At 40.6% G+C, this 72,089-nt stretch overlaps 6 protein-coding genes and 1 pseudogene across 6 annotated transcripts; all 7 read right to left on the minus strand.

Annotated features, from left to right (window-relative positions):
- Window positions 1–8,998: 8,998 nt before the first annotated feature.
- On the minus strand, window positions 8,999–9,889 carry LOC122700920 (olfactory receptor 10H4-like). The gene has a single exon (XM_043913949.1). The coding sequence runs from the start codon at window positions 9,845–9,847 to the stop codon at window positions 8,999–9,001; it is 849 nt and encodes a 282-aa protein (XP_043769884.1). The 5' UTR covers window positions 9,848–9,889.
- A 4,596-nt stretch (window positions 9,890–14,485) lies between these two features.
- LOC122700914 lies at window positions 14,486–15,429 on the minus strand (annotated as a pseudogene).
- Window positions 15,430–19,761: 4,332 nt separating this feature from the next.
- On the minus strand, window positions 19,762–20,652 carry LOC122700917 (olfactory receptor 10H4-like). Its single transcript, XM_043913946.1, has one exon. It carries the CDS (start codon window positions 20,608–20,610, stop codon window positions 19,762–19,764), a length of 849 nt encoding a protein of 282 aa, XP_043769881.1. The 5' UTR covers window positions 20,611–20,652.
- A 4,389-nt stretch (window positions 20,653–25,041) lies between these two features.
- Window positions 25,042–25,986, minus strand: LOC122700923 (olfactory receptor 10H4-like). The gene has a single exon (XM_043913951.1). It carries the CDS (start codon window positions 25,891–25,893, stop codon window positions 25,042–25,044), a length of 852 nt encoding a protein of 283 aa, XP_043769886.1. The 5' UTR covers window positions 25,894–25,986.
- A 4,342-nt stretch (window positions 25,987–30,328) lies between these two features.
- LOC122700922 (olfactory receptor 10H4-like) lies at window positions 30,329–31,273 on the minus strand. Its single transcript, XM_043913950.1, has one exon. The coding sequence runs from the start codon at window positions 31,178–31,180 to the stop codon at window positions 30,329–30,331; it is 852 nt and encodes a 283-aa protein (XP_043769885.1). The 5' UTR covers window positions 31,181–31,273.
- Window positions 31,274–45,969: 14,696 nt separating this feature from the next.
- LOC122700890 (olfactory receptor 10H4-like) lies at window positions 45,970–46,908 on the minus strand. Its single transcript, XM_043913920.1, has one exon. The coding sequence runs from the start codon at window positions 46,816–46,818 to the stop codon at window positions 45,970–45,972; it is 849 nt and encodes a 282-aa protein (XP_043769855.1). The 5' UTR covers window positions 46,819–46,908.
- An 18,676-nt stretch (window positions 46,909–65,584) lies between these two features.
- On the minus strand, window positions 65,585–66,573 carry LOC122700858 (olfactory receptor 10H2-like). The gene has a single exon (XM_043913882.1). The coding sequence runs from the start codon at window positions 66,571–66,573 to the stop codon at window positions 65,623–65,625; it is 951 nt and encodes a 316-aa protein (XP_043769817.1). The 3' UTR covers window positions 65,585–65,622.
- Between the last annotated feature and the right edge of the window lie 5,516 nt (window positions 66,574–72,089).

The raw sequence follows: 72,089 nt of genomic DNA on the forward strand, positions 1-72,089 counted from the left end.
GATTCTCCAGGCAAGAACACTGGAGTGGGTTGCCATTTCCTTCTCCAGGTAGATTTATTTCTAACTATTTTATTCTTTTCGTTGCAATGGTGAATGGAATTGTTCCCTTAATTTCTTTCTGTTTTCTCATTGTTAGTATATAGGAATGCAAGGGATTTCTGTGTGTTAATTTTGTATCCTGCAACTTTACTATATTCATTGATTAGCTCTAGTAATTTTCTGGTGGAGTCTTCAGGGTTTTCTATGTAGACGATCATGTTATCTGCAAACAGTGAGAGTTTTACTTCTTCTTTTCTAATCTGGATTCCTTTTATTTCTATTTCTTCTGATTGCTGTGGCTAAAACTTCCAAAACTATGTTGAATATTAGGGGTGAGATTGGGCATTCTTGTCTTGTTCCTGACTTTAGGGAAAATCTTTCAATTTTTCACCATTGAGGATAATGTTTTCTGTGGGTTTGTCATATACAGCTTTTATTATGTTGAGGTATGTTCCTTCTATTCCTGCTTTCTGGAGGGTTTTTTTTTTTTTTTTTGTCATAAATGGATGCTGAATTTTGTCAAAGGCTTTCTCTCTTTCTATTGAGGTAATTGTATGGTTTTTATCTTTCAATCTGTTAATGTGGTGTATTACATTGATTTGTAGATATTAAAGAATTATTGCATCCCTGGGATAAAGCCCACTTGGATCTTTTAAATATGCTGTTGGATTCTGTTTGCTAGAATTTTGTTAAGGATTTTTGCATCCATGTTCATCAGTGATATTGGCCTGTACTTTTCTTTTTCTGTGGCATCTTTGTCTGGTTTTGGTATTAGGGTGATGGTGGCCTCATAGAATGAGTTTGGAAGTTTACCTTCCTCTGCCATTTTCTGGAAGAGATTGAGTAGGACAGGTGTTAGTTTTTCTCTAATTTTTTTTTGGTAGAATTCAACTGTGAAGCTGTCTGGTCCTGGGCTTTTGTTTGCTGGAAGATTTCTGATTCTGATTTCCATGCTTGTGGTAGCTCTGTTAAGATTTTCTATTTCTTCCTGGTTCAGTTTTGGAAGGTTATACTTTTCTAAGAATTTGTCCATTTCTTCCAAGTTGTCTATTTTATTGGCATACAGTTGCTGATAGTAGTCTCTTATAATCCTTTGTATTTCTGTGTTGTCTGTTGTGATTTTTTCCATTTTCATTTCTAATTTTGTTGTTTTCATTCTTCTCCCTTTGTTTCTTGAGGAGTCTGGCTAACAGTTTGTCAATGTTATTTATCTTCTCAAAGAACCAGCTCTTAGCTTAGTTGATTTTTGCTATGGTCTCTTTTGTTTCTTTTGCATTTATTTCTTCCCTGATATTTATGATTTCTTTCCTTCTACTAACCCTGTGGTTCTTCATTCCTTCCTTTTCTAGTTGCTTGAGGTGTAGACTTAGGTTATTTATTTGACTTTTTTTTCTTGTTTCTTGAGGTAAGCCTGTATTGCTATGAACCTTCCCCTTGGCACTGCTTTTATAGTGTCCCATAGGTTTTGGGTTGTTGTGTTTTCATTTTCATTCATTTCTATGCATATTTTGCTTTCTTTTTTGATTTCTTCTGTGATTTGTTGGTTATTCAGAAGCGTGTTGTTTAGCCTCCGTGTGTTGGAATTTTTAATAGTTTTTTCCCCCCCTGTAATTGAGATCTAATCTTACTGCATTGTGGTCAGAAAAGATGTGTGGAATGATTTCAATTCTTCTGAATTTACCAAGGCTAGATTTACGGCCCAAGATGTGATCTGTCCTGGAGAAGGTTCTGCATGCACTTAAGAAAAAGGTGAAATTAATTGTTTGGGGGGTGAAATGTCCTATAGATATCAATTAGATCTCCTCAATAAAATTAGAGATACCAAGGGAACATTTTACACAAAGATGGGCTCAATAAAGGACAGAAATAATAGGGACTAACAGAAGGAGAAGATATCAAGAAGAGGTGGCAACAGTCATCAAGACAGTATGGTACTGGCACAAAGACAGAAATAGAGATCAATGGAACAGAATAGAAAGCCCAGAGATAAATCCACAACCTATGGACACCTTATCTTTGACAAAGGAGGCAAGGATATACAATGGAAAAAGACAACCTTTTTAACAAGTGGTGCTGGGAAAACTGGTCAACCACGTGTAAAAGAATGAAACCAGAACACTTTCTAACACCATACACAAAAATAAACTCAAAATGGATTAAAGATCTAAATGTAAGACCAGAAACTATAAAACTCCTAGAGGAGAACATAGGCAAAACACTCTCCGACATAAATCTCAGCAGGATCCTCTATGACCCACCTCCCAGAATATTGGAAATAAAAGCAAAACTAAACAAATGGGACCCAATGAAACTTAAAAGCTTTTGCACAACAAAGGAAACTATAAGCAAGGTGAAAAGACAGCCCTCAGATTGGGAGAAAATAATAGCAAACAAAGCAACAGACAAAGGATTAATCTCAAAAATATACAAGCAACTCCTGCAGCTCAATTCCAGGAAAATAAATGACCCAATCAAAAAATGGGCCAAAGAACTAAACAGACATTTCTCCAAAGAAGACATACAGATGGCTAACAAACACATGAAAAGATGCTCAACATCACTCATTATCAGAGAAATGCAAATCAAAACCACAATGAGGTACCATTCCACGCCAGTCAGGATGGCTGCTATCCAAAAGTCTACAAGCAATAAATGCTGCAGAGGGTGTGGAGAAAAGAGAACCCTCTTACACTGTTGGTGGGAATGCAAACTAGTACAGCCACTATGGAGAATATTGTGGAGATTCCTTAAAAAACTGGAAATAGAACTTCCATATGACCCAGCAATCCCACTTCTGGGCATACACACTGAGAAAACCTGGTCTGAAAGAGACACGTGCACCCCAATGTTCATCGCAGCACTGTTTATAATAGCCAGGACATGGTAGCAACATAGATGCCCATCAGCAGATGAATGGATAAGGAAGCTGTGGTACATACACACCATGGAATATTACTCAGCCATTAAAAAGAATTCATTTGAATCAGTTCTAATGAGATGGATGAAACTGGAGCCCATTATACAGAGTGAAGTAAGCCAGAAAGATAAAAACCAATATAGTATACTAACGCATATATATGTAATTTAGAAAGATGGTAACGATAACCCTATATGCAAAACAGAAAAAGAGACACAGATGTACAGAACAGACTTTTGGACTCTGTGGGAGAAGGCGAGGGTGGGATGTTCGAGAGAACAGCATTGAAACATGTATATTATCTAGGGTGAAATAGATCACCAGCCCAGGTTGGATGCACAAGACAGGTGCTCGGGACTGGTGCACTGGGAAGACCCAGAGGAATCGGGTAGAAAGAGAGGTGGGAGGGGGGATCGGGATGGGGAATACATGTAAATCCATGGCTGATTCATGTCAATGTATGACAAAACCCACTACAATATTGTAAAGTAATTAGCCTCCAACTAATAAAAATAAATGAAGAAAAAAAAAAAAAAGAGGTGGCAAGAATACACAGAAACTGTACAAAAAAGATCTTCACGACCCAGATAATCACGATGGTGTAATCACTCCCCTAGAGGCAGACATACTGGAATGTGAAGCCAAGTCGGCCTTAGGAAGCATAACTATGAACAAAGGTAGTGGAGGTGATGGATTCCAGTTGCGCTATTTCAGATCTTAAAAGATGATGCTGTGAAAGTGCTGCACTCAATATGCCAGCAAATTTGGAAAACTCAGCAGTGGCCACAGGACTGGAAAATGTCAGCTTTCATTCCAATCCCAAAGAAAGGCAATGCCAAAGAATGTTCAAACTATCGCACAGTTTTACTCATCTCACACGCTAGGAAAGTGATGCTTAAAATTCTCCAAGCCAGGCTTCAACAATACGTGAACCATGAACTTCCAAGTGTTCAAGCTGGCTTTAGAAAAGGCAGAAGAACAAGAGATCAAATTGCCAACATCCACTGGATCATTGAAAAAGCAAGTGAGTTCCAGAAAAACATCTGTTTCTGCTTTATTGACGATGCCAAAGACTTTGACTGTGTGGATCAGAATAAACTGTGGAAAATTCTGAAAGAAATGGGCATACCAGACCACCTGACCTGCCTCTTGAGAAACCTATATGCAGGTCAGGAAGCAACAGTTAGAACAGGACATGGAACAACAGACTGGTTCCAAATAGGAAAAGGAGAACGTCAAGGCTGTATATTGTCACCCTGCTTATTTAACTTATATGCAGAGTACATCATGAGAAACACTGGGCTGGATGAAGCACAAGCTGGAATCAAGATTGTCGGGAGAAATATCCATAACCTCAGATATGCAGATGACACCACCCTTATGGCAGAAAGTGAAGAAGAACCAAAGAACCTCTTGATGATAGTGAAAGAGGAGAGTGAAAAAGTTGACTTAAAGCTCAACATTCAGAAAACTGAGATCATGGCATCTTGTCCCATCACTTCATGGCAAATAGAAGGGGAAACAGTGGAAATAGTGGCTGACTTTATTTATCTGGGCTCCAAAATCACTGTAGACGGTGATTGCAGCCATGAAATTAAAAGACGCTTACTCCTTGGAAGCAAAGTTATGACCAACCTAGACATTATACTAAAAAACAGAGACATTACTTTGTCAACAAAGTTCCATCTAATCAAGGCTATGGTTTTTCCAGTGGTCATGTATGGATGTGAGAGTTGGACTATAAAGAAGTCTGAGCACCGAAGAACTGATGCTCTTGAACTGTGGTGTTGGAGAAGACTCTTGAGAGTCCCTTGAACTGCAAGGAGATCCGACCAGTCATCCTAAAGGATATCAGTCCTCGGTGTTCATTGGAGGGACTGATGTTGAAGCTGAAACTCCAATATTTGGCCACCTGATGTGAAGAGCTGACTCATTGGAAAAGACCCTGATGCTGGGAGGGATTGGGGGCAGGAGGAGAAGGAGACGACAGAGGATCAGATGTTTGGATGGTATCACCAACTCAGTGGACATGGGTTTGGGTGGACTCCGGGAGTTGGTAATGGACAGGGAGACCTGGCGTGCTGAGGTTAATGGGGTCGCAGAGTCAGACACGACTGAGCAACTGAACTGAACTGGTCCATTGTATCATTTAAAGTTTGTGTTTCATTGTTAATTTTCTGTTTAGTTGATCCATCCACAGGTGTGAGTGGAGTATTAAAGTCTCCCGCTATTATTGTGCTATTGTAAATTTACCTTTCATACTTGTTAACATTTGTGTTACATATTGCGGTGCTCCTATGTTGGGTGCATATATATTTGTAATTGTTACATCTTCTTCTTGGATTGATCCTTTAATCATTATGTAATGCTCTTCTTTGTCTCTTTTCACAGCCTTTATTTTAAGGTCTATTTTATCTGATATGAGTATTGCATCTCCTGCTTTCCTTTGGTCTCCATTTGTGTGAAATATCTTTTTCCAGCCCTTCACTTTCAGTCTGTATGTGTCCCTTGTTTTGAGGTGGGTCTCTAGTAGACAGCATATATAGGGGTCTTGTTTTTCTATACATTCAGCCAGTCTTTGTCTTTTGGTTGGGGCATTCAACCTATTTACATTTAAGGTAATTATTGATAAGTATGGGGCTTCCCTGATAGCTCAGATGGTAAAGCGTCTGCCTACAATGCAGGAGACTTGGGTTCGATCCCTGGGTCGGGAAGAACCCCTGGAGAAGGAAATGGCAACCCACTCCAGTATTCTTACCTGGAAAATCCCTTGGACTGAGGTTCCTGGTAGGCTACAGTCCATGGGGTCGCAGAGAGTCAGACATGACTGAGCGAATTCAATTTCACTTTCACTTTCATGATCCTGCTGCCATTTACTTTGCTGTTTTGGGTTCGAGTTTATACACCCTTTCTGTGTTTCCTGTCTAGAGAAGATCCTTTAGCTTTTGTTGAAGAGCTGGTTTGGTGGTGCTGAATTCTCTCAGCTTTTGCTTGCCTGTAGAGCGTTTGATTTCTCCTTCATATTTGAATGAGATCCTTGTTGAGTACAGTCATCGGGGTTGTAGGTTTTTCTCCTTCATCACTTTAAGTATGTCCTGCCATTCCCTTCTGGCCTGAAGGGTTTCTATTGAAATATCGGCTGTCATCCTTATGGGAATCCCCTTGTGAGTTATTTGTTGTTTTTCCCTTGCTGCTTTTAATATTTGTTCTTTGTGTGTGATCTTTGTTAATTTGATTAATATGTGTCTTGGGTGTTTCACCTTGGGTTTATCCTGTTTGGGACTCTCTGGGTTTCTTGGACTTTGGTGACTATTTCCTTCCCCATTTTAGGAACTATTATCAACTATTATCTCCTCAAGCATTTTCTCAAGGCGTTTCTTTTTGTCTTCTTCTTCTGGGACTCCTATGATTCGAATGTTGGGGCATTTATCATTGTCCCAGAGGCCTCTGAGGTTGTCCTCATTTCTGTTAATTCTTTTTCCTTTTTTCCCCTCTGCTTCATTTATTTCTACCATTCTATCTTCTACCTCACTTGTCCTATCTTCTGCCTCCATTATTCTACTGTTGGTTCTCTCCAGAGTGTTTTGATCTCATTTATTCCATTATTCATTATTGATTGACTCTTTTTTATTTCTTCTAGGTCCTTGTTAAACATTTCTTGCATCTTCTCAATCCTTATCTCCAGGCTATTTATCTGTAACTCCATTTTGTTTTCAAGATTTTGGATCATTTTTACTATCATTATTCTGAATTTTTTTTCAGGTAGACTCTCTATCTCCTCCTCTTGTGTTTTGTTTGGTGGGCATTTATCATGTTCCTTTACCTGCTGAGTATTTCTTTGCCTTCTCATCCTGTTTAGATTGCTGCATTTGGGGTGGCCTTTTTGTATTCTGGCAGTTTGTGGTTCCTCTTTATTGTGGAGGTTCCTCCCTGTGTCCACCCACATTTCTCATCTGCGTAATGGGAGTACCCAAAAGTAGCCTGTGACCTTTGTACCTTTTTGAGATAGCACTCTACCCTTGAACATACACCCCAAAGAGAAACAACTTATACAGTCATGAGAAGTTAATATTTTACTTAATGTATGTGCAGGAAAGGGGAAAAAGGATTTTCATAATATGTCAGCTCAAACATCCTTTTAACACACTGTGGGTTCTTACTTAAGAAGTGACTCTTCTGTTCTTTTTTCTCCCCTCCTTCCTCCTCTCATTTACTCTATTTCTCTATTTCACTCCCTCTTCCTCTCTAGTTCCCTTTCTAACTCCCTTACATTTCCTCTCTTTCTTCTTCTTCATATGCAATTAGACCTGTTACCAACAGTTTCATCCTATCTCTCTTTCCCAGATTTGACCCCATTTCCTATTTAAAAAAATAAAATTATTTATGGCCTGCCCTGGGTCTTCGTGACTGCTGGCAGACTTTCTCTAGTTGCAGTGAGTGGGGCTACCCTTTATTGTGGTGCCTGAGCCTTCATTGAGGTGGCTTCTCTCGTCATGGAGCAGGCCCTCATCCCTGGATCGCAGGGTCAGTAGCTGTGGTGCCTGGGCTTAGTTGCCTCATGGCATGTGCAGTCTTTCCAGACTGGGGATGAAACCCATGTCTCCTGTGTTAGCAGGTGGATTCGTAACCCCTGGACCACCAGGGAAGCCCCCCATTTCCTATTTATCCAATTTATTTTACAGGTGATTTTAAAAGATTCCCATTCACTAGTTCATTCTTTTTTTCTTTCCACCTGCATTCTGACCTACTTCACTCAGCTCAACTCAATACAGAAAACCTCTTTTGGGTCTTCCCAATAGAGATTTCCCTGGTGACTCAGATGGTAAAGTGTCTGTCTACAATGTGGGAGACCCAGGTTCGATCCCTGGGTTGGGAAGATCCCCTGGAGAAGGAAATGGCAGCCCACTCCAGTACTATTGCCTGGAAAATCCCATGGATGGAGGAGCCTGGTGGGCAACAGTCCATGGGGTCACAAAGAGTCGGACACGACTGAGCAACTCCACTTTCTTTCTGTTGGGTCTATCCATTCCAGAGATAGTATGGAAATGTAAATAGCAAACCATTATCTTGGAAACAAATAGCTTTCTTGTTTTACATGTGTTGTAACGAAGATGATGACAATAAAAAGACATTGGAGGGGACTTCTCTGGTGGCTCAGATGGGAAAGAATCTGCCTGCCATTCAGGAGACCAGGGTTCCATCCCCTGGTCAGGAAGATCTCCTGAAGAAAGAAATGGCAACCCACTCCAGTATTCTTGCCTAGAGAATCCCATGGACAGAGGAGCCTGAGGGCTACAGTCCATGGGGTCATAAAGATTCAGATGTGACTGAGTGACTAATACACTTGTCCTGGTGGACCACTGTTTAAGACTTTGCCTTTCCAGTGCAGGGGCTGTGGGTTTCAAACCTGGTTAGGGGGCTAAGATCCCACATGTCTTGCAGCCATAAAACTAAACATAAAATAGAAGCAATATTGTAACAAATTGAATAAAGAGTTTAAAAATGGTCCACCTCAAAAAAAAAAAAAAAAAAACTTAAAAAAAAAAGACAATGGACACAGTGCTTTATACATAAAACTGCTTACTGTTTGGGTGGTACTTACTGGGCTGGCCAAAATGCTCCTTTGGTTTTTCTGTAACATCTTATGACCATTTTGGCCAACCCAATATTATCAGCTTCACATTAATCTTTTTATTTTTATTTTATATGAAAATCTTCTCTTGCTGGCCCATTCAAGACAATCCACCTGCATCAGTGCCCCCACACCCATCTGAAGCTCCCCGTCTGCTTATAGAGAGATTACAATTCTAAGGCATAGATGATGAAACAGATTTTATCACATGAGGTATAAAAAAGAGATCATGATGGCTCAAGTCTATGCAAGAAGGAGACAAAAAATTGAGGAGAAACAAATAGCCAGTATGTATCAAACTCTATGAAGTGTGGGTATACTTACAAACTTAAATCCTTACAACAGTTCTAAGGAGACAGACATTATTATACCAGCCTTTTGTTCAAATTTCTCCACCACCCAACTGGTCATCAGGAGCCTAGAGAAGAGAATTTTCTGTGGAAGCTTCTCTGAATGGCAATCTTCAGCTCCTTATTCCTCAGACTGAATATAATGGGGCTAAGAAACGGGGTGAAGACTGTGTAGGTGGTGGCCAGCAGAGTGTTATTGTCCATGGAATGGGCGCCTTTGGGCTTGAGGTAGATGATGGAGGCAAAACCATAGTGCACGACCACTATGGTGAGGTGGGAGACACAGGTGGAGAAGGTCTTGTGCCGGCCCTCAGCAGAGGGGATCCTCAAGATGGCAGCCACGATGAAGACATAGGAAAGGATGATGAGGAATAAGCACCCCAGCAGGGCCGTGACACAGACCAGGATTACAACCATGGTGACAGAGGCTGTCTCCTTCCCACAGGCCAACTTCAAGAGGGCAAGGACATGACAGCCAAAATGGTGAATCTCATTAGACCCACAAAAGGTCAGGTGAAAAACTATCAATGTCAGCATCAGTCCCATGACTGAGCCACCAGCCCAGCACCAGGACACAAGGCGGGCACAGTCACGGGGGCTCATGAGCACGTTGTAGCGCAGGGGGTGGCAGATGGCCACGTAGCGGTCATAGCCCATGATCATGAGCAGGAAGGAGTGGGTGAAGCCAAACGTAAAGGAGAAGAACATCTGGCTGGCACAGGCCACAAAGGTGATGGAGTGGTGGTTGGACAGCATGTCCGCCAGCATGCGAGGGGTGACCGCAACAGTGAACAGGATCTCGGAGATGGAGAGGGCACACAGGAAGAGGTACATGGGGGTGTGGAGGCTGTGCTCCCTCCAGATGGTGCCCATGATGAGCAGGTTCCCCAGCAGTGTGAACAGGTACATCAGCAGGTACAGCAGGAAGAAGGAGGGCAGGAGCTGCTGAGGGAAGTTGGAGAAGCCGATGAGGATGAATTCAGACACTGTGCTGTAGTTCTGACCAGACAAGGATGCTGCATCTGGGGAGATCAGAAACAGAATCAACAATGGTTAAAGCATAGGCTCTGATGTAGATCAAATGGAAATTTAAGAGCTGTATACTTTTTAAAATGTCCTTAATGTATCTGGGTCTCACCATCTTCATCAGTAAAATGTGTGAATCATAATACTTCTTACTATTCAGTCTTGTGATAAAGATAAACTGAGATTAAATGCTTAGGTGTATCAAGTGCTTAAGACATAGTTTGGCCACTGGGTTCTCATTATAATTTTTTCTTTCAAAAGTATATCCTAAAATGAATTCAGAAATATTTCTAATTGAATAGTTTAAACATCAAATGTCAAAATTTTAGGCTAAAATGATAATGGAGTTAAATATACAAATTTAGATATTTTATTAAGAAATTTTATCCAGGAAAAAATTGTGCTTAAATAAAGCCAAATTAGGTTATTGGAAAGGATTAATAAGATAGACAGAAAGAGAAGATACCAACAACAAAACATGAAATTAAAATTGGGAAGTAAATATAAATGTAGTGAGTACTGGAAATTAATAAAAATAGTAAAACAGTATGTCAACAAATATGAAACTCTAGATGAAATGAATGAACTCTTAGAAGAATGTAAAATTCCAAAACTGGAACAAGAAAAATTAGGGGTTCCAGATACATAAACACTTTTTAAAAGTTTTAAAAGTTTTAGTTAGTTAAAAAGCTTTCCTCCCTAAAATCATTTCCACAGTTGCGTTTGCAAGTAAGCTCTCTAAACTTTTAAGAAACAGTGGGTGAGTATCATATGCATGTTCTTCAACAAACAGAAAAATACACGAAATTGCCCAGCTCATTGCATCAGGTTAATGCAATCTTGATTCTAAAACCAGGGAAGAATCTTTGTAAGAGAAGATAATTATGAGCTCATTTTATCTGCTCATGCATATTTAAAAATTCATAGTAGGATATAACCCAGTAAAATCTCATGGTACTAAAAGTAATATATTATGATCATGTAGCTTTGATTTATCCTATTAATGACAAGGATGGTTCAACATCAGAAAATCTATCATGTGATTCACTACATGAATAAGCTATAAAAGAAAAATCATTTATTTATTACTATTCCAAATAAGGCAGGAATATTGCTCTAATATTCAAATTTTATTCACGATGTTTTAAAAAACTCTTTTGACCATGTGGGAGGGTGACTTTCATAGCTAGATAAGAATATATGCTATAAAGTCCAAAAAAGAGAGGATGTGTGTATACAGGGATCTTCTTGATGGCTTAGATCGTAAAGAATCCACCTGCAATGCAAGAAACTCAGTTTCAATACTTGGGTCAAGAAGATCCCTTGGAGAAGAGAATGGCCAACCACTCCAGTTTTCTTGCTTGGAGAATTCCATGGACAGAGGAGCCTGGCGGGCTATGGTCCATGGGGTCACAAAGAGTTGGACATGACCAAGCAACTAACACTTTCACTTTTTCATATGTATACTTATAGCTGATTCACTTTGCTCTACAGCAGAAGCTATAATAACATAGTAAAGCAACTGAATTCCAATAAAATAAATTTAAGAAAAGAAAATACACCATAAAACCAGCAAGTAGTATACTCATGGGGGAACTAGATGCATTGTCTTAGGATCAAGAACAGGCCAAGCATACTTACTGTCTCTGCTGTTCTTTAACATGGAACTGAAAGTCATGAGTGGTGCTACAAGGGAAAAAAGAAGATACATAAGGATTGGAAGGGAAGACCTGAGCATCTATCTAGAAAAGATAAAAGAATAAAGATGTAACATGTTGGAACAATAAGAGATCACAAGGCTACATAAAGAAAGATCAACTTCCAAAGATTCATGATCTTTCTCATAATATTACATCTAATAATCATTCAAAGCATACAATTTAAGTTAAAATTAAGATAAAACTCCCACTAGCAACACAAGCTATACAGAAACCACTCTCAAGCATTTTGGTCTCAGGATATCTTTACACTAAAAAATTACTGAGGCCCCTAAAGGGTTTTTGTTTGAGTGGATTATAACTATCAATTTTTACTAGATTAGAAATTAAAACCAAGAATTAAAAAATATTTAATTATTAATACATTCAAAAGAACACTAATAAACCTAGCACATGCTAATTTAAGTAACATTTTTTAGTCAAGTAACATTTTCAAAAAAACTTGAGTGAGAAGAGTGGCTTTGTTGACAATTTTTTTGAATACACCTAATATCTGCCTTGTAGAAGACAGTTTGATGGCAGTGTCTGCTTCTTCATTCAGTCTAAAACATGTTGATTTAGTTGAAGTAGATGATGAAAAACATTCTCATTGTTAAGGATCTCACGGACCCACAGAAAAGCTGTCAGGGGCCCCCAGAAGTCGTCACATCACATTTGAAATACCTCTGTTAGAAAAGAGCTGGAGTTAACCAGAAATGTAAGTACTCCAAAGACTTGGGTCTGAGAACCACTGACCCACAAACTGCAAAGGGCACCTACATTGGGTGAGAGCTAAAGACTCAGATGGACACACTGAGAAGACCTCAGGCAGACTCTGAAGATGGAGCTCTTCCCTAACGACCTTCTCCCCAGGACTGACCTCCATCCCCAGGCCGGGCAATGCTTCCCACAATCATAGGGTTCTTCCTTCCTACCATTCTCTCCAGGTCCCCCTCAGCCTGGCCTGTCTTTTACATGAAGGGAAGGGCAGGAGGGAGGGGCAGAAGAATCTCTGCTGCTTGGTGCTATCAGTGGTACCCACAGGCCGGGGTGGGATGAGACCTCCTAGAACAGAAACTGTCTGCTTATTTCTGCTGTAGCCTTTCCTGCTGGCTGCTCCCTAGGGTCTCTTCAGGATGCCAGCCTAGAAGATCTGTCCTCAGGGTCTGGAGAGGTTAGGAGAGGCCACAAGGGATCTTCAGGGACTGCTGCCTCTAAATTTCCTCCAAATATCCACACACAAAAAGACTTCCTTCTTTCTGTTCTCAGAGAAATGTCAGCCCATTTTCAGGACTGAGAAGCTCCCAGTCATTGAGGAGACTAGGTTGGACACAGACACCGTCATCACCTTGGGACCAAGGAAGGGTCAGAGGGCAAGTAGGAGCTGGAGAAATCCCAAGTGGGCATCAGTGACTCTGCCCTGGGGTGAGGGCAGCTGGAGGGCTTCCCAGACAAGGGTGATTTGGAGCTGAATCTTGGATACTGGTTTCTCTTGGGCATTTTAAGTGTTCAGCATCTCTGGTCAAATTGGATCATCTTACTTCTCTTCTCAATCAAATTTCACCCTATCCCCATGGTCCTGGTGACCTAGTCACATAGTCTGACATTCACATATGCCTCCTTGTTTTGTTATAAAAGACAAACATTTGGAGTTTTGTTGTTGTCCTTGGCCTCTGACCCTGTGATAAGAGTGTCTTTTGTATGCTAATGAGATGACCAGTGGCTGTGGGTTTATTCTTATAAAACGTCTTGTGTTTTCAACTCAAATTTTTGACCTCGTCTTAAGTTAACAATTTACATTCCACAGAGGAATGTGAATTCCTGGATCCTCAATCATGTATTCCCAAAAATCAGCATGGGAGTCAAACAGATACAAAGGTCCATAGGACTCTATTTATTCACATGTTATGTGAACTCCACCAACATTTCCTTTCTGCATAATGAAGATTCCCAAAAATCAGCATGGGAGTCAAACAGATACAAAGGTCCATAGGACTCTGTTTATTCACATGTTATGTGAACTCCACCAACATTTCCTTTCTGCATAATGAAGATACCTGTAGGTAGCCACTGTTCTCTCTTTGTACCATCTTGAGATAGCCCTCTGCCCTTTAAACACACTCCCCCAAAAGATACAATTTTAACACAGTAATGAGAAATGCATGTGTTACTGAAATTTAATTTTGGGAAAAAGATTTCTGTAAGACATGAGATAACAACACACTTTTAACATGTGTACATACTTACCTAAGCGTTGATGCCTCTTCCCTTTCTCCTTCCCTCTATCACCCTTCTTTCTCCTGTAAATCACTCTTTCTTTCTTACTTTCTCTCCCTCCTTCATTTTCCATTCTACTTCTTCTCTCTCATAGCCCTGTAATTAGTAAACAATTTCCATGGAGACAAATCATTTATTCTTTCTTTCTTTCTTTTTTTTCATTTGTCACAACTAAAAAGATAGTTATAAAACACTGGACATGGTGCTTGAAACAGAGAAAATTTTCGATGTTTGTTGATTTTTATAATTATTTTCTGTTATTGTTTTTTATTTTATATTGGTGGGTAAAGAGAAAACGAAAGCCTTTTCTTTCTTGTCCATTCAGAAAGAACCATGGGCATCAGGGCCAACACTCATTCATGGGATGCTCCCTACTTGACCATAGATATATGTTCTAAGCCATAGATGATGGAATGGAGTTTATCACACTGTGTCATGAAAGAGTGGTGCCAAAAGGATTTGGGGGAGAAAATAAGTAGCTAGTAGCAAATGGGGGAGAAATAAGTAGCTAGTATGGAGTGCAGACTCTTCACCACCCAACTGGTCATCAGGAGCTTAGAGAAGAGAATTTTCTGCAGAAGCTTCTCTGTATGGCATTCTTCAGCTCCTTATTCCTGAGACTGAAAATGATGGGACTAAGAAAGGGGGTGAAGACTGTGTAGGTGGTGGCCATGAGCGTGTTACTGTCCATAGAATGGGCCCCCTTGGGCTTGAGGTAGATGATGGAGGCAAAACCATAGTGCACGACCACTATGGTGAGGTGGGAAGCACAGGTGGAGAAGGTCTTGTGCCGGCCCTCAGCAGAGGGGATCCTCAAGATGGCAGCCACGATGAAGACATAGGAGAGGAAGATGAGGAATAAGCACCCCATCAGGGCCGTGACACAGACCAGATTACAACCATGGTGACAGAGGCTGTCTCCTTCCCACAGGCCAACTTCAAGAGGGCAAACACGTGACAGCCAAAATGGTGAATCTCATTAGACCCACAAAAGGTGAGGTGAAAAACCATCAGGGTCACCATCATCCCCATGACTGAGCCACCAGCCCAGCAGCAGGACACAAGGCGGGCACAGTCATGGGGGCTCATGAGCACGTTGTAGCGCAGGGGGTGGCAGATGGCCATGTAGTGGTCATAGCCCATGATCGTGAGCAGGAAGGAGTGGGTATAGCCAAACGTAAAGGAGAAGAACATCTGGCTGGCACAGGCCACAAAGGTGATGGAGTGGTGGTTGGACAGCATGTCCGCCAGCATGCGAGGGGTGACCGCAACAGTGAACAGGATCTCGGAGATGGAGAGGGCACACAGGAAGAGGTACATGGGGGTGTGGAGGCTGTGCTCCCTCCAGATGGTGCCCATGATGAGCAGGTTCCCCAGCAGTGTGAACAGGTACATCAGCAGGTACAGCAGGAAGAAGATGGGCAGGAGCTGCTGAGGGAAGTTGGAGAAGCCGATGAGGATGAATTCAGACACTGTGCTGTAGTTCTGACCAGACAAGGATGCTGCATCTGGGGAGATCAGAAACAGAATCAACAATGGTTAAAGCATAGGCTCTGATGTAGATCAAATGGAAATTTAAGAGCTGTATACTATTTTAAAATGTCCTTAATGTATCTGGGTCTCACCATCTTCACCAGTAAAATGGGTGAAACCATAATATTTCTTACTATTCAGTGTTGTGATGAAGATAAACTGAGATTAAATGCTTAGGTGTATCAAGTGCTTAAGACATAGTTTGGCCACTGGGTTCTCATAATTTTTTCTTTCAAAAGTATATCCTAAAATGAATTCAGAAATATTTCTAATTGAATAGTTTAAATATCAAATGTTGAAATTTTAGGCTAAAATGATAATGGAGTTAAATATACAAATTTAGATATTTTATTAAGAAATTTTATCCAGGAAAAAATTGTGCTTAAATAAAGCCAAATTAGGTTATTGGAAAGGATTAATAAGATAGACAGAAAGAGAAGATACCAACAACAAAACATGAAATTAAAATTGGGAAGTAAATATAAATGTAGTGAGTACTGGAAATTAATAAAAATAGTAAAACAGTATGTCAACAAATATGAAACTCTAGATGAAATGAATGAACTCTTAGAAGAATGTAAAATTCCAAAACTGGAACAAGAAAAATTAGTGGTCCCAGATACATAAATATTTTTTAAAAGTTTTAAAAGTTTTAGTTAGTTAAAAAGCTTTCCTCCCTAAAATCATTTCCACAGTTGCGTTTGCAAGTAAGCTCTCTAAACTTTTAAGAAACAGTGGGTGAGTATCATATGCATGTTCTTCAACAAACAGAAAAATACACGAAATTGCCCAGCTCATTGCATCAGGTTAATGCAATCTTGATTCTAAAACCAGGGAAGAATCTTTGTAAGAGAAGATAATTATGAGCTCATTTTATCTGCTCATGCATATTTAAAAATTCATAGTAGGATATAACCCAGTAAAATCTCGTGGTACTAAAAGTAATATATTATGATCATGTAGCTTTGATTTATCCTATTAATGACAAGGATGGTTCAACATCAGAAAATCTATCATGTGATTCACTACATGAATAAGCTATAAAAGAAAAATCATTTATTTGTTACTATTCCAAATAAGGCAGGAATATTGCTCTAATATTCAAATTTTATTCACGATGTTTTAAAAAACTCTTTTGACCATGTGGGAGGGTGACTTTCATATTTAGATTAAGAATATATGCTATAAAGTCCAAAAAAGAGAGGATGTGTGTATACAGGGATCTTCTTGATGGCTTAGATCGTAAAGAATCCACCTGCAATGCAAGAAACCCAATTTCAATACTTGGGTCAAGAAGATCCCTTGGAGAAGAGAATGGCCAGCCACTCCAGTATTCTTGCTTGGAGAATTCCATGGACAGAGGAGCCTGATGGGCTGTGGTCCATGGGGTCACAAAGAGTTGGACATGACCAAGCAACTAACACTTTCACTTTTTCATATGTATACTTATAGCTGATTCACTTTGCTCTACAGCAGAAGCTATAATAACATAGTAAAGCAACTGAATTCCAATAAAAATAAATTTAAGAAAAGAAAATACACCATAAAACCAGCAAGTAGTATACTAACGGGGGAACTAGATGCATTGTCTTAGGACCAAGAACAAGCCAAGCATACTTACTGTCTCTGCTGTTCTTTAACATGGAACTGAAAGTCATGAGTGGTGCTACAAGGGAAAAAAGAAGATACATAAGGATTGGAAGGGAAGACCTGAGCATCTATCTAGGAAAGATAAAAGAATAAAGATGTAACATGTTAGAACAATAAGAGATCACAAGGCTACATAAAGAAAGATCAACTTCCAAAGATTCATGATCTTTCTCATAATATCACATCTAACAATCATTCAAAGCATACAATTTAAGTCAAAATTAAGATAAAACTCCCACTAGCAACACAAGCTATACAGAAACCACTCTCAAGCATTTTGGTCTCAGGATATCTTTACACTAAAAAATTACTGAGGCCCCTAAAGGGTTTTTGTTTGAGTGGATTATAACTATCAATTTTTACTATATTGGAAAATAAAACCAAGAATTAAAAAAATATTTAATTATTAATAGATTCAAAAGAACACTGATAAACCTAGCACATGCTAATTTAAATAACATTTTTTAGTCAAGTAACATTTTCAAAAAAACTTAAGAGTGAGAAGAGTGGCTTTGTTGACAATTTTTCTGAATACACCTAATATCTGCCTTGTAGAAGACAGTTTGATGGCAGTGTCTGCTTCTTCATTCAGTCTAAAACATGTTGATTTAGTTGAAGTAGATGATGAAAAACATTCTCATTGTTAAGGATCTCACGGACCCACAGAAAAGCTGTCAGGGGCCCCCAGAAGTCGTCACATCACACTTGAAATACCTCTGTTACAAAAGAGCTGGAGTTAACCAGAAATGTAAGTACTCCAAAGACTTGGGTCTGAGAACCACTGACCCACAAACTGCAAAGGGCACCTACATTGGGTGAGAGCTAAAGACTCAGATGGACACACTGAGAAGACCTCAGGCAGACTCTGAAGATGGAGCTCTTCCCTAACGACCTTCTCCCCAGGACTGACCTCCATCCCCAGGCTGGGCAATGCTTCCCACAATCATAGGGTTCTTCCTTCCTACCATTCTCTCCAGGTCCCCCTCAGCCTGGCCTGTCTTTTACATGAAGGGAAGGGCAGGAGGGAGGGGCAGAAGAATCTCTGCTGCTTGGTGCTATCAGTGGTACCCACAGGCCGGGGTGGGATGAGACCTCCTAGAACAGAAACTGTCTGCTTATTTCTGCTGTAGCCTTTCCTGCTGGCTGCTCCCTAGGGTCTCTTCAGGATGCCAGCCTAGAAGATCTGTCCTCAGGGTCTGGAGAGGTTAGGAGAGGCCACAAGGGATCTTCAGGGACTGCTGCCTCTAAATTTCCTCCAAATATCCACACACAAAAAGACTTCCTTCTTTCTGTTCTCAGAGAAATCTCAGCCCATTCTCAGGACTGAGAAGCTCCCAGTCATTGAGGAGACTAGGTTGGACACAGACACCGTCATCACCTTGGGATCAAGGAAGGGTCAGAGGGCAAGCAGGAGCTGGAGAAATCCCAAGTGGGCATCAGTGACTCTGCCCTGGGGTGAGGGCAGCTGGAGGGCTTCCCAGACAAGGGTGATTTGGAGCTGAATCTTGGATACTGGTTTCTCTTGGGCATTTTAAGTGTTCAGCATCTCTGGTCAAATTGGATCATCTTACTTCTCTTCTCAATCAAATTCCACCCTATCCCCGTTGTCCTGGTGACCTAGTCACATAGTCTGACATTCACATATGCCTCCTTGTTATGTTATAAAAGACAAACATTTGGAGTTTTGTTGTTGTCCTTGGCCTCTGACCCTGTGATAAGAGTGTCTTTTGTATGCTAATGAGATGACTGATGACAGAGGAATGTGAATTCCTGGATTCTCAATCATATGTTAGACGATGATGAAATCAGCATGGGAGTCAAACAGATACAAAGGTCCAAAGGACTTTATTTATTCACATGTTATGTGAACTCCACCAACATTTCCTTTCTGCATAATGAAGATACCTGTAGGTAGCCACTGTTCTTTCTTTGTGCCATCTTGAGATAGCCCTCTGCCCTTTAAACACACTCCCCCAAAAGATACGATTTTAACACAGTAATGAGAAATGTATGTGTTACTGAAATTTAACTGTGGGGAAAAGATTTCTGTAAAACATGAGATAACAACACACTTTTAACATGTGTACATGCTCACCTAAGCATTGATGCTTCTTCCCTTTCTCCTTCCCTCTACCACCCTTCTTTCTCCTCTAAATCACTCTTTCTTACTTTCTCTCCCTCCTTCATTTTCCATTCTACTTCTTCTCTCTCATAGCCCTGTAATTAGTAAACAATTTCCATGGAGACAAATCATTTTTTCTTTCTTTCTGTTTTTTTACATTTGTCATAACTAAAAAGATAGTCATGAAACACTGGACATGGTGCTTGATATAGAGAAAATTTTCAATGTTTGTTAATTTTTATAAATATTTTCTGTTGCTGTTTTTTATTTTATATTGGTGGGTAAAGAGAAAACTAAAGTCTTTTCTTTCTTGTCCATTCAGAAAGGACCATGGGCATCAGGGTCAACACTCATTCATGGGATGCTCCCTACTTGACCATAGATATATGTTCTAAGCCAGAGATGATGGGATGGAGTTTATCACACTGTGTCATGAAAGAGTGGTGCCAAAGGATTGCAAATGGGGGAGAAATAAGTAGCTAGTATGGAGTGGAGATTCTTCACCTCCCAACTGGTCATCAGTAGCTTAGAGAAGAGAATTTTCTGCAGAAGCTTCTCTGTATGGCGTTCTTCAGCTCCTTATTCCTGAGACTGAAAATGATGGGACTAAGAAAGGGGGTGAAGACTGTGTAGGTGGTGGCCATGAGTGTGTTACTGTCCATCGAATGGGGGCCTTTGGGCTTGAGGTAGATGATGGAGGCAAAACCGTAGTGCACGACCACTATGGTGAGGTGGGAGACACAGGTGGAGAAGGTCTTGTGCCGGCCCTCAGCAGAGGGGATCCTCAAGATGGCAGCCACGATGAAAACATAGGAGAGGATGATGAGGAATAAGCACCCCAGCAGGGTTGTGACACAGACCAGGATCACACCCATGGTGACAGATGCTGTCTCCTTCCCACAGGCCAACTTCAAGAGGGCAAACACGTGACAGCCAAAATGGTGAATCTCATTAGACCCACAAAAGGTGAGGTGAAAAACCATCAGGGTCACCATCATCCCCATGACTGAGCCACCAGCCCAGCAGCAGGACACAAGGCGGGCACAGTCACGGGGGCTCATGAGCACGTTGTAGCGCAGGGGGTGGCAGATGGCCACGTAGCGGTCATAGCCCATGATCATGAGCAGGAAGGAGTGGGTGAAGCCAAACGTAAAGGAGAAGAACATCTGGCTGGCACAGGCCACAAAGGTGATGGAGTGGTGGGACGAGAGCATGTCTGCCAGCATGCGAGGGGTGGCCGCAACAGTGAACAGGATCTCGGAGATGGAGAGGGCACACAGGAAGAGGTACATGGGGGTGTGGAGGCTGTGCTCCCTCCAGATGGTGCCCATGATGAGCAGGTTCCCCAGCAGTGTGAACAGGTACATCAGCAGGTACAGCAGGAAGAAGGAGGGCAGGAGCTGCTGAGGGAAGTTGGAGAAGCCGATGAGGATGAATTCAGACACTGTGCTGTAGTTCTGACCAGACAAGGATGCTGTAACTGGGGAGATCAGAAACAGAATCAACAATGGTTAAAGCATAGGCTCTGATGTAGATCAAATGGAAATTTAAGAGCTGTATACTATTTTAAAACGTCCTTAATTTATTGGGTTCTCACCATCTTCATCAGTAAAATGGGTGAAAACATAATATTTCTTACTATTCAGTCTTGTGATGAAGATAAACTGAGATTAAATGCTTAGGTGTATCAAGTGCTTAAGACATAGTTTGGCCACTGGGTTCTCATAATTTTTTCTTTCAAAAGTATATCCTAAAATGAATTCAGAAATATTTCTAATTGAATAGTTTAAATATCAAATGTTGAAATTTTAGGCTAAAATGATAATGGAGTTAAACATACAAATTTAGATATTTTATTAAGAAATTTTATCCAGGAAAAAATTGTGCTTAAATAAAGCCAAATTAGGTTATTGGAAAGGATTAATAAGATAGAGAGACAGAAAGAGAAAATACCAACAACAAAACATGAAGTTAAAATTGGGAAGTAAATATAAATGTAATGAGTATTGGAAATTAATAAAAATAGTAAAACAGTATGTCAACAAATATGAAACTCTAGATGAAATGAATGAACTCTTAGAAGAATGTAAAATTCCAAAACTGGAACAAGAAAAATTAGGGGTCCCAGATACATAAATACTTTTTAAAAGTTTTAAAAGTTTTAGTTAGTTAAAAAGCTTTCCTCCCTAAAATCATTTCCACAGTTGGGTTTGCAAGTAAGCTCTCTAAACTTTTAAGAAACAGTGGGTGAGTATCATATGCATGTTCTTCAACAAACAGAAAAATACACGAAATTTGCCCAGCTCATTGCATCAGGTTAATGCAATCTTGATTCTAAAACCAGGGAAGAATCTTTGTAAGAGAAGATAATTATGAGCTCATTTTATCTGCTCATGCATATTTAAAAATTCATAGTAGGATATAACCCAGTAAAATCTCATGGTACTAAAAGTAATATATTATGATCATGTAGCTTGATTTATCCTATTAATGACAAGGATGGTTCAACATCAGAAAATCTATCATGTGATTCACTACATGAATAAGCTATAAAAGAAAAATCATTTATTTATTAATATTCCAAATAAGGCAGGAATATTGCTCTAATATTCAAATTTTAATCACAATTTAAAAAAAACTCTTTTGACCATGTGGGAGGGTGACTTTCATAACTAGATTAAGAATATATACTATAAAGTCCAAAAAAGAGAGGATGTGTGTATACAGGGATCTTCTTGATGGCTTAGATCGTAAAGAATCCACCTGCAATGCAAGAGACCCAGTTTCAATACCTGGGTCAAGAAGATCCCTTGGAGAAGAGAATGGCCAGCCACTCCAGTATTCTTGCTTGGAGAATTCCATGGACAGAGCCTGTCGGGCTATGGTCCATGGGGTCACAAAGAGTTGGACATGACCAAGCAACTAACACTTTCACTTTTTCATATGTATACATATAGCTGATTCACTTTGCTCTACAGCAGAAGCTATAATAACATAGTAAAGCAACTGAATTCCAATAAAAATAAATTTAAGAAAAGAAAATACACCATAAAACCAGCAAGTAGTATACTCATGGGGGAACTAGATGCATTGTCTTAGGATCAAGAACAAGCCAAGCATACTTACTGTCTCTGCTGTTCTTTAACACGGAACTGAAAGTCATGAGTGGTGCTACAAGGGAAAAAAGAAGATACATAAGGATTGGAAGGGAAGACCTGAGCATCTATCTAGAAAAGATAAAAGAATAAAGATGTAACATGTTGGAACAATAAGAGATCACAAGGCTACATAAAGAAAGATCAACTTCCAAAGATTCATGATCTTTCTCATAATATTACATCTAACAATCATTCAAAGCATACAATTTAAGTCAAAATTAAGATAAAACTCCCACTAGCAACACAAGCTATACAGAAACCACTCTCAAGCATTTTGGTCTCAGGATATCTTTACACTAAAAAATTACTGAGGCCCCTAAAGGGTTTTTGTTTGAGTGGATTATAACTATCAATTTTTACTAGATTAGAAATTAAAACCAAGAATTAAAAAATATTTAATTATTAATACATTCAAAAGAACACTAATAAACCTAGCACATGCTAATTTAAGTAACATTTTTTAGTCAAGTAACATTTTCAAAAAAACTTAAGAGTGAGAAGAGTGGCTTTGTTGCCAATTTTTTTGAGTACACCTAATATCTGCCTTGTAGAAGACAGTTTGATGGCAGTGTCTGCTTCTTCATTCAGTCTAAAACATGTTGATTTAGTTGAAGTAGATGATGAAAAACATTCTCATTGTTAAGGATATCATGGACCTGCAGAAGAGTTGTCAGGGACCCCCAGAAGCCTTCACATCACACTTGAAATACCTCTGTTACAAAAGAGCTGGAGTTAACCAGAAATGTAAGTACTCCAAAGACTTGGGTCTGAGAACCACTGACCCACAAACTGCAAAGGGCACCTACATTGGGTGAGAGCTAAAGACTCAGATGGACACACTGAGAAGACCTCAGGCAGACTCTGAAGATGGAGCTCTTCCCTAACGACCTTCTCCCCAGGACTGACCTCCATCCCCAGGCCGGGCAATGCTTCCCACAATCATAGGGTTCTTCCTTCCTACCATTCCCTCCAGGTCCCCCTCAGCCTGGCCTGCCTTTTACATGAAGGGAAGGGCAGGAGGGAGGGGCAGAAGAATCTCTGCTGCTTGGTGCTATCAGTGGTACCCACAGGCCGGGGTGGGATGAGACCTCCTAGAACAGAAACTGTCTGCTTATTTCTGCTGTAGCCTTTCCTGCTGGCTGCTCCCTAGGGTCTCTTCAGGATGCCAGCCTAGAAGATCTGTCCTCAGGGTCTGGAGAGGTTAGGAGAGGCCACAAGGGATCTTCAGGGACTGCTGCCTCTAAATTTCCTCCAAATATCCACACACAAAAAGACTTCCTTCTTTCTGTTCTCAGAGAAATGTCAGCCCATTTTCAGGGCTGAGAAGCTCCCAGTCATTGAGGAGACTAGGTTGGACACAGACACCGTCATCACCTTGGGATCAAGGAAGGGTCAGAGGGTAGGCGGGAGCTGGAGAAATCCCAAGTGAGAATCAGTGACTCTGCCCTGGGGTGAGGGCAGCTGGAGGGCTTCCCAGACAAGGGTGATTTGGAGCTGAATCTTGGATACTGGTTTCTCTTGGGCATTTTAAGTGTTCAGCATCTCTGGTCAAATTGGATCATCTTACTTCTCTTTCAATCAAATTTCACCCTATCCCCATGGTCCTGGTGACCTAGTCACAGTCTGACATTCACATATGCCTCCTTGTTATGTTATAAAAGACAAACATTTGGAGTTTTGTTGTTGTCCTTGGCCTCTGACCCTGTGATAAGAGTGTCTTTGTATGCTAATGAGATGACTGATGACAGAGGATTGTGAATTCCTGGATTCTCAATCATATGTTAGACGATGATGAAATCAGCGTGGGAGTCAAACAGATACAAAGGTCCAAAGGACTTTATTTATTCACATGTTATGTGAACTCCACCAACATTTCCTTTCTGCATAATGAAGATACCTGTAGGTAGCCTCTGTTCTCTCTTTGTACCATCTTGAGATAGCCCTCTGCCTTTTAAACACACTCCCCCAAAAGATACAATTTTAACACAGTAATGAGAAATGTATGTGTTACTGAAATTTAACTGTGGGAAAAAGATTTCTGTAAAACATGAGATAACAACACACTTTTAACATGTGTACATGCTCACCTAAGCATTGATGCTTCTTCCCTTTCTCCTTCCCTCTACCACCCTTCTTTCTCCTCTAAATCACTCTTTCTTTCTTACTTTCTCTCCCTCCTTCATTTTCCATTCTACTTCTTCTCTCTCATAGCCCTGTAATTAGTAAACAATTTCCATGGAGACAAATCATTTTTTCTTTCTTTCTTTTTTATTTTTTATATTTGTCATAACTAAAAAGATAGTCATAAAACACTGGACATGGTGCTTGATATAGAGAAAGTTTTTAATGTTTGTTAATTTTTATAAATATTTTCTGTTACTGTTTTTTATTTTATATTGGTGGGTAAAGAGAAAACTAAAGTCTTTTCTTTCTTGTCCATTCAGAAAGAACCATGGGCATCAAGGCCAACACTCATTCATGGGATGCTCCCTACTTGACCATAGATATATGTTCTAAGCCAGAGATGATAGAATGGAGTTTATCACACTGTGTCATGAAAGAGTGGTGCCAAAGGATTGCAAATGGGGGAGAAATAAGTAGCTAGTATGGAGTGTAGATTCTTCACCACCCAACTGGTCATCAGGAGCTTAGAGAAGAGAATTTTCTGCAGAAGCTTCTCTGTATGGCGTTCTTCAGCTCCTTATTCCTGAGACTGAAAATGATGGGACTAAGAAAGGGGGTGAAGACTGTGTAGGTGGTGGCCATGAGTGTGTTACTGTCCATCGAATGGGGGCCTTTGGGCTTGAGGTAGATGATGGAGGCAAAACCGTAGTGCACGACCACTATGGTGAGGTGGGAGACACAGGTGGAGAAGGTCTTGTGACGGCCCTCAGCAGAGGGGATCCTCAAGATGGCAGCCACGATGAAGACATAGGAGAGGAAGATGAGGAATAAGCACCCCAGCAGGGTTGTGACACAGACCAGGATCACACCCATGGTGACAGAGGCTGTCTCCTTCCCACAGGCCAACTTCAGGAGGGCAAACACGTGACAGCCAAAATGGTGAATCTCATTAGACCCACAAAAGGTGAGGTGAAAAACCATCAGGGTCACCATCATCCCCATGACTGAGCCACCAGCCCAGCAGCAGGACACAAGGCGGGCACAGTCACGGGGGCTCATGAGCACGTTGTAGCGCAGGGGGTGGCAGATGGCCACGTAGCGGTCATAGCCCATGATCATGAGCAGGAAGGAGTGGGTGAAGCCAAACGTAAAGGAGAAGAACATCTGGCTGGCACAGGCCACAAAGGTGATGGAGTGGTGGGTGGAGAGCATGTCCGCCAGCATGCGAGGGGTGACCGCAACAGTGAACAGGATCTCGGAGATGGAGAGGGCACACAGGAAGAGGTACATGGGGGTGTGGAGGCTGTGCTCCCTCCAGATGGTGCCCATGATGAGCAGGTTCCCCAGCAGTGTGAACAGGTACATCATCAGGTACAGCAGGAAGAAGGAGGGCAGGAGCTGCTGAGGGAAGTTGGAGAAGCCGATGAGGATGAATTCAGACACTGTGCTGTAGTTCTGACCAGACAAGGATGCTGTAACTGGGGAGATCAGAAATAGAATCAACAATGGTTAAAGCATAGGCTCTGATGTAGATCAAATGGAAATTTAAGAGCTGTATACTATTTTAAAATGTCCTTAATGTATCTGGGTCTCACCATCTTCACCAGTAAAATGGGTGAAACCATAATATTTCTTACTATTCAGTGTTGTGATGAAAATAAACTGAAATTAATTGCTTAGGTGTATCAAGTGCTTAAGACATAGTTTGGCCACTGGGTTCTCATTATAACTTTTTCTTTCAAAAGTGCATCATAAAATGAATTCAGAAATATTTCTAATTGAATAGTTTAAACATCAAATGTCAAAAGTTTAGGCTAAAATGATAATGGAGTTAAATATACAAATTTAGATATTTTATTAAGAAATTTTATCCAGGAAAAAATTGTGCTTAAATAAAGTCAAATTAGGTTATTGGAAAGGATTAATAAGATAGACAGAAAGAGAAGATACCAACAACAAAACATGAAATTAAAATTGGGAAGTAAATATAAATGTAGTGAGTACTGGAAATTAATAAAAATAGTAAAACAGTATGTCAACAAATATGAAACTCTAGATGAAATGAATGAACTCTTAGAAGAATGTAAAATTCCAAAACTGGAACAAGAAAAATTAGTGGTCCCAGATACATAAATATTTTTTAAAAGTTTTAAAAGTTTTAGTTAGTTAAAAAGCTTTCCTCCCTAAAATCATTTCCACAGTTGCGTTTGCAAGTAAGCTCTCTAAACTTTTAAGGAACAGTGGGTGAGTATCATATGCATGTTCTTCAACAAACAGAAAAATACACGAAATTGCCCAGCTCATTGCATCAGTTTAATGCAATCTTGATTCTAAAACCAGGGAAGAATCTTTGTAAGAGAAGATAATTATGAGCTCATTTTATCTGCTCATGCATATTTAAAAATTCATAGTAGGATATAACCCAGTAAAATCTCATGGTACTAAAAGTAATATATTATGATCATGTAGCTTGATTTATCCTATTAATGACAAGGATGGTTCAACATCAGAAAATCTATCATGTGATTCACTACATGAATAAGCTATAAAAGAAAAATCATTTATTTGTTACTATTCCAAATAAGGCAGGAATATTGCTCTAATATTCAAATTTTATTCACGATGTTTTAAAAAACTCTTTTGACCATGTGGGAGGGTGACTTTCATATTTAGATTAAGAATATATACTATAGAGTCCAAAAAAGAGAAGATGTGTGTATACAGGGATCTTCTTGATGGCTTAGATCGTAAAGAATCCACCTGCAATGCAAGAGACCCAGTTTCAATACTTGGGTCAAGAAGATCCCTTGGAGAAGAGAATGGCCAACCACTCCAGTATTCTTGCTTGGAGAATTCCATGGACAGAGGAGCCTGATGGGCTGTGGTCCATGGGGTCACAAAGAGTTGGACATGACCAAGCAACTAACACTTTCACTTTTTCATATGTATACTTATAGCTGATTCACTTTGCTCTACAGCAGAAGCTATAATAACATAGTAAAGCAACTGAATTCCAATAAAAATAAATTTAAGAAAAGAAAATACACCATAAAACCAGCAAGTAGTATACTCATGGGGGAACTAGATGCATTGTCTTAGGATCAAGAACAAGCCAAGCATACTTACTGTCTCTGCTGTTCTTTAACATGGAACTGAAAGTCATGAGTGGTGCTACAGGGGAAAAAAGAAGATACATAAGGATTGGAAGGGAAGACCTGAGCATCTATCTAGAAAAGATAAAAGAATAAAGATGTAACATGTTAGAACAATAAGAGATCACAAGGCTACATAAAGAAAGATCAACTTCCAAAGATTCATGATCTCTCTCATAATATTACATCTAATAATCATTCAAAGCATACAATTTAAGTCAAAATTAAGATAAAACTCCCACTAGCAACACAAGCTATACAGAAACCACTCTCAAGCATTTTGGTCTCAGGATATCTTTACACTAAAAAATTACTGAGGCCCCTAAAGGGTTTTTGTTTGAGTGGATTATAACTATCAATTTTTACTAGATTAGAAATTAAAACCAGGAATTAAAAAATATTTAATTATTAATACATTTAAAAGAACACTATTAAACCAAGCACATGCTAATTTAAGTAACATTTTTTAGTCAAGTAACATTTTCAAAAAAACTTAAGAGTGAGAAGAGTGGCTTTGTTGCCAATTTTTTTGAATACACCTAATATCTGCCTTGTAGAAGACAATTTGATGGCAGTGTCTGCTTCTTCATTCAGTCTAAAACATGTTGATTTAGTTGAAGTAGATGATGAAAAACATTCTCATTGTTAAGGATATCATGGACTTGCAGAAGAGTTGTCAGGGACCCCCAGAAGCCTTCACATCACACTTGAAATACCTCTGTTAGAAAAGAGCTGGAGTTAACCAGAAATGTAAGTACTCCAAAGACTTGGGTCTGAGAACCACTGACCCACAAACTGCAAAGGGCACCTACATTGGGTGAGAGCTAAAGACTCAGATGGACAAACTGAGAAGACCTCAGGCAGACTCTGAAGATGGAGCTCTTCCCTAACGACCTTCTCCCCAGGACTGACCTCCATCCCCAGGCTGGGCAATGCTTCCCACAATCGTAGGATTCTTCCTTCCTACCATTCCCTCCAGGTCCCCCTCTGCCTGGCCTGCCTTTTACATAAAGTGGTCAGGAGGGAGGGGCAGAAGAACCTCTGATGCTTGATGCTATCAGTGGTACCCAAAGGCCGGGGTGGGATCAGACCTCCTAGAACAGATACTGTCCGCTTATTTCTGCTGTAGCCTTTCCTGCTGGCTGCTCCCTAGGGTCTCTTCAGGATGCCAGCCTAGAAGATCTGTCTTCAGGGTCTGGAGAGGCTGGGAGAGGCCACAAGGGATCTTCAGGGACTGCTGCCTCTAAATTTCCTCCAAATATCCACACACAAAAAGACTTCCTGCTTTCTGTACTCAGAGAAATCTCAGCCCATTTTCAGGGCTGAGAAGCTCCCAGTCATTGAGGAGACTAGGTTGGACACAGACACCGTCATCACCTTGGGACCAAGGAAGGGTCAGAGGGCAGGCGGGAGCTGGAGAAATCCCAAGTGGGCATCAGTGACTCTGCCCTGGGGTGAGGGCAGCTGGAGGGCTTCCCAGACAAGGGTGATTTGGAGCTGAATCTTGGATACTGGTTTCTCTTGGGCATTTTAAGTGTTCAGCATCTCTGGTCAAATTGGATCATCTTACTTCTCTTCTCAATCAAATTTCACCCTATCCCCATGGTCCTGGTGACCTAGTCACATAGTCTGACATTCACATATGCCTCCTTGTTATGTTATAAAAGACAAACATTTGGAGTTTTGTTGTTGTCCTTGGCCTCTGACCCCGTGATAAGAGTGTCTTTTGTATGCTAATGAGATGACTGATGACAGAGGAATGTGAATTCCTGGATTCTCAATCATATGTTAGACGATGATGAAATCAGCATGGGAGTCAAACAGATACAAAGGTCCAAAGGACTTTATTTATTCACATGTTATGTGAACTCCACCAACATTTCCTTTCTGCATAATGAAGATACCTGTAGGTAGCCTCTGTTCTCTCTTTGTACCATCTTGAGATAGCCCTCTGCCCTTTAAACACACTCCCCCAAAAGATACTATTTTAACACAGTAATGAGAAATGCATATGTTACTGAAATTTAATTTTGGGAAAAGGATTTCTGTAAGACATGAGATAACAACACACTTTTAACATGTGTACATGCTCACCTAAGCATTGATACGTCTTCCCTTTCTCCTTCCCTCTACCACCCTTCTTTCTCCTCTAAATCACTCTTTCTTTCTTACTCTCTCTCCCTCCTTCATTTTCCCATTCTACTTCTTCTCTCTCATAGCCCTGTAATTAGTAAACAGTTTCCATGGAGACAAATCATTTATTCTTTCTTTTTTTTTATCATTTGTCATAACAAAAAGATAGTTATAAAACACTTCAACATGGTGGACATGGTGCTTGATATAGAGAAAATTTTCAATGTTTGTTTATTTTTACAATTATTTTCTGTTATTGTTTTTTATTTTATATTGGTGGGTAAAGAGAAAACTAAAGTCTTTTCTTTCTTGTCCATTCAGAAAGAACCATGGGCATCAAGGCCAACACTCATTCATGGGATGCTCCCTACATGACACATAGATATATGTTCTAAGCCATAGATGATGGGATGGAGTTTATCACGCTGTGTCATGAAAGAGTGGTGCCAAAGGATTGCAAATGGGGGAGAAATAGGTAGCTAGTATGGAGTGGAGATTCTTCACCACCAAACTGGTCATCAGTAGCTTAGAGAAGAGAATTTTCTGCGGAAGCTTCTCTGTATGGCGTTCTTCAGCTCCTTATTCCTGAGACTGAAAATGATGGGACTAAGAAAGGGGGTGAAGACTGTGTAGGTGGTGGCCATGAGTGTGTTACTGTCCATAGAATGGGGGCCTTTGGGCTTGAGGTAGATGATGGAGGCAAAACCGTAGTGCACGACCACTATGGTGAGGTGGGAGACACAGGTGGAGAAGGTCTTGTGCCGGCCCTCAGCAGAGGGGATCCTCAAGATGGCAGCCACGATGAAGACATAGGAGAGGATGATGAAGAATAAGCACCCCATCAGGGCCGTGACACAGACCAGGATCACACCCATGGTGACAGAGGCTGTCTCCTTCCCACAGGCCAACTTCAAGAGAGCAAGGACATGACAGGCAAAATGGTAAATCTTATTAGACCTACAGAAGGTGAGATGAAAAACTATGAGTGTCACCATCATCCCCATGACTGAGCCACCAGCCCAGCAGCAGGACACAAGGCGGGCACAGTCACGGGGGCTCATGAGCACGTTGTAGCGCAGGGGGTGGCAGATGGCCACGTAGCGGTCATAGCCCATGATCATGAGCAGGAAGGAGTGGGTGAAGCCAAACGTAAAGGAGAAGAACATCTGGCTGGCACAGGCCACAAAGGTGATGGCGCGGTGGGAGGACAGCATGTCCCCCAGCATGCGAGGGGTGACTGCAACAGTGAACAGGATCTCAGAGATGGAGAGGGCACACAGGAAGAGGTACATGGGGGTGTGGAGGCTGTGCTCCCTCCAGATGGTGCCCATGATGAGCAGGTTCCCCAGCAGTGTGAACAGGTACATCATCAGGTACAGCAGGAAGAAGGAGGGCAGGAGATGCTGAGGGAAGTTGGAGAAGCCGATGAGGATGAATTCAGACACTGTGCTGTAGTTCTGACCAGACAAGGATGCTGCATCTGGAGAGATGAGAAGCAGAATGAAGGCCCAGTGGTTAAAACAGAGGCTCCAACATAGGTTAAATGCTAATTGAAGACTTCTGTACTACATAACTACCTTCTTAATTTTTCTGGGCCTCAAAATTTTCATGAGTAAGATGGAGTAAATTGTAATAATTGTTATCATTCCATAATGTGATAAAAATAAAATGAGATCAGTATATTAAATGCTGAAGACCTAGTTTAGCTCCTAGGTTTTCAACAATGACTACAAAATGAAAAGTTTCCATTTTTTGTAGGCATTGAAGACAAATATAGTTGATCAGCATCATATGCTCTTGAATAATGTGCCTATTGTAGGAAATACTTATTTGGTTCTCAAGGCTGTAAAATGTTTTTCCTCCAAGAATCTTTGTCTTTTAATTGAATATTTAATCCCTTGATCATTATGTAGTGTCCTTCTTTGTCTCTTTTCACAGCCTTGATTTTGAAGTCTATTTTATCTGATATAAGTATTGTGACTCCCGCTTTCTTTTGGTCTCCATTTGGGTGGAATATTTTTTTCCAGCCCTTCACTTTCAGTCTGTATGTGTCCCTGGTTTTGAGGTGGGTCTCTTGCAGACAGCATATATAGGGGTCTTGCTTTTGTATCCATTCAACCAGTGTTTGTCTTTTGGTTGGGGCATTCAACCCATTTACATTTAAGGTAATTATTGATAAGTATGATCCTGCTGCCATTTACTTTGCTGTTTTGGGTTCGAGTTTATACACCCCTTCTCTGTTTCCTGTCTAGAGAAGATCCTTTAGCATTTGTTGAAGAGCTGGTTTGGTGGTGCTGAATTCTCTCAGCTTTTGCTTGTCTGTAAAGCTTTTGATTTCTCCTTCATATCTGAATGAGATCCTTGCTGGGTACAGTAATCTGGGTTGTAGGTTATTCTCTTTCATTACTTTAAATATGTCCTGCCATTCCCTTCTGGCCTGAAGAGTTTCTATTGAAAGATCAGCTGTTATCCTTATGGGAATCCCTTTGTGTGTTATTTGTTGTTTCTCCCTTGCCGCTTTTAATATTTGTTCTTTGTGTTTGATCTTTGTTAATTTGACTAATATGTGTCTTGGGGTGTTTCACCTTGGGTTCATCTTGTTTGGGACTCTCTGGGTTTCTTGGACTTGGGTGGCTGTTTCCTTCCCCATTTGGGGGAAGTTTTCAGCTATTATCTCCTTGAGTATCTTCTCATGGCCTTTCTTTTTGTCTTCTTCTTCTGGGACTCCTATGATTCGAATGTTGGGGCATTTCACATTGTCCCAGAGGTCCCTGAGGTTGTCCTCATTTCTTTTAATTCTTTTTTCTTTTTTCCTTTCTGCTTCATTTATTTCCACCATTTTATCTTCTACCTCACTTATCCTATCTTCTGCCTCCATTATTCTACTGTTGGTTCCCTCCAGAGTGTTTTTGATCTCATTTATTGCATTATTCATCTTTAATTGACTCTTTTTTATTTCTTCTAGGTCCTTGTTAAACATTTCTTGCATCTTCTCAATCCTTGTCTCCAGGCTATTTATCTGTAACTCCATTTTGTTTTCAAGATTTTGGATCATTTTTATTATCATTATTCTAAATTCTTTTTCAGGTAGATTCCCTATCTCTTCCTCTTTAGTTTGACTTGGTGGGCATTTTTCATGTTCCTTTACCTGTTGGGTATTTCTCTGCCTTTTCATCTTATTTAGATTGCTGGGTTTGGGGTGGCCTTTTTGTATTCTGGTAGTCTGTGGTTCCTTTTTATCGTGGAGGTTTCTCCCCGTGGGTGGGGCTGGATGTTTGGCTTGTGGAAGTTTGCTGGTTAGAGAAGCTTGTGTTGGTGTTCTGGTGGGTGGAGCTGGATTTCTTCTCTCTGGAGTGCAATGGAGTGTCCAGTAGTGAGTTTTGAGATGGGTCTGTGGGTTTGGTGTGACTTTGGGCAGCCAGTATGTTGACGCTCAGGGCTATTTTCCTGCGTTGCTGGAGAATTTGCATGGTATGTCTTGCTCTGGAACTTATTGGCTCTTGGGTGGTGGTTGGTTTCAGTGTAGGTATGGAGGCTTTTGGATGATCTCTTATTAATTAATGTTCCCTGATAATTTAATACATTCTATTTATTTTAATATTATATTAATGGTATTCTTTTTTCTGTGTTGTTTCATATTGATATTTACTATTCTAAGTGAGCTGAACAGAAAGTTTGAAAATAAATAGATGGAAGAATATATGCCAGAAAAAATGTACCACTTGACAGCTGAGGCAGTAATTTTGAAAACAGACAAAATGAAATTTAGAGAAACAATAATTACAGAAGATTCTGTAATTACAATTACAATAATTGTAATTATTTACAATTGCAACTCAGAGCTTCAGGTTTCCATGGAGAAATCTTCTGAGAAAGAAACCAAGCTTAGGATGTCTTGTGCCAGTGTGAAAGGGAACTTTCAGTGAGTGATGGCTTAATGTTGAATGCATGCCAGAACCAGATTGCAAATGTGCCCACTAAGCTGATTGCCAGAATGAAGGATCATTGTACAAAGAACAGAGGAGCAAGCTACATGACTCCACAAAGATGCAATCAGACAGATCCAAAGGTAGAACATGCTACAGAACAATTGACATAACAAGCGATTGCAACATACAGTCCTAGCTTGGATACTAGTTTAGATGAGCCAGTGTAAATTAATTTTAAGGCAACAGAGGAAATTTTCATTATGTTATGAGTGAATAATTAGGTATAAGTAATGTGAGATCATTATTAACTTAATTATTGAGCAGGCCAAAAAGTTTATTCAGGGCTTCCTGTAATATCTTATGGAAAAACCTGAATGAACTCTTTGGCAAACCCAATATTAATTTTATATGTGATCTTGTGATTTTGTGCATGACAAAAAGCATTCTTAGTTTCAGTGTAGACTGAAATTAAAAATTACACAGACACACACATCCACACTCCAAGAGAAAAAGAAAATTATTTTCTTAAGTATAGAAGAACATCATAATGATTGGCATAAATATCACTAATCTATGTAACTGTGTACTTTGGAATAGGAAATAATATACAATCAGCATAATTTCAGTAAATAGATACAAACAGGAAAAGCTACATCGATATGAGATAGATATGTAATATGTAACTAGATGCAATATGTAACTAGATTTGCTCAAAGTATAGAAAGGTAAGTCATGAATTATTATTTAGAATGCAATTAATAATATTTGTAAATGGTGACTTAGACGGTAAAGAATCCACCTGCAATATGTGAGACTTGGGTCCTATCCCTGGGTTGAGAAGATCCCCTAGAGGAGGACATGGTAACCACTCCAGTATTCTTGCCTGGAGAATCCCCGTGGACAGAGGTGCCTGGCAGGCTACAGTCCATGGGATCGCCAAGACTTGGACATGACTGAGGGACTAAGCACAGAACAGCATAAATTAGTTATTGGATATATTTAGACTCTTCAACAAAGAGAGATTAAACATTTTTTGAAGAGTTCAGGGAACTTTTACAAAAACTGAACTTGTATATAAGACATAAAAACATTTTCCATGAATTTCAAGTATAAACGTGATGTAGATTAGAGTGCACTAAAAGTAGACATTGTTGAGCAGTAGCTTCTTAGATACACTGTGTTTGGGAGCTAAAGGTTGTATTAAATAATACTTTGTAACAATAGTAAAATATAAAGTAAATTTTAATACTTTATAAAATTTTATAATTAAATAATTGAAGCACCTAATGTCAAATTTTAAACTAAATTTGTACTATGGAAAAATACGCAACTTTCAATATATTTATGGAGAAACTTTTACAAGAAGAAAGTCATGCTTAATAAAATCAAAATCAGGTTGTTATAAAAGATTAAAACAAGGAGACTTTTGGACTCTATGGGAGAAGGCGAGGGTGGGATGATCTGAGAGAACAGCATCGAAACATGTATATTATCAAGTGTGAAACAGATCACCAGTCCAGGTTGGATGCGTGAGACAAGTGCTCAGGGCTGGTGCACTGGGATGACCCAGAGGGATGGAATGAGGAGGGAGGTGGGAGGGGGGTTCAGGATGGGGAACACATGTAAATCCATGGCTGATTCATGTCAGTGTATGGCAGAAACCACTACAATATTGTAAAGTAATTAGCCTTCAACTAATAAAAATAAATGGAAGAAAAAAACAAGGAGAAGATGCCAATAAGAAAACACAAAAATTAAAATTGAAAAATAGCTAGAGAAATAATGGATATTTTTAAATTAATAAATATATTAAAATACAAGTTAGGAAAGTTGAAATAATACACTAAGGAAATAAATTTAGAATATATAGGGAAATGTAGCTTAGAAAACTATAAAATTCCAAGTCTGGTGCAAGAAAAAATAGAGACCTTGGTGACTCAAGTCAATTTTGAGGAAACTGAAAAAGTTAATGAAATGCAGTCATTCCTCAATAACCTTGGCCCTAGTGGGTTTTCAGGTAATCTCTCTTAAATTTTTAAGGAACAGTTAAGGAGTACCTTATACTCATTTTTAAAAGCCAGAAAAATCATATAAAATATGCTCTCCCTGTTTCATGAAGTTAATGGAATCTTGGTTCTAAATCAGATTGAATGTTAATAAGAAATGAAAATTATGGGTCCATTTCACCTACCCATGCAGATTTTTTAAAACTCTTAAGAAGACATAACCTAGTCAAATCCATTCTTTTTTCAAAAATAGTGTATGATGGTAACGTGTTTTGACTTCTCCCATAAATGACAAGAGTGGTTCAACATCAGAAAACCTATCATCCGACTCATCAGGTGAATAAACTAAAGCAAAGAAATCATATAATTATTTCTTTTTCTTTCATTTATTTTTATTAGTTGGAGGCTAATTACTTTACAATATTGTAGTGGTTTCTGCCATACATTGACATGAATCAGCCATGGATTTACATGTGTTCCCCATCCTGAACCCCCCTCCCACCTCCCTCTCCATCCCATCCCTCTGGGTCATCCCAGTGCACCAGCCCCGAGCACTTGTCTCATGCATCCAACCTGGGTTGGCGTATAATTATTTCTCTCAAGGCAGGAATCTATTTCCTAAAATTCCAGTCCTATATTTATGATTTTAAGAATTGGCATGTATTTAATATATGTATTAGTATATATACATATATATACATAAAACATTGTTTTATGTCTACAACATAATGAAAGATATATATGTGTATGTATATATATATATATATGTATATATATACACACACACAATCATTTATGATTTTAAAAAGCCTCTGCAACATGTTATGGTAAGGGCTTTTCTTAGCTAGGTAAAGAATATACACTATAGGTACTGGTACAAAACAGACACACGCAATCAATGGAACAGAATGGAGAGATCATAAACAAACCCACGCACCTATGTTCATTTAATCTATGACAAAATAGGCCAGAATACAAATGGAGAAAAGATGGTCTCTTCATTAAGTGTTGCTGGAAAAACTGAACTAGATGTAAAACAAGGACATTAGAACATTTTCTCACAACATATTAAAAAATAAACTGAAATGGATTAAAGACTTAAATGTAAGACTGGAAACCGTGAAACTGCTGGGGAAAAACGTTGGCAGAACACACTTTGACATAAATTAGAGCAATATTTTTGTCTCCTAAACCAAAAGGAAAAGCAAAGATAAGTGCATGGAACCTAATTAACTTTAAAAGCTTTTTCTTTCTTGCATATAGGGTTATCGTTACCATCTTTCTAAATTCATGTCAATGTATGGCAAAAACCACTGCAATATTGTAAAGTAATTAGCCTCCAACTAATAAAAATAAATGAAAAAAAGTTATCTTTTATAAAAATAAATAAATAAGTAAAAACGTTTGCACAGCAAAGGAAACATGGACAAAACAAGAAAACAGCCTACAGAATGCAAGAAAATATTTGCAAATACCATGACTGAGAAAGGTTAGTATACAAAACATAATCATACATCTCAATATAAAAAAACAACCTAATAAAAAATAGGCAGAAGATATGAGTCATCAGTTTTCCAAAGAAGATATACAGTTGGCTAACAGGAACAGGAAAAGATGCTCAACCTTTGCTAATTATTAGAGAAATGAAAACAATAAAAAGAGCTATCATCTCACATCTGTCAGAAGGGCTATCAACAAAGTCTAGAAATAGCAAATGTTGCAGATGATGTGAAGAAAAGGGAACCCTTGTACATTGTTCATGGCAATGTAAATTGCTGCAGCCACTATGAAAAACAGTATAGAAGTTTCTAAAAAAAAATAAAAACAGAATTACCATATTATTTAGCAATTCCACTCCTGGTTATACATTTGGAAGAAATGAAAAAACTTATCTGAAAATAAATTGTTCATAGCAGCACAATTTACAATAGACATGATTTGGAGTATCCCAAGTGCCCAAACAGCAGATAGATGAATGGTTTAAGAAGATTAATAATATTATCAATATAAATAATATATATAATGGAATATTATTCAGCCACAAAAAGAACGGAATTCTGCCACTTGCAACAGCTGGGTGGACCCAGACAATATTATACTTTGTGAAATAAGAAAGAGAAATACAAATATTGCATGATATCACATATAACTGTAATCTAAAAACTAATGCACACAAATGTATATGTAAACAGAGACAGACTCACAGGTACAGAAAACAAACTAGTGAGTACCAAAGGGGTGAGGGAAAGGGTGAGGGAAAAATTAAGGGTGGAGATTAAGAGTTACCAACTTCTGTGTATAAATAGATAAGCAACAAAGAAATATTGTATACCATAGGATATTATAGCCATTGTCCTATAATAACTTTTAACATAACGTACTCTGTAAAATTACCAGGTCATTATGCTGTACACCAGAAAATCATGTAATATTGTAAAACTCAACTGCATTTCAGTGCAAAAACACCTTCAAGCAGAATATATGCTACAAAACTAGCACATAGTTTGCTAATGGGGAACTTTAGATGCATTATTTTAGGAGCAAGAATCCAAGGTTGTCTCTGCTGTCCTTTAACATGGAACTGAAAGCCATGAGCAGTGCACTAAGGAAAGAAAAAGAGAGAAGGCATACCAGGTTGGAAGGGAAGAAACATGATTATGCACACAGCGAAGGAGAAAGAATGAAAATGAAGTTTATTAGAACATAAGAAGCACAAAGTTTCAGAAGGCAAGATTGACAACAAAGAAACATAGTGTTTCTCATAGTATTACACCAGTGATTATCATTCAACACATATAATTTAAGTTAAGTAGGATAAGACAGGGCAAAGGCTAATAGAGTTTTGCCAAGAGAATGGACTGGTCATAGCAAACACCCTCTTCCAACAACACAAGAGAGGACTCTACAAATGGACATCTGGTCAATATTGAAATCAGATTGATTATATTCTTTTCAGCCAAAGATGGAGAAAAAACAAGATGGGGAGCAAAAATAAGTCAGCAAAAACAAGACTGGGAGCTAACAGTGGTTCAGATCATGAACTCCTTATTGCAAAATTCAGACTTGAAGAAAAGTAGGAAAACCAGTAGACCATTTGGATCTGACCTAAATCAAGTCCGTTAGAATTATACAGTGGAAATGACAAATAGATTCAAGGATTAGATCTGACAAACAGAGGGCCTGAAGAACTATGGATGGAGTTTCATGACACGGTACAGGAGGCAGTGATCAACACCATCCCCAAGAAAAAGAAATGCAAAAAGTCAAAATTTTGTCTGTGGAGGCCTTACAAATAGCTGAGAAAAGAAGAGAAACTAAAGGCAAAGGAGAAAAGGAAAGATATATCCATTTGAATGCAGAGTTCCAAAGAATAGCAAGGAGAGATAAGAAAGCCTTCCTCAGTGATCAGTGCAAAGAAATAGAGGAAAACAATAGAATACTAAAGACTAGAGATCTCTTCAAGAAAATTAAAGAAACCAAGGGAACATTTCATGCAAAGATGGGCACAAAAAAGGACAGAAATGGTATGGACTTAACAGAAGCAGAAAACGTTAAGAAGAGGTGGCAAGAATACACAGAAGAACTATACAAAATGATCTTCATGACCCAGATAACCATGATGTGATCACTCACCTGGAGCCAGACATCCTGGAATGCAAAGTCAAGTGGGCCTTAGGGAGCAACACTACGAACAAAGCTAGTGGAGGTGATGGAATTCCAGTTGAGCTGCTTCAAATCCTGAAAGATGATGCTGTGAAAGTGCTGCACTCAACTTGTCAGTAAATTTGGAAAACTCAGCAATGGCCACAGGACTGGAAAAGGTCAGTTTTCATCCCAATCCCAAAGTAAGGCAATACCAAAGAATGTTCAAACTACTGCACAATTCCACTCATCTCACACACTAGTAAAGTAATGCTCAAAATTCTCCAAGCCAGGCTTCAACAGTACGTGAACTGTGAACTTCCAGATGTTCTAGCTGGATTTAGAAAAGGCAAAGAAACCAGAGATCAAATTGCCAACTTCCGTTGGATCATCAAAAAAGCAAGAGAATACCAGAAAAATATCTACTTCTGCTTTATTGATTACACCAAAGCCTTTGACTGTGTAGATAACAACAAACTGTGGAAAATTCTTGAAGAGATGGGAATAGCAGAACACCTTACCTGCCTTCTGAGAAATCTGTATGCAGGTCAAGAAGCAACAATTAGAACTGGACATGGAACAACAGACTGGTTCCAAATTGGGAAAGGATTATGTCAAGCCTGTGTATTGTCATCCTGCTTATTTAACTTGTATGCAGAGTACATCATGTGAAATGCCAGACTGGATGAGGCACAAGCTTGAATCAAGATTGCTGGGAGAAATGTCAATAACCTCAGATATGCAGATGACACCACACTTATGGCAGAAAGCAAAGAACTAAAGAGCCTCTTGATGAAAGTGAAAGAGGAGAAAAACCCAGTGAAAAAGCTGGGTTAAAACTCAACATTCAAAAAACTAAGATCATCGCATCTGGTCCCATCACTTCATGGCAAATAGATGGGGAAACAGTGGAAACAGTGAGAGACTTTATTTTGGGGGCTCCAAAATCACTGCAGATGGTGACTGCAGCCATGAAATTAAAAGATGCTTGCTCTTTGGAAGAAAAGCTATGACAAACCTAGACAGCATATTAAAAAGTAGAGACATCACTTTGTCAACAAAGTTTCATCTAGTCAAAGCTATGGTTTATCCAGTAGTCATGCATGGATGTGAGAGTTGGACTATGAAGAAAGCTGAGCACTGAAGAATTGATGTTTTTGAACTGTCGTGTTGGAGAAGACTCTTGAAAGTCCCTTGGACTTCAAGGAGATCAAACCAATCACTCCAGAGGAAATCAGTCCTGAATATTCATTGGAAGGACTGATGTTGAAGCTGAATCCCCAGTACTTTGGCCACCTGATGTGAATGAAGTACTGACTCACTAGAAAAGACCCTGATGCTGGGAAAGATTGAAGGCAGGAGGAAAAGGAGATGACAGAGGATAAGATGGTTGAATGGCATCACTGACTCGATGGACATGAGTTTGAGCAAGCTCCGGGATTTCGTGAGGGACAGGGAAGCCTGGCATGCTGCAGTCCATGGGGTCGCAAAGAGTCAGAAAGACTGAATGACTGAACTGAGTATAAGACTGTCAGTAGTGACACAGACTATAAAGAAAAGCTGCAAACATCTTGTTCTCAGGGTCCTTTAAACAAAAATTATTGTGTTTGCAAAAGGTCTTTTCTTCGGGTGAGTTATAACTACTGATCTTCACCATTTTAGAAATTGAATCTGAGAATGATTTACAATGTTTAGTATTAACACATTTAAAAGAACAATAATAAACCTGTTACATTCTAATATAGCAACACTTTTAGGAAAGCAGCTGCATTTTCAAAAACCAAGTAGTGAGAATAGTGGTCTGGTTTCAGATTTTCTCAAATATGTTCCATTTCTGGCCTACTGCAAGACAACTAGATTTTGGTATTTGATGCTTAACTTCATCTGTGGCAATAAAGCATATGACAAAAATACATCCTGACACGAGCTGGGAAAATAAGGACCTGAAAATAAGGCCCTCGAGAAATGGTCCCTGGAACCCCATGGGTCCTCATATGACATTTTGAAAAGCTCTTATACAAAATATCTAGGATTTAACCAAAGACATGCAATACCTCCTGAGACAAATATTTTAGCCTATAACAAACATGTAGAGGATGACTGGAATACATGTAAAATCATACATACTCATGAATGGGATGACCTAATATGGTAATAATATCTCTCCTTCCCTAAATTATCCTGTCAGCACAATTGCATTAACTACTCCATTAATGGATTATAAATTTAATAATTATACTAACCTTCTTCTAAAAACAAAGTCAGAGTGAAACTATACATCTTATAAATTGAAGCAAACAGGAGAAATAGTGTATGTCTTCCCAGATGTTGTGACACATTAGAGAGTCACAGTCACTTTTAACAATGTGAACCAAGAACAGAAAAAGACACTGGTAAATTGAATGCATATCTCAGAAAATATCCATCATTATAAAAAATCTAATATATGATAAATGTGGCAGCACATATAAAGGAAAAGATGCATTGTTTACTCATTTCTGGTGGGAAGACAGGGTCTTTTATGAAGCAAACTTCATCTGAATTTCTCCTCAAGACCACATACAGGGTGGAATCCAGATGGATTCAAGACATATATATGAAATATAAACCATAAAGTTAATGGGGGGAAGTGTATGAGAATTACTTTGTTGATCAAGCTGTGAGTGGAGAAGGACTTCCTAAACAAAACTCCTAAAGCACAAACCTAGAGGTGACAGGAAAACATCAGTGTTTTGAATTTTGTTTCCACAAAAGATACCCTGAATAAAGTTAACAGGCAGATGGAAAATTGGTACAAGATCATCCATCTGCATTGTCTAAAACAGGTAACATTCTCAAGAAGAATAAAGAAGAAGTAGGTACCTCGATATAGGTATGAGCAAAGGATACAAAAAGAGAAATCACAAGAGCTACTCAGGCAAATGAAAAGATGCTCAAAAAAGGACTGGGGGGAATGAATGAAAGCAATGGAATTTCACTGTGTGCATATTCACATGTACATATTCAATTTGCCAAATTGGAAAATGCCGTGGTGATTGGGCAATGGGGAGAGGGGAATCCTCCTGCACTGCTGGTTGGAATGTAGAATGGTGAAAATTAAGAATCAACATGCTCTGTACACCAGCAAATTCATACCATATTATAATAAATTTGTTAAAATTCATAGAAGTTATAACACAAAGAGAGACTTCTAAGGTAAATTATGAACTTCAGTTAATAATAACTGATCCATAATGGTTCATCAGTTGGAACAGGAGTGCCAGACTGTTACATTTGCTCAGTATGTAACAGCATCCCAGGCATTAAGACACCAGATGTCTGTAGCATCCCTCTCTCCCAAGATCGTGACAACCAAGCTATCTCTGAACATGTCCAATGTCGACTGTAGGACAGAACCACCCCAGGTTAAGAACTGCTGACCTAGGAGCAGCAAAGCAAGCCTAGGCTGGGTGAGAACCAATGGTTCAGAATGGATAGACACAGAAGAGCCCCAGCAGCCTCTTGGGAATGAAATCCTCTCTTTTGGACCTTCTCCCCAGCCCTGACTCCATCCCCAGGCTGGCCAGAGCTACCCACAGCTGTCTGATTCTGCTTTCCTACCCTCTGCCTTCTGATTGCCCGCACCCTGGCCTGCCTCTTCCATGAAGCAGCCAGCAGGGGAAGGCAGAAGACGCTCTCCTGCCTGATGCTGTCAGTGGTGCCCATGCAGGGCTGGAGTTGCACCTCGGGCTCCTGGAAGTGATCCTGTGTGCTTTATCCCTGCTGTGGGTTTCCAGCGGGCTGCTCCCCAGGAAGCCAACCTAGAAGCTTTGTCCTCAGGGTCTGGGGAGATGGAGAGGGACTTCAAGGGACCTTTGGGAGCTTGTAGCATGTACTCCTTCCTTTCATTATCCACATACACAAAGGTCATGAGTCTCTCCTCTGCCCAGAGAGACATGAGCCCCTGCTGAGGACTAAGGAGCTCCCAATCTCTGGGGGAGATAGGGCTGGAAACAGATGTCCTCAATCCACTGGGGTCAAGGTAGGGTCAGAGGGAAGGCAGAGGCTGGAGGAGCCAAGAGTGAGATTGTAGGACTGTGTCCTCAGGAGAGGACAGCTGGATGGCTTTTCAGAATAAGAGTCATTTGGAGCTGGGTCTTGGAGAGTCATTTTCCTTGTGTAACGAATGTCTTCTGGCCATATTGGCCAAAAGTTGCCTCTTCTCCCAATCAAATTCTACCCTATTCCCATAGTCCTGTTAGTTCAAACCAGAGAGTGTGATGTTCATATAGGTCTCCCAATGATGTCATAAAACATAACTATATGGCAGAAAGCGAAGAACTAAAGAATCTCTTGATGAAAGTGAAAGAGGAGAGTGAAAAAATTGGCTTAAAACTCAACTTTCAGAAAACTAAGATCATGGCATCCAGTCCCATCACGTCATGGAAAATAGATGGAGAAACAATGGAAACAGTGAGAGACTTTATTTTCTTGGGCTCCAAAATCACTGCAGATAGTGACTGCAGCCATAAAATTAAAAGACACTTGCTCCTTGGAAGGAAAGCTATGATCAACCTAGACAGCAAATTAAAAAGCAGAGACATTACTTTACCAACAAAGGTCTGTCTAGTCAAAGCTATGGTTTTTCCAGTAGTCATGTATGGATATGAGAGTTGGACTATAAAGACAAGCTGAGGGCCAAAGAATTGATGCTTTTGAACTGTGGGTTGGAGAAGACTCTTGAGTGTCTCTTGGACAGCAAGGAGATCCAACCAGTCTATCCTAAAGGAAATCAGTCCTGAATATCCATTGGAAGGACTGATGCTGAAGCTGAAACTCCAATACTTTGGCCACCTGATGTGAAGAACTGACTCACTAGAAAAGACCCTGATGATGGGCAAGATTGAAGGCAGGAGGAGAAGGGAACGACAGAGGATAAGATGGTTGGATGGCATCACTGACTCGATGGACATGAGTTTGAGTAAGCTCTGGGAGTTGGTGATGGACAGGGAAGCCTGGCATGCTGCAGTCCATGGGGTCACAAAGAATCAGACACGACTGAGGGACTAAAGTGACTGACTGACAGATTAGGTCTTTTGGCGTTGTCTTTGGTTCCTGACCCTCTGATTAGAGTGTCTTTTGTATGCCAATGACATGACTGGTGGCTGTGGGTTTATCCTTTTATAAAAGGTTTATCCTTTATAAAAGATCTTCTCCCTCAACCCAAATATTTGGCCTCATCTTTGAGTTAACAATTGACATCCCACATCAGGTTCCCTTTCTTGGTCCTCAGTGATATATATTCCCAAACACCAGTGTGGGACTCAGATAGACATAAAATGCCTCATGATTCCCTCCATTCACATTTATGTGACTTCAACCAACATTTCCCATCTGCACAATGAAGGTACCCATCTTTGGCCTCTGACCTCTCTTAGTGTAATCTTGAGACAACATTTTGCCTTTTAACACACTTCTCAAAGACGTGCAAGTATAATAGAGTAGTAAAAATTGATGTTTTACTGAAAATTATGTGTGGGAAAGGAAGATTCTCTGGAGAAGAAAATGGTAACCCACTCCAGAATTCTTGTCCAGAGAATCCCATGGACAGAGGATAGAGGAGCCTGGCAGGCTACAATCCATGGAGTCACAAGAGTCAGACATTTAGCAACTGAACCACCATATGTGTGGGAAAAATAGAGATTTCCATAAGATGTTGGATAATAACACCATTTAATATGTCCATGTTCTTACCTAAGCACCCATCCCTCTTCCTTTTCTCTCCCCTCCAATTCTTTCTCTGCTTCTCCCTTCCTCCCTCCAGCCTCTTTCCTTTCTTCCCTTTCTTCTTATGCAGATTGCTATTAGCAACCTCCTCTCCTCTCATCTTGCCCAGGTTTTGCCCCGTATATGCTTTAATCCATTGAGTGATCAGATCTAATGGGCTCAAATACTACTTGCCCGCTTTGTCTTCCTCCCTCTCTGACTCTCCCTCACTCTCACAGTTGCTCTCTCTACTTTGAATTCTTCCATAGTTCACTCAGTTCAGCTCAACAGAAAGACTTCCTTTTCTGTCTATAACTCCAAAACCAAGTGAGAAACTGTAAACAGTAAGCCATTTTCTCTGACAATTACTTTATTTTCCATTGTACATTTGTAATAATTAGCATATGTCAATAATAATAAAGCACTAGGCACAGTACTTTATGCATAAAAAGACTCAATTCTGACAGCATTTGTTACTATCTTTAGGTTATTTTGTTTATTCTTATCTTTGAGGACAGAGGAATAAAATCTTCTCCTTGCTGTCTATTCAAGAAGAACCACATATGTCAGAGTCCTCACTCGTTCTTCTGATGGCCCCCACCTGCCTATAGAAAGGCATAGATAATGGGATGAAGTTCCTCTCACTGAAAATAATTTAAAGATCATGATGATAGAACTTATGGAAGAGAGGGAAATATAGGAGAAAAACAAACAGTATGCATGAAATTGCATTGGAGTATGGATACTCTGCAGACCTGAATCATTGCAAGAGTTTTATGGAGACAGACATTATTAAGTCCAAAGCTTCTGTCAACTTCCATACCACCTAACTGGCCATCAGGAACTTAAGGGACAGAAAGTTCTGCGGAAGCTTCTCTGTATGGCGTTCTTCAGCTCCTTATTCCTAAGGCTGAAAATGATGGGGCTAAGAAAGGGGGTGAAGACTGTGTAGGTGGTGGCCATAAGTGTGTTACTGTCCATAGAATGGGCCCCCTTGGGCTTGAGGTAGATGATGGAAGCAAAACCGTAGTGCACAACCACTATGGTAAGGTGGGAGACACAGGTGGAGAAGGTCTTGTGACGGCCCTCAGTGGAGGGGATCCTCAAGATGGCAGCCACGATGAAGACATAGGAGAGGAAGATGAGGAATAAGCACCCCATCAGGGCCGTGACACAAAGCAGAATCACAGCCATGGATACAGTGGCTGTCTCCTTCCCACAGGCCAACTTCAAAAGGGAAAACACGTGGCAGAGAAAATGGTGGATCTCATTAGACCCACAGAAGGTGAGGTGAAAAATGATCAGTGTCAACATCATCCCCATGACTGAGCCACCAGCCCAGCAGCAGGACACAAGGCGGGCACAGTCACGGGGGCTCATGAGCACGTTGTAGCGCAGGGGGTGGCAGATGGCCACGTAGCGGTCATAGCCCATGATCATGAGCAGGAAGGAGTGGGTGAAGCCAAACGTAAAGGAGAAGAACATCTGGCTGGCACAGGCCACAAAGGTGATGGAGCGGTGGGTGGACAACATGTCCACCAGCATGCGAGGGGTGACCGCAACAGTGAACAGGATCTCGGAGATGGAGAGGGCACACAGGAAGAGGTACATGGGGGTGTGGAGGCTGTGCTCCCTCCAGATGGTGCCCATGATGAGCAGGTTCCCCAGCAGTGTGAACAGGTACATCAGCAGGTACAGCAGGAAGAGGGAGGGCAGGAGCTGCTGAGGGAAGTTGGAGAAGCCGATGAGGATGAATTCAGACACTGTGCTGTAGTTCTGACCACACGAGGATGCTGCATCTGGGGAGATCAGAAACAGAATGAAGGCACGGTGATTAAAAGAGAGGCTCTAACATAGATTAAGGGCCAATTGAAGACCTCTATACTAAATAACTTCCTGAGTTTCCCTGATGGCTCAGGTGGTAAAGAATCTAGCTGCAACTAGATTCTGCAACTGGAAGACCCAGTTTCCATCCCTGATTGGGGAGATCCCCTGCAGAAGGGAATGACAACCCACTCCAGTATTCTTGAATGGAGAACTCCATGGACAGGGGAGCCTGGCAGGCTACAGGCCATGGGGTCACAAAGCGTCAAACAGGACTGAGCCACTAACACTTTCACTTCATATTATATAACTATTTTTTAAACTTGTCTGGGCCTCAGAATCTTCATCAATAAGATGGAGTAAATCATAGTAATCCCTGCCATTCATCTTTATGATAACAGTAAAGCAAGACACAGATATAGCAGACACAGACAATCAAGGTCAAATTCTCTTCAACATTGTGCCTATTCTAGAACATATATATTTGGATATTGAGGTTCTAAAATTTTTTTGAGAGTCTTTGCCCTTTTATTGAGTAGCCCTTTTATATTTATTTTAATTCTGTTTGACTTGTACTCACTTCAGCTATCTTTTTTTGAATTATGTATTACTTTCCTAAAGAAGCATAAGCAAAGGTTTGAAAATAAAGGAATAGGCTGCAACTAAAGATCCCACATGGCACAACCATCCCACATGGTGCAGTCAAAAAATAAATAAACACTTTCAAAAAGAAAATAAAATGATGGACAAATGTATCCCAGCCAAATAAGCACCAAAGGAAAGCTGAAGAAGTAATCCTGAAAGCAGAAAAAATGAGAATTTAAGGAAAGACTGATTATAACATCTGTTACCCTATTCCATGAAAAGGAACCAAGTTACCTAGAGAAATGATCTGTGCATGGATGGCAAGCCTAGGACACTGCTGCCACAGTGAAGTGGAACTTCCACCGAGCAATGTGTTTATGTTAAATGATGCCAGAACAGTATGGATGGTCCTCAAAAAACTATAAACAGAACTACCATATGATCTGGCAATTCCAATCCTGGGTGTATAACTGGAGAAAATGAAAACACTAGTTCAAAAAGTACATTCACCCCAATGATCACAACAGCACTATTCACAATAGCCAAGATATGGGAGCAACCTAATTGTCCATCAGCAGAAGAACAGATAAAGAAGATGTGGTTTATAAATACAATGGATTATAATTCAGCCAGTAAAATAATGAAATCTGTCATTTGCAGAAACCATGAACAGACCTAGAGAATATTATTCTTAGTGAAACATATCAGATGGAGACAGACAAACACTGTAAGATATCACTTATATGTGGAATCGAAAAAACAATACAAATAGACTCACAGATAAAGAAAACAAGCTAGTGGTTACCAAAAGGGAAAGGGAAGGGGAGAGGAAGAAAATTAAGGGACTGGGATTAACATATACAAACTACTATACAATACAGATACAAGTTACTATATACAAAGACATACTGTATAATACAGGGAATTATAGTCATTATGTTGTAGTAACTTTGAAACTTTGAATGGAATATAATCTGTAAAAATACTGAATTACTAAACTGTACACCTGAATCTAATATAATGTTGTAAATTAACAAAACCTCAATAAGAAATAAAATAAGTTACAAACACATGCACACACCAAAGGAAAAAGAAGAATATTTTATGAAGAGTAGAAGAAAATTTTAGAGACCTGAATATCATTTAACATATAACAACATACACTGGAGTGTTAGTAATAAATAGACGATGTCAGTGAAATAGATATAAAATACAAAGAGGTAAATCAATTTTGGATAGTTGGATAAAATAATTGAAGTTGGAAATTTTAAGAGTTCAGAAATGCAATTTGGGAATTATAATGCAATTAATACATACAGACATAGGTTCCTGAATGTACTTATGCCTCTCACCAGAGATTAAACATTTTCTTTCAAGAACATAGAGGACTTAAATGAAATTTGTTTGAAGGCTAAGAGAAACCTCCATCCACTTCAAAGTATAAATATTATATAGATTACAATGCATTGTATTTGGAAATCGATGGAGAAGAAATAGCTTTTGAAATTCCATAAGTTAGAAAGCTCAATACAGTATTAAATATGCTTCTGTTTCAGTAGTAAATCATGAAATAAAGAAATATTTATAATTAAATAATTTAAACATAAATGTAAATATTTTAAGTTAAAATAGTATGAGGGAATGAGGGAAATTTACATATCTACATATAATTATCAAGAAGCTATCCAGAAAATATTATGCTTCTGACAGCCAATATCAGGTGAATGAGAAAAGACTAATAAGATGGAAACAAAGAAAAGATGCCAATAAGAAAACTAAAATTAAAATTGGGAAATAACTAAAAAAATTATGGATATTTAAAAATTAATAAAAATAGAAAGAAATTATAAGTTAAGAAATTTAAAACAATACATGAAATTAGCATATTCTCAGAAATATGAAATTCCAAACTGGTGCAAGAAAAAACAGACTCTGGATATTCAAAAAAGATATAAGGAAAAGGAAGTGGTTAAAGAACTTCTCTTTTTATAATCATCAGCCCCACTTGGCTTATAAGTGAGAGTTTATAAATTTTTAAAGAGCAATTGATGAAAACCTTATACATGTTCTTCAAGTTTAAAAAAAAGGGAAAAATAAATTAAAATGTTCATTTCATCAGCTTAATGCAAGCTTGATACTATTAATAAAACCAGGTTTTATTAATGTTTATAAGACAGAATGTTTATAAGACAAGGCAGATTGTGGAGCCACTTCACCTATCCATGCAAGTGTAAATATCCATTATAAGTCAAATAGAATGTAGTAGTAAATATAGTGAATTGTGATCAAGTGGTGTTCGTTTATCCCATGAATGACAAGATGGTACAGTGTCATATAACCTATCATGTGGTTCATTACATACATAAGCTGAAAATATTCGTATCATTATTTAGGTCAAGGAAGGAATACATTTCTAAAATTCAACTCATTTAAAATTGTAGAAATTTTGATACAATTGTCATATAACATTGTATTAGTTTGAGGTGTACAACATAGCAGTTTGATATACCCGTATCTGCTTATGACTTTTCAAAAACATTTTTTGCAACATGACCTCAAAGGGGACTTTCTTAACTGGATAAGTATAAAGCTAGCAAGCAGTATACCAACTGGGGACGTTTACATGCATTATTTTAGGACCAGGAACAAGCCAAGGTTACTCACTGTCTCTGCTGGTCTTTAACATGGAACTAAAAGTCATGAGCGGCACTACAAGGAAAGAAAAAGAAAAAAGATACATAAGGATAGCAAGTGAAGAGACAGGACCATCTATCCAGAAATGATAAAAGAATCAAGATGAAATATTTAAGAACAATATGAGAGCGCAATGGTGCAGAGGAAAAGATCGATTTCCCAAAATCACACTTTTCCTCCCACTGTTACTCCAGTAATAATCATTCAAAGCATAGAATTTAGTGAAAGTAAGAAAACACGTCCAATAATGCACTTAACTATAAAGAAAGAGCTCTTAAGCATTCCTGTCTTCAACCGCTTTGTGTTCAAAAATTATTGAGGCCCCCTAAAGGATTTTTGTTTGGGTGGGTATAATAACTATCACTTTTCCCACACTAGAAATTACAACTGAGACTATTTCAAAAATTTAGCTGGGAAGGGAGGCGGGAGGGGGTTCAGGATGGTGGGACACATGGCTGATTCCTGTCAATGCATGGCAAAAACCACCACAATATTGTAAAGTAATTATCCTCCAATTAAAATGAATAAAAAACTGTCAAAGTACGCTTAAAATAATAATAATAAAACTGTTTCACAATCATACTAGTAACATATTTATTATATGAGAGCAATTATATTTTCAAAAAGCATTTAGTGAGAACAATGGCCTCGTTTTACATTTTTACAGATATGCCTGATATCTGCCTTGATAGGAGACAACTTGATGCTCATGTCTGCTTCTGCATTCAGGCTGTGGCAATAAGCTGTTTTTTAATTTTATGTTATTTTATTTTTATTTTTTTTATTAGTTGGAGGCTAATTACTTCACAACATTTCAGTGGGTTTTGTCATACATTGATATGAAGTATCTAATGAAAATGCATTCTCACATGTAACTGGAAAAGTAAGGACCTGATGAACTACAAAAAGGGTCTCTGGAACCCTCAGGAATCCTTATCTCATTTTGAGAACCTGTCTAATATAATATCTAGAACTTAATGAAAAGCATACAACACACCCCAAACCAAAAGTTTTAACCACTAATAAAAATGTAGATGATAAGAATATTTGAAAACAGTTGATACTCTTAGATGAGTTGAACTAATTTTGTGATGATGTCAATTCTACCCAAATTATATTATCAGGGCCATTGCACTTAAAATTCCAGTGAACTGACTGTGAATTTGATAAAAACTAAAATTCCCTTTGGAAAAAAAGTGGACTTCCCTGGTAGTCCGGTCGTTAAGAATCTGCTTGTCAATGCAGAGGACGCTGATTCAGTCCCTGGTCCGGGAAGGTTCCACATGCCGCAGGGCAGCTAAGCCTGTGCTCCACAACTACTGAAGTCTGCAGGCTCTAGAGCCCATGCTCTGGAAAAGAGAAGCCACAGAAACGAGAGGCCCACGCGCCACAACTGGGGAGCAGCCCCAGCTCACCGCTACTGGAGAAAGCCTGTGAACAGTGAGGAAGACCCAGGGTAGCCAAAAAAAAGTAAAAAACTGTACTAATCTTATACAAATGGAGTAAACAGAAGTAATGAGACTCCCTGTAGATTCAAAATCATTTTTTAAGGTGTAAACCATGAATAGACATAGATACTGATTAGATTGACTTAATATCTCAGAAACTATCCCTTTATTATTCACATCCTGATATATGCTAAAGGTGGCAGCACAAATCAAAGGGAAAAGATAAATTGTTTTCTAGTTTGTGGCACAGAAACTCTTCATGTGATGAAGCGAAGTAAATATGAATTTCTGCCCACGACCACATGTGAAGGTAAATCCATAAGATATAAATATAAAACATAAACTATAAGGTTACTAGAAGTGAAAGAAAAGAATATCATTGAGTTTCTAACACATAAACGTTAAGGTGATTTTTTAAAATGATATGAAAACACCAAAATAAGAAGTATTAAAGCATACTCTAGATAAAGTTATTAGACTTTATTTATTAGAATTCCACCAGGAATTCCCTGGTGGCTCAGCAGTAAAGAATCTGCCTGCCAACGCAGAAGACACTGGTTTGATCTCTGGGTTGGGAAAATCCCCTGGAGAAGGAAATGGCAACCCACTCCAGTATTCCTATCTGGGAAATCCCACAGACAGAGGAATCTGGTGGGCTACAATCCATGGGGTTGCAAAGAGTCAGATATGACTTAGCAACTAAACAACGAAACAACAAAACTGACAAGAAAAGACTATTTAGAAGAATGAAGATGTAGGAATACAGAGATGAGGAAAGGATATGGGCAGAGAAACCACAGAGGAAGTTACCCACACAAATGAAAAAGCTCAATAAAAAGGGAAAGGAAAGGAGGGAGAGAGAGAGGAGAAAGAAGATAGCAATGGAATTTTCCAATATGCCTATTCGATTTTCAAAAGTAGAAAATGCCATGTTGATTGGGCTATGACTGGACTATAGGGAGAAAGAATTTTTTCAACTATGCTGGCAAGAATGTAGAATGGTGAAAATTCAGAATGTACATTGCTCTGTATGCCAGCAAATTTGGTCCTAAGCAGCTATCTTGATTTCTCATTTCTTATAGGCAAGCATATAAAGATGTTCTTTGTAGCATTGCTTTAGTGTGGGAACTGGGCAAGTCTGCTTATCCATAACTGGGGTGAGAACATGTAAGATGGGGTGGATAAAAGCATTGAAACCCCAGCAGATGTTAGAGGTACATATAGCAATGTCAATGAATTTTTAAAATACTATTGAGTGAATAAGAGAAAAAACACCCCATGATGAATCCTCTACCATAATTCCACCTGGGCATATTAAAAATATAGTGCATGAAACAATTCATGAAACTGGAACATTAGATACATGTCATTACACATTTGTCAAAACCCATAGAACATACCACACAAAGAATGAAATTTAATGTAAACTTGAACTTTGGTTAATTATAATGTATTATACTGGTTCATCAATTGTAAAAAATGTACCACACAATTGCAAGATGTATAAATAGAGAAAATGTGTGCTTGGAGAGGAGGCAAGTGGGAACCTGCTATGTGATCTGATCATCTTTTCTATAAACTTAAAATTCCTCTAATAAAATAAAGCCCATTAATTTAAAAATTGATTTAAGGAGATATGCATATAGAAAGCAATACAAAAGTGCAAAAATACACACATATACACAAATTGAAGAGTATGTATGAAATATTTTTAAAGGATTGGCAAAACAAAAAGGAAATGGGGTGAAAGGGAATATATAATACAAGAAAGATCTTATGCAAACAAATGCCATTCAAATGCTGAAAACTAAAGTATCATTGACTTAAAGCTCTGCACCTAAATTCCATCCAAAAATTTTAAATATATATTTTTATGAATAATTTGAGCCATGTTGCTACCCAGAGATCCTGAACTCCTTGGTTCTCGGACAGGGACCTCCCGCTTCCCCCTCATTACTGCAGCTGCTAGTCATCTTATTAGAATATTGTCTATAAGTATTTCCCACAGTAGGGATAAGCCTGGAATTTGGAGGACATGGAATCTCTAGGACATTAAGGAACTTAGCTGGAGTGATGATACTCTGTGGAGTGAGGAAGATGCGTTTATGAACAAAAAACAGTCTTCTGATGACCTAAGCACCCCACCCAGAAACAGACATGGGTGTCACTGGCCTTCCATGCTTTATCCCTCACTTCACTCAGCATTTTCCTTCCTAACTGAACAGTTCTGGGTTTCTCCCACTCCTCTCCATCATTATGGCTGCATCTTCTCTCTCCTGGACCACAGCTGGCTCCTCCTATATCCCCGCCTCTGCTCTCACTCTGCTCTGGCTTCCAGAATTTTCTGAAACATACACAAGGTATGTAGTCATCAGACCCAAGGTTCAAATCTCAGCTCCCTCTGTGTGCCTTTGAAAAGGAACTTGACATCTCTGAGCCTCCTTACCCTAAGTGAAAATTATGGTTACACAGAGAACAGCCTTCAGTGAGTACGTGATAATTCGCATAAAGGGCTCAGGTTACCTAATAGATGTAGTTATCACTGACTTTGAGACTGTGTGCCTTCTTCTGAGTTGGCTTATTGTTATTCCGCACCAGATAGCACCCATTGGCCCCATTCTAAACTCACGGTCTCTGACCCCAGTGAAAAACTTGTGTGTGTTAGTTGCTCAGTCGTGTCTGACTCTTTGCGACCCCATGGACTGTAGTCCGCCAGGCTCCTCTGTCCATGGACTTCTCCAGGCAAGAATATTGGAGTAGGTTGCCATTTCCTTCTCCAGGGGATCTTCCCAAACCAGGGATTGAACCCTGGTCTCCTGCACTGCAGGCAGATTCTTCACCATCTGAGTCACCAGAAAAGTCCACCATTGGAGTACTTAGTATCTGCATCAACCATACAATGCAATTCCACCCAAAAGACTGATTCAAACTCCGCTTTCTCCTCCAGCCCCCAAATCATGGTTATAGTCGATCTTCCTACCTCCTGCTTGGTGAAACAGCTATGATTCCTGAGGCTGGGCTCTCCCAACTCCTCTGACAGGTGAACAGAATTCTATCTCTTCTCTGGTCTTACAGAGAACAGCTCACATATCACACACATCACAGGAATGCACCCAGCTCATGCCTGTCTCCCTCAGAGCTTCTCCCTCAAGTTCACAGGGGCCGCCAGCCCAGGACACAACAACAGAGACAAGATATGTCTACAGCAAGACTTCTCAGCCTCAGCTGCATTGATATTTGGTGATATTTGGGAGCAGATCATGCTTTGGCTGTCCTTTTGACTGCACAATATTCAGCAGCATCCCTGGCCTCAACCACCAGATACCAGTAGCATTCCCTCTCCACCGTAAGTGGTGACAATCAAAAATGCTCCAGATATATCCAAATATCCTCCGTAGGAGAGAATGGCTCTGGGTTAAGAACTACTGACCTAAAAGCTACAAAGGGCAGCGAGGCTAAATGAAAATCAGGGACCCAGAGTGGGCAAACTGAAAAGACCACCAGAAACATCCCCAAACTGAGATCCTCTTGTATTACCCATCTCTCCAGCACTGACCTCATCTTCAGGTTGAACAGCACTACCCACAATTGAATTTTCCTTCCCTCCTACCCATTCCGTACTGGTCTTCCTCTGCTTGAGTTGCCTCTTCCAAGAAACACCCAGCAAGGAAGGGTAGAAGAAGTTCTCCTGCTTGCTGCTGTCAGCGGCATCCACAGTCGGGTGTGGGGTCAGACCTAAGGCTTCCTGCATCTGATACAGTGTGCTTTATCCCTGCTGAAGGCTGCCAAGCAGGCTGTTCCCAAGAGCCTCGCCAAGAAACCAATCTGAATGGGCAGTCCTCAGGGTCTGAGGGGCTGGGAGGGACCTCAGGAGGCCTTCTGGGATCTGCAGTCTCTATCTCCTCCTTCAACTATCCACACACAACAGACTCCTTGCTGCCTCTCTCTGCCCAGGGAGGCTGCATCCCCTCCAGAGGGCTGGGGACCTCCCAGTATGGAGGGATGCAGGCCTGGATACGGATGCTCTCAATCTCTTGGCATCAAGGTAGGGTCAGACCAAAGTCAGGAGCTGGAGGAGCCCAGAGTGAGAGCCCAGGGCTGTGCACTAGGGTAAGGGCAATTGGAACGTATCCCAAAATGAGGGTAGTTTGGAGCTGAACCGTAGAGAGTGATTTCTCTTGGGTCGTGCATGTGCTCAGTTCTTCTAGCCAAACTGGAAAGCCTCCCCTCTCTTCTCCATCAAGTTGTCCCCTACCCCTGTTCTTTGGTGATGCAAGCCAGAAAATCTAACAATCACACATGCCTCCAGGTGCGCAGTGGTAAACAATCCACCTACTAATGCAGGAGGCGCAGAAGACATGAGTTCGATCACTGGGTCAGAAAGATCCCTTGAAGAAGGAAATAGCAACCCACTCCAGTATTCTTGTCCGGGAAATTTCATGGATAGAGGAGCCTGGAGGACTACAGTCCATGGAGTTGCAAAGAGTCGGATACGACTGGAGCGAAGGAGTGCGCGCGCGCATACACACACATACACACACACACTCACTCACACACTGTGATAAAATATAAATATGTGATCTTTGCTCCTTGTCCCTGATTCTTAACACTTAGTCCTGACACAGTTTGTGTCTCAGGAGTGATAAGAGTATCTTTTTTATGCTGACGAGATGACCGGTAGCTGGGGGCCCCCGAGTAGCTTCAGGAAGGGGGCTGCTTTCAGAAAAGACCGAGGTAGGATTAAAGTATTGGAACTTTCCACCCTACTCCCTAGACCTCCAGGGCTGGAGATTGAGTTAATCACCAATGGTCAATGATCTAGCCAGTCATAACTCTGGGATGAAAACTCCATTAAAAGCTCCTTAAAGAACAGAATGGGAGAGCTTCCAATTTGGTGAACACCTGGAGGTGCTAGTAGAGTGCATCCAGAGAGGGCATGAAAGTTCCTCACTTCTCCCATAAAGAAAGAAAGTGAAGTTGCTCAGTCATGTTGGACTCTTTGCAACCCTGCCAGGCTCCACCATCCTTGGGATTTTCCAGGCAAGAATACTGGAGTGGGTTGTCATTTCCTTCTCCAGGGGATCTTCCCAACCTAGGGATCGAACCCTGGTCTCCTGCATTGCTCTTTACCGTCTGAGCCACCAGAGAATCTCTCCCACTTGGCTGTTCCTGGGTTTATTGTGTGTATGTGTGTGGGTGCATGCACAGTCAGTCACATCCGATTCTTGGCAACACCTCTGTGTTGTTATCTTTGATTACATAACAGCTTCCGCATTGAACCACAAGAAACTGAGCTCGGAGACCACTCTGTTCTTGGTCATTACTGGTCATTTTCATATGAAACAAGCACTGGATAAACTTTTGTTGATTCTGTGGGTGTGTGCTCAGTCATGTCTGACTCTTTGCAACCCCACTGACTGTAGCCCACCAGGTTCCTCTGTCCATGGAATTTCCTAGGCAAGAATACTGGAGTAGGTTGCCATTTCCTGCCCCCCAGGGAGCTTCTCAACCCAGGGATCGAACCTACTTCTCTTGCATCTCTTGTATTGGCAGGTGGATTCTTTACCACTGTGCCACCTGGGATGTCCTTGGTGACTATATAAGGGCAAATGCTGTGAGGGCAAAGAGAGATAAGATCATCAAAGTGAGTTCATAGAAGAGGCACAATTTAACCTGGAGCACTTTGAAGGACAAAGAAGAGTTTCATAAGCAATGTTGTGATGGCATTCAAGGCAAAGGGAGCAGCCTGAGGAAAGGTGTGCTGAGCACAGATGGACCGGGATGAACTTGTCTCGAAAGACCTCATAGAATAATTTCTCTGAGGCCCAAAAAGAAGCCAGTAAGAGGCTCGGCAGGTAGCAGATTTAAGGCAGAGTTCAATACGGACTGAGGCAGTCCTGCCACCACTCTCACATGAGTTCTGTGTATGCCCATGCTGCCCTAGATCTAGATGTTTGGGGAAACACCACATGGTTCACTTGTGTACATTGGTGGAAAGTTTCCTCAGCTCAGTAGAAACCCAGAAAGAAGCTGAGGGAGAGCCAGTCATTCTGTCAACAAAAGATTGCTGAGTTCCATGAACTCACTCTGGTTCCATGAACTCTGATGCCTCTGGTACTCAAAGGCCAGAGGAGAAAGAGACCTAGATTTCAGGCTCAGAGATGGAGTAGACGTGGCCCAGGGGAGGGGCTCTGTTTCTTTTCACCGATCCACCTGTCCAAATGACCATTCTGCAGGAAGCTATTGTAGGGACCATGATGGAGCATCTGATGCAATTTTTGGATTCTTGAATGCTGTTTGCCCCCAGTGTTCACTTTTCTGTGAAAAGACAAAGGTATCCTGATGCAGAAACATTCCTTTCTTGGCTCCAGGATTACACACACACACACATATATATATTCCGCCCCCCCTCCCCAACAAAACTGGAAGCCTATCTCTTTAACACCTAGGATTCCAAAGCGAATCCTCCAATCACATCTCAGGAAAGTTAACCTCACTAGATTCACAGAATGAAGAGGAGGCATTCATCTTTAGTTCCCATAGTAAGTCTGTGCCACCCTGACCACTGCCAGGGCACCACCTCTGTATGCCCAGCCCATGGTTGGCTCGCTCTCTATGAGGGAGAGTCTTCTTAATTGTCTGCAACAGCCTGTGATTAGATTCTGGAACCAGCCTCGTGAAGTTGAACAAGTAACTTGTTTTTCTCTGAGCCTCAGTTTTCCCTTTGGTGAAAGACCAGTTTATGAGGACAGAAGGTCAAGCGCCCGCAGGATACATAGATAGTAGTGATTGGTCTGTCAACTCCAACACACACTTTGGGGAGGAGTGGTAACCTAAGACAGCCCCTTGCAGGAGCTGAGTGGTTTGACTGTAGACGCACACACCTGCATTTCAACCCAGATTCGGCTATGTGATCTTGGCACCTTATCAAATTTACCTAGCCTCAGTTTCCTCGGGTGGAGCATAGAGGTGAAAACATAACTACATCTCATAATTGTTGTGAGTATTCAATGAACTAATGTGCAAACAGTGCCTGACACAGAAAGCAGTCATGGAAGGGATTCTAAAAGTATGATCATAGAACACTGAATGCTAGGCTAAGAATTTTGGTGTATTTCATAGAGACATGTTTCTGGCCTTCAACATATATATTATGGACCAGACTCTGAAATCAATACAAGGGCCACAGAGATGGATTGTGTCTGATTCCTCTTCTGAAGGTACTCCAGTTTGTCAGAGAAGCAAGGCATGAGGATATAACTACAAGAAGAGGTATATGTATGTGGTGCTGGAAATTTTGTAACTGTGTCAAGCATACCAACATTCCTTTTACAGGCTACAGACATTCCCAGAAGGGAAAAAGAGAGAAGAAGGGGTCAAAAAAGTATCTGATGAAATTATGGCTGTTAACTTCCCAAAGCCAAAGAAAAAAGTGGAATCCCACACATAGAAAGCACAGAGAATTCCAAACAAGATGAATGCAAAGAGACCCACAATAAGACACGTCATAATGAAAATGGCAAATGTTAATGATACAGAGAGAATTCTAAAGGCAGCAAGAGAAAAACAAAGAGTCACATAAAAGGAACTCCTATAAGGCCATCAGCTTTTTTTCATTCTGAAGAAAATTTCCAGGACAGAAGTGAGCAGCATGATATATTTCAAGTGCTGAAAGGGAAAACTTTCAACCTAAGGTACTCTACCTGATCAGATTATTATTCAGAGTTGAAGGAAGATAAAGAACTTCTCATACAAGTGAGAGTAAAAGAGCTCACCAATACTAAACTTGCCCTACTAGAAGTGTTAAATGGTCTTTCTTGAGTGTGAAATAAAAGATTACAAGAAGAAGTAAGGATCTATAGGGAAACAATCCCACTACTAAAGGCAAATATATAGTAAACGCTGTGGATCAACCAACTAAAAAAAGACTAACTACAAATGGATCAAAGACTTAAATGTAAAAGCTAAAACTATTAAATTTTTAGAAGATAAAATGATGGTGAGTCTCAGGGACATTGGATTAAGCAATAGTTTCTTAGATATGAGGGCTTCCCAGGTGGCAAAGTAGTGAAGAATCCATCTGCCAATGCAAGAGATGCAAGAGATGTGGGTTCAGGTCCCTGGGTCAGGAAGATCCTCTAGAGAAGGAAATGGAAACCCACTCCAGTATTCTTCCCTAGGAAATATCATGGACAGAAAAGCCTGGTGGGCTACAGATCTTGGGGTCACAAAGAGCTGGACACAATGGATCACACATGTTTTAGATATGATATTAAAAACATAAGCAACAAAAGAAAACAATACATAAGTCGAATGTTGTCAGAATTTAAATCTTTTGTACTGCAAAGAATATCAACAAGGGAGTGAGAAAAAATCTCATCGAATGTGAGAAAATATTTGAAAATTACATACCTGATAACCTTATCACTAGAAAATATAAAAAAATTATTAAAACTCAACAACAAAAAGGGCAACCCAATTTTTTAAATGGGCAAACTGTAGCAGGCACTAGTTAGCAGTGGCCTACAAGCATGTGATAAGATGCTCAACATCTTTACTCATTGGAGAAATGCAAATCAAAACCATGTGACACCATTTGTTCCATACTAAAATAGCTATCATCAACAAGACTGATAACAAGTGTTGACAAGGATGTGGAGAAATTGAACCCTACTACATTGCTGGTGGAAACTTAAAATGGTTCAGCCACTTTGGAAGTTTCTAAAAAAATTTCTAAAAAATTTGGAAGTTTCTAAAAAAAGTTTCTAAATACAGGAAATAGATAGGGAAACAGTGGAAACAGTGTCAGACTTTATTTTTTGGGGCTCCAAAATCACTGCAGATAGTGATTGCAGCCATGAAATTAAAAGACGCTTACTCCTTGGAAGGAAAATTATGACCAACCTAGATAGCATATTAAAAAGCAGAGACATTACTTTGCCAACAAAGGTCCGTCTAGTCAAGGCTATGGTTTTTCCAGTGGTCATGTATGGATGTGAGAGTTGGACTGTGAAGAAAGCTGAGCCCTGAAAAATTGATGCTTTTGAACTGTGGTGTTGGAGAAGACTCTTGAGAGTCCCTTGGACTGCAAGGAGATCCAAGAGGTCCATCCTAAAGCAGATCAGTCCTGGGTGTTCATTGGAAGGACTGATGCTGAAGCTGAAACTCCAATACTTTGGCCACCTCATGTGAAGAGGTGACTCATTGGAAAAGACCCTGATGCTGGGAGGGACTGGGGGCAGGAGGAGAAGGGGATGACAGGGAATGAGATGGCTGGATGGCATCACCGACTCAATGGACATGTGTTTGAGTAAACTCCAGGAGTTTGTGATGGACAGGGAGGCCTGGCGTGCTGCGATTCATGGGGTCCCAAAGAGTCGGACACGACTGAGCAACTGAACTGAACTGAACTGAAATATAGTGTTACAATTTGACCCAGAAACTCCATTCCTTCATACATACAACACAAAAATGTAACATATATTCAAGAAAAAATCTTGTATGCAAATGTTTTTAGCAGCATTACTAAAAATACTAAAGGGCAGAAACACTGAAATGTTCATCAAATGATGAATACATGGATAGGTAAAATGCAATCTATTTGTACAGTGGAATACTATTTAGCAATATAAAGAAATCAAGTTCTGATACATTCTACAATATTAAATAAATTTATGCAGGTCAGGAAGCAACAGTTAGAACTGGACGTGGAACAACAGACTGGTTCCAAATAGGAAAAGGAGTACATCAAGTCTGTATATTGTCACCCTGCTTATTTAACTTATATGCACAGTACATCATGAGAAATGCTGGGCTGGAGGAAACACAGGCTAGAATCAAGATTGCCTGGAGAAATATCAATAACCTCAGATAGGCAGATGCTACCACCCTTATGGCAGAAAATGAAGAACTGAAGAGCCTCTTGATGAAAGTGAAAGAGGAGAGTGAAAAAGTTGGCTTAAAACTCAACATTCAGAAAACTGAGATCATGGCATCTGGTCCCATCACTTTACGGCAAATAGATGGGAAAACAGTGGAAACAGGGGCTGTCTTTATTTTGGGGGGCTCCAAAATCACTGCAGATGGTGATTTTAATTGATTGTGGTGACCACTGTTTAACTATGCATATAAGAAGACCAATTGAATAGTAGTGGTGAGAGTGGGCACCCTTGTCTTGTTCCTGATTTCAGGGGAAATGCTTTCAATTTTTCACCATTGAGGGTGATGCTTGCTGTGGGTTTGTCATATATAGCTTTTATTATGTTGAGGTATGTTCCTTCTATTCCTGCTTTTTGGAGAGTTTTAATCATAAATGAATGTTGAATTTTGTCAAAGGCTTTCTCTGCATCTATTGAGATAATCATATGGTTTTTATCTTTCAATTTATTAATGTGGTGTATTACATTGATTGATTTGCGGATATTAAAGAATCCTTGCATCCCTGGGATAAAGCCCACTTGGTCATGGTGTATGATTTTTTTAATATGTTGTTGGATTCTGTTTGCTAGAATTTTGTTAAGGATTTTTGCATCTATGTTCATCAGTGATATTGGCCTGTAGTTTTCTTTTTCTGTGACATCTTTGTCTGGTTTTGGAATTAGGGTGATGGTGGCCTCATAGAATGAGTTTGGAAGCTTACCTTCATCTGCAATTTTCTGGAAGAGTTTGAGTAAGATAGGTGTTAGCTCTTCTCTAAATTTTTGGTGGAATTCAGCTGTGAAGCCATCTGGTCCTGGGCTTTTGTTTGCTGGAAGATTTTTGATTACAGTTTCAATTTCCTTGCTTGCGATGGGTCTGTTAAGATCTTCTATTTCTTCCTGGTTCAGTTTTGGAAAGTTTTGGCCACAGCAATCAGAGCAGAAAAAGAAGTAAAAGGAATCCAGATAGGAAAAGAAGAAGTGAAACTCTCACTGTTTGCAGATGACATGATCCTCTACATAGAAAACCCTAAAGACTCTACCAGAAAATTACTAGAGCTAATCAATGAATATAGTAAAGTTGCAGGATATAAAATTAACACACAGAAATCCCTTGCATTCCTATATACTAACAATGAAAAAACAGAAAGAGAAATTAAGGAAACAATACCATTCACCATTGCAACAAAAAGAATAAAATACTTAGGAGTATATCTACCTAAAGAAACAAAAGACCTATACATAGAAAACTATAAAACACTGATGAAAGAAATCAAAGAGGACACAAACAGATGGAGAAACATACCGTGTTCATGGATTGGAAGAATCAATATTGTCAAAATGGCTATTCTACCCAAAGCAATCTGTAGATTCAATGCAATCCCTATCAAGCTACCAACGGTATTTTTCACAGAACTAGACCAAAGAATTTCACAATTTGTGTGGAAATACAAAAAACCTCGAATAGCCAAAGTAATCTTGAGAAAGAAGAATGGAACTGGAGGAATCAACCTGCCTGACTTCAGACTCTACTACAAAGCCACAGTCATCAAGACAGTATGGTACTGGCACAAAGACAGAAATATAGATCAATGGAACAGAATAGAAAGCCCAGAGATAAATCCACAAACCTATGGCCACCTTATCTTTGACAAAGGAGGCAAGGATATACAATGGAAAAAAGACAACCTCTTTAACAAGTGGTGCTGGGAAAACTGGTCAACCACTTGTAAAAGAATGAAACTAGAACACTTTCTAACACCATACACAAAAATAAAATCAAAATGGATTAAAGATCTAAATGTAAGACCAGAAACTATAAAACTCCTAGAGGAGAACATAGGCAAAACACTCTCCGACATAAATCACAGCAAGATCCTCTATGACCCACCTCCCAGAATATTGGAAATAAAAGCAAAACTAAACAAATGGGACCTAATGAAACTTAAAAGCTTTTGCACTACAAAGGAAACTATAAGCAAGGTGAAAAGACAGCCCTCAGATTGGGAGAAAATAATAGCAAACAAAGCAACAGACAAAGGATTAATCTCAAAAATATACAAGCAACTCCTGCAGCTCAATTCCAGAAAAATAAATGACCCAAACAAAAAATGGGCCAAAGAACTAAACAGACATTTCTCCAAAGAAGACATACAGATGGCTAACAAACACATGAAAAGATGCTCAACATCACTCATTTTCAGAGAAATGCAAATCAAAATCACAATGAGGTACCATTACACGCCAGTCAGAATGGCTGCTATCCAAAAGTCTACAAGCAATAAATGCTGCAGAGGGTGTGGAGAAAAGGGAGCCCTCTTACACTGCTGGTGGGAATGCAAACTAGTACAGCTGCTATGGAGAACAGTGTGGAGATTTCTTAAAAAACTGGAAATAGAACTGCCATATGACCCAGCAATCCCACTTCTGGGCATACACACTGAGGAAACCAGATCTGAAAGAGACACATGCACCCCAATGTTCATTGCAGCACTGTTTATAATAGCCAGGACATGGAAGCAACCTAGATGCCCATCAGCAGATGAATGGATAAGGAAGCTGTGGTACATATACACCATGGAATATTACTCAGCCATTAAAAAGAATTCATTTGAACCAGTCCTAATGAGATGGATGAAACTGGAGCCCCTTATACAGAGTGAAGTAAGCCAGAAAGATAAAGAACATTACAGCATACTAACACATATATATGGAATTTAGAAAGATGGTAACGATGACCCTATATGCAAAACAGAAAAAGAGACACAGAAATACAGAACAGACTTTTGAACTCTGTGGGAGAATGTGAGGGTGGGATATTTCAAAAGAACAGCATGTATACTATCTATGGTGAAACAGATCCCCAGCCCAGGTGGGATGCATGAGACAAGTGCTCGGGCCTGGTGCACTGGGAAGACCCAGAGGAATCGGGTGGAGAGGGAGGTGGGAGGGGGGATCGGGGTGGGGAATACGTGTAAATCTATGGCTGATTCATATCAATGTATGACAAAACCCACTGAAATGTTGTGAAGTAATTAGCCTCCAACTAATAAAACAAAAAAAAAAAAAAGAAAATCCTGTGGTGCGCAATGTACTTCAGTTCAGTTCAGTCACTCAGTCGTGTCTGACTCTTTGCAACCCCAAGAATCGCAGCACGCCAGGCCTCCCTGTCCATCACCTATTCCCGGAGTTTACTCAAACTCATGTTGAAGAAGGACTTCATAGGGCCTGGACTCCATCTCAGGCCTGTTCATGCTGACCACGCTCGGCCGCCTCTCCAGTGAACTCTGAACTCTGTGTTTAGTGCCTATGGAAATGACGACAGAAGGATAAGACCCCCTCCGGACAGGTGAACCTTGAAGATCATATCCAGGTTACTCCTTGCCTAAGAGAACACATACACTGATCAGCCCTTTCTCCAGACAGGCCATAAATTTTCTGTACCTATTGGAGTGTAACCTTGGGCTTATTGATTATTGGCTAATTGTTTAACTGTCTAAGCACATAGCACATGAATGATGGGGTTATTGTGATTGTATTTACCCTTCCTTTGTTTTGTAAGTCTCAAGGAATTTGGGGTGGTGAGTTCAGACACATATACATGGGGTATGAAAGATTTTCACAAATGCTGGTCAGGGTCCTTGGCTAAGAGGAGACTCTGCCTTGGGCCTGCCGCTGTAATAAACTGCACTCCACTAAAAAAAAAAAAAAAAAAAAGAAGACCAATTGACTTGTGTACTTTAAATGGTTGAATTATATAGTACATAAATTATATCTCAATAAAACTATTTGATTAAAAATAAAACCAATATCAGACACACAGATCAAGGGAGGAAAAAGAAGCTAATATTTATTGAGCACTTACTATGTGATGAGTGCTGTCTCTCTTTCTCTCTCACACACACACACACACACACACACACACACACACACACACACCTTAATCATACAAGGTAGTCATTATTAACCCCAACGTACTGATGGTCATCCTGCCATATCCTGACCACCTCCACAGTGGCCACTCAGATGCTGGAGGGATAGAGTTTGCTGAGGAAGGTCTTCTTTATGGCAATCTTCAGCTCCTTGTTCCTGAGACTGAAGATGATCGGACTGAGGAAGGGAGTAAGGACTGTGTAGGTGATGGCCATCAGACTATTGCCTTCCTCAGAGTAGAGACCCTTGGGCTTGAGGTAGATGACAGATGCAAAGCCATAGTGCACAACGACCACAATAAGATGAGATGCACACGTGGAGAAGGCTTTGTGCCGGCCCTCGGCTGAAGGGATCCTCAAGATGGCAGCCACGATGAAGGTGTAAGAGAGGAGAATGAGGAGAAAGCAACCCAGCAGAGCCGTGATACACACAATGCCCACCCCCAGGGCTACTCCTGGTACATTATTTCCACAGGCTAACTTCAGTAGTGGAGGCACATGACATAAGAAATGGTGAACCTCATTGAGACCACAGAAGGTGAGGTGGAAAATGGCAGATGTCACCACTAGTCCAACAACTAAGCCACCAGCCCAGGACCAGGTCACCAGGCAGGTGCAGCCTCGGAGGCCCATGAGCACGTTGTAGCGCAGGGGGTGGCAGATGGCCACGTAGCGGTCATAGCCCATGACGGTGAGCAGGAAGGAGTGGGTGAAGCCAAATGTGAAGGAGAAGAACATCTGGCTGGCACAGGCCATGAAGGAGATGGAACGGTTGGTGGAGAGCAGGTCGGCCAGCATGCGCGGGATGATGGCGAAGGTGTAGAGGATCTCGGAGATGGAGAGGGCACACAGGAAGAGGTACATGGGGGTGTGGAGGCTGCACTCGCTCCAGACGGTGGCCATGATGAGCAGGTTCCCCAGCAGCGTGAACAGGTACATCAGCAGGAAGAGCAGGAAGAAGACAGGCAGGAGATGCCGAGGAAAGGTGGAGAAGCCGATGAGGATGAATTCAGACACGGAGGTGTAGTTTAGCCCCAACATGGCAGCATACCTGCTTGAAGAGAAAGTGAAGACCCAGTGGGAAGGAATTAATGAGCCTTACCTGGAAGGACTTCCTGGAGAGGCTCCTTCACCTCTCCAAGCCATGGTTATTCCATCTGCAAAATGGTGTTCATAATAATGGATTGAGGTTTAAATAAGATCATGCATCTTAAGTGCGGTAGCACACATACTGACACATAGCAAGAACTCAATAAAACATAATATGGATAATAACAAGTATTACGACTACTATTATTACTATTATTTACTCCATGCAGGACAGCCCTTCCCCTAACCAGTCTTTTCTGAAGCTTTTCTGTCTTTGAGCTCGCTGGTCGCTCTGTACTTCTCCCCATCTCCATGAGACCAACTCCCTCCTGAACTTTAAGATCAATCGACTCCTTAGAAGTCAACTCTCCCCTACCACATGGAAAGGACTTAGGTTCTGTTTTTATTTCTCAGCACCACTCTTTGCAGCTCACTGGGAAATGAAGTAATACTCCTTCTTCCACAGGGCTACTTTTGGGCTTCAATGAGGTGATGCACCTTAAACTCAGCTACTACTGTTGTTGTGTGGTCTGACTTGCGTAAGTTCCTCACAAGGATGTGATGCTGACTGGCATCACCATAGAGTCCTGTTCTCTGATCCCAGCTGGGCCCTCTATCTCTGGTCACTTCCCAGTGCTAGTCTCTGAAGCTCCTCACCTCTCTTCAACCCTTATGGCACTCTCCTATCAACAACTTGCTTGTTGTTGAAGCAAAAATGATGCTTCATGGAGAAGCCAAGATGCTCAGTGGTGGGTTCTCTCATCTCCCTCCCTGGCTGGCAGCAGATTCATATCTGTCCCAGCTCCCCGTGAGGTCAGCTCTCCTTCCAGGCATCTGCTCCACCAGGTGCCTTTTCTCTCTCCCTCTGGTTTTCTCTCTCTCTCTCTCATCTGTCACAAAAGAATCTGATGCAAAATATAGCAATTTTTAAAGATGCAAAATCAGTCAACAGATGAATGAGTAATGAAAATATGGTATACCATTCAGCACACGAAAAAACAAACTACTGATACATGCTACAACATGCATGAACCTCAAAGACATTATCCTAACTGGAGGGAGCCTGCCACAAAGGCTCCATTTATTTGAAATACTGTGGATAGGCAAACCTATCAAAATAGGAAGCAGATTAGTGATTGCCAGGAAATGGGAATAGGCTGGAATGGGGAATGGCTGTTAATGGGTTCAAGATTTGCTTTAAGGTTGGTAAAATGTCTTGGACCCAAATGGAGGTGATAGTTCCACAATATTGTGAATGTCCTAAATGCCACTGAACTGTGCTGTTTAAAATGGCAAGGCTGTGAATAAGTTGGAGTACTTGTGAACTGTTGTTCACAAGGGATTGTAAACAGCTCTGGATTTAAAACCATCTGGATATTCCTCAGAATATTAAAAATAGAACTACCATATCATCTAGTAATACTACTTCTGGATATGTCTGTAAAAGCATTGAGAGTAGGATCTCAGGAAGATATTTGCACACCCCTGTTCATAGCAGCACTTGTCAAAACAGCCACGAGCTGGAAGCAACCCAAATGCCCATCACCGGATGAATGGTAAACAAAGTGTAGTCTACCCATATAACATCATGTCATTCAAGTTTAAAAGGAAGTTAATCCTGTGTCATGCTGCAACATGAATGAACCTCAGGAACATTATGCTAAGTGGGGTCAGCCAGTCCTCCCAAAAGGAGAGATCTTTCATGATTCCATTTTTTGAAGTATCTAAAGTAGTCAAATTCATGGAAATGGAAAGTACAATGAGTTTGGCCAAGGCCCGGGGGGAAGGGGAGTTGGAGAGTTACTGGTTAATGGCTACAGAGTTTCCCTTTTGCAAAATGAAAAGAGTTTTGGAGATCTATATACAGCATTATAAATAGGCTTAACACTACCCAAAAAAGTCATGTTTGACTCTTTGTGACCCATAGACTGTAGCCCTCCAGGCTCCTCTTATCCATAGAATTCTCTAAGCAAGAATACTGGAGCAGGTTGCCATGCTCTCCCGGGAATCCTCCCAGGATTGTGCCCTGGTCTTCTGCATTGAAAGCAGATTCTTTACCATCTGAAAGACCAGGGAAGCCCAGCACTACCAAACTACTTATCTAAAAATGGTTCAGATAATAAATTTTATGTTATATGCTTTACACACAGAAAAGGCAGTGCTACAACATGGATGAAACTTGAAAACGGTATGCTATATGAAAAAAGGCAGATGCAAAAGAATGCTTGATTCCATTAACATGAAATACCTGAAATAAGCAAATCTATAGAGACAAAGAGCAGATTAATGGTTGCCAGGGGCTAAGGCCAGCGAAGATATGGAGTCTGGCTGCTAATGAGAGCAAGGTTTCCTTTTGGGATGATGAAAATATTTTGCAACTAGATGCAGATAATAGCTGCACATTGTGAATGTACTAAATGCCACTGAAATGTACACTTTGAAATGATTAATTCTATAGTATGTGAATTTTACTTCAGTTTTTCAAAAAGCAAAATGACCCCTTCATTCAGCCCTCTTAAACCTCTGCACTCTTTCCCCTGGTTCACAGCCCAGCCGGTCCCCAGAAATGGAGAGGGAGTGTCTCCGAGTGTCCAGGGCCAGCCGTGAGCCAAAGAAGAGAGAACACAACTTCTCTGGTTCAGCCTCCCTGCTCCTGCTGTGGGCAGCCTTTGACCTTGACCCAAGCAGAAGGGGAGGCACTTTAGGACAGCTCTTCTGAGGGGTTGGCACCTTCCTATTCCTACAGACTGAGACCCAGGTACCCCTTGTGTCTCTCACACACACCTACACATGGGTGTCCCTACATCTCCACATTCCTGCATTTCACCACCATCTCCCCGCCACACACAATATTTTATGTTCTTACTTCCACCAGATACGCATGTGGCAGTCCGCGGCAGTCAGACCTGTGCACTCACACAGATGCAGAGACCCCACCTTTGAGGCTGGATGCACACCTGCCGAGTCCTGGCCTCCAGCACAGCTGGAAGTGCACCCAGACCTATATACTGTCACAGCACGATACTACAGAAACTCGAAGAAGGTGTCTGCTGCCTGTGCTGCTGTCTGGCAACTTTCACTCTGTGCTCTGACTGACAACTACATTGTGCACACATGTGTGCATGAGTGTGTGTGCCCACTGGAGCCTGGGTGCAGGATTCAGGAGTAAGAAGCTTTTGCTCAGGCACTGCTTGCTCTAAACTTCATTCCATTGGGTTTCTGATCTGCATTCCACACCCAACACTCCTATTATCCATGGCCAGTCCCCCTATCTCATGCTTGCATCACATTCTCCAGGAAAACATCCAGGACTCACCCTCCCCTCTCTTGGCAGTCACCAGAAGCACTCTAAAAAGGTAGCAGAGAGGGCCCTGGGCCCCCTCACTCACACAGGGAGCTCGGAAGGGAGTGGGTGGGGTGGGAGGCTGCTCCCTCACTTTATCCCTTTTTTCTCCAGAGGCACATTCCAAAGGCATCCCAGGGGAACCTGGTGCCAGAGGCAGGGGGGGCTCCCTCAGGGCCCAGAGTCAGGTGGGAGGGGGCCTTGGGGGGACTTCTGGGCACACCAGGCTCCCCTGGGATCAACCCACAGAGGTATATGCAACCTGAAAACCTTCCCTGACAGCCGTCTGTACTCTGCTGGGAGCAGGGCTATTCTGTAGCACCAAAGGGAATATTAGGTTGGGAGATGGAGGTGACAAGACAGCCCCTAACTAGACCAAGGAAGGAATAGAGAAGTAGGTGCCCCTTCCCTAATCTCTCAACCCCAGGGGCTCCTTCCCTTCCTGGGAGGGTCCACTGTGGGCCTTGCCGCTCAAAAGGCTAAGACCATCCACACCCCATAAAAGGTACCTCTGGGCCATACCAGAAGACATCACAAGGTTCCCAGACCAGACCTGCCTCCACTTTGGTCAGGAAACCCTGGCTCCCAGCTACAGGGAGTGTCCTAGCAGAGAGGCTGATGGTCTGACCTCTGTGGGAAGGAGAGGGACCAGGTCGGGATGGAATCTCTAAAGCATGAACCTGCTCTGGACCCAGGCCCTTGAAACTGAAGGACTAGAGAGGGAAGGAGGAGACTGTCAGGCTCTGACAGCCACGAACAGCTGGGCTTCCAGGTTGTTGGGCTAAAATGCAACTCCGTGTCTGCTCTCTTCCCATTTTCCACATTTTCGTCTCCAAGACCCCAGCCTGGTTGGTGCAAGCACATAGAACCTGGAAGACAGGTATTAGAGTAACCCTGTAACTAATAACCCTGCATTAGTGTTTTAGGGCTGATAAAGCAATTTACCACAGAATGGGTGGACTTAAAGCAACAGAAATTTATTCTCTCATGGTACTGGAGGGCCAGAGTCAAAATCAAGATTTGGTACAGAGCCCATATTTGATCTCCCTAAGCCATACAGCAAATTCCCATTGAGTATCTGTTTTATATATGGGAGGGGGTGGAAGGTGGGAGGGAGGTAAAAGAGGGAGGGGACACATGTATACCTGTGGCTGACTCATGTTGATGTATGGCAGAGGCCAACACGATATTGTGAAGCAATCTTCCTTCAATGAAAGATAAATAACTTTTAGGGGAAAAAAGCATAAAGAATGAAAAAAAGAAGAATTGGTTCTTCTGGAAGCTCTGAAGGAGAATCTGTTCTATGCCTCACTCCTGGTGGGCTGCTGGTAACCCTTGACTGCATCGCTGCAGTCTCTGGCTACTTCTTCACATGGATTTCTCCTTGTGTCTCTGTATATCTCCTCCTATTTTAAGGAGAGAAGTCATTAGGGTCCACCCAAAACCAAGGATGAGTTCATTTTGAGATCCTTAACTAATTACAACTGAGAAGACCCTATTTCCAAAAGAAGTCTAATTCTGAGGTCCCAAGTGGACTTGAACTTCTGAAGGACACTATTTTAACTCACTATTCCATCCTTCTTGTTACAGTTTTCTGCCTCAGCTCTCACGTCTACATCCACTGCATACAGAACAGCAGAGGGATCCTGCTAAACAAGCTGATTACTTCCTTCTCCTGCTTAAAGCCAGCCATGGCTCCCTAGTGCCCAGATACTTCATTGTGTCCTACAGGGCCCTGTGCAATCTGATTCTTGTTAGCATCTCCAATCTCCAATCTCAGCTCCCATCCCCTCCTCCAATGCAACACTCTGTGAAATGGAATATCTCCTGTCATATCAATAAACGAGGATAACAGCCATCAGCAGTTTTGGGCCTCCAAATGTGAATGAGGGCTCCCAAAAGGGACAAAACACCTGTTATCCAGCAGATGCTGGCGGGTGGAGAGGGGGGATTTGAGAAATCAAAAAGACAGGATGCTGGCCCCAGATAGCTGAGATGAATATGTAAGAAATGACTTCAATAATCCCAGACTCTTGCATCTTTCCATATGTAGAAGAGTGCTAAATTCTTTAACTAGATATCTGGTTTTCCTTACTTAACAATAATCTTTGATGTTCAGACTGCC

This window comes from Cervus elaphus, chromosome 9, assembly GCF_910594005.1.
Source record: "Cervus elaphus chromosome 9, mCerEla1.1, whole genome shotgun sequence".
NCBI lineage: Eukaryota > Metazoa > Chordata > Mammalia > Artiodactyla > Cervidae > Cervus > Cervus elaphus.

What these genes read in the sequence shown, in the direction of transcription:
- LOC122700920 (XM_043913949.1), bottom strand. Translation starts at nt 9,847, where the DNA reads ATGTACCTGTTCACACTGCTGGGGAACCTGCTCATCATGGGCACCATC.
- LOC122700917 (XM_043913946.1), bottom strand. Translation starts at nt 20,610, where the DNA reads ATGTACCTGTTCACACTGCTGGGGAACCTGCTCATCATGGGCACCATC.
- LOC122700923 (XM_043913951.1), bottom strand. Translation starts at nt 25,893, where the DNA reads ATGATGTACCTGTTCACACTGCTGGGGAACCTGCTCATCATGGGCACC.
- LOC122700922 (XM_043913950.1), bottom strand. Translation starts at nt 31,180, where the DNA reads ATGATGTACCTGTTCACACTGCTGGGGAACCTGCTCATCATGGGCACC.
- LOC122700890 (XM_043913920.1), bottom strand. Translation starts at nt 46,818, where the DNA reads ATGTACCTGTTCACACTGCTGGGGAACCTGCTCATCATGGGCACCATC.
- LOC122700858 (XM_043913882.1), bottom strand. Translation starts at nt 66,573, where the DNA reads ATGTTGGGGCTAAACTACACCTCCGTGTCTGAATTCATCCTCATCGGC.